Source organism: Neoarius graeffei, chromosome 16 (assembly GCF_027579695.1).
Source record: "Neoarius graeffei isolate fNeoGra1 chromosome 16, fNeoGra1.pri, whole genome shotgun sequence".
Lineage (NCBI taxonomy): Eukaryota > Metazoa > Chordata > Actinopteri > Siluriformes > Ariidae > Neoarius > Neoarius graeffei.
The window spans coordinates 6,023,419-6,095,507 of record NC_083584.1 but is presented as its reverse complement, the minus strand read 5'-3'; the positions used below and the strand labels follow the sequence as shown (position 1 = coordinate 6,095,507).

At 42.4% G+C, this 72,089-nt stretch overlaps 1 protein-coding gene across 1 annotated transcript; it reads left to right on the top strand.

Annotated features, from left to right (window-relative positions):
• The first annotated feature begins 13,842 nt into the window (after positions 1–13,842).
• Positions 13,843–52,029, top strand: ldlrad4a (low density lipoprotein receptor class A domain containing 4a). Its single transcript, XM_060942416.1, has 4 exons — positions 13,843–14,309; positions 46,073–46,209; positions 46,615–46,668; positions 48,701–52,029. The coding sequence occupies exons 1-4, from the start codon at positions 14,183–14,185 to the stop codon at positions 49,196–49,198; spliced, it is 816 nt and encodes a 271-aa protein (XP_060798399.1). The 5' UTR covers positions 13,843–14,182; the 3' UTR covers positions 49,199–52,029.
• The last annotated feature ends 20,060 nt before the right edge of the window (positions 52,030–72,089 follow it).

Sequence of the window (72,089 nt, the reverse complement as noted above, 5' to 3'; positions counted from 1 at the left end):
TGTGTGTGTGTGTGTGTGTGTGTGTGTGTGTGTGTGCGCGCATGTGTGTGTTCACTGCTTTAGATGGGTTAAATGCAGAGAGGAATTTCACTTTGCTTAAGTGTACGTGTGATAAATAAAGTTGTTCTTCTTCTGGAAAAGGGTCATGTGACAGGAGCGTGACGAATCAGGGAAGGATACATCGTGATTGATAAGATCCAATCAGGAAGTGCGTGTGGGTGTCTGTGTCGTCATTTCCAAACGTCTCGGTTTTCGCCCGTCTGCACTAAAACACTACCCTAGAGTTTTCACGCTAAAGCGAGACGAGCAGTCTTTCCAAAGACTCTGATTTTAGGGCTCGAAAACTCCGGAGTCATGTGGACGGACCCCGGGGGGAACGTAGCAAAAAGGATGCATTTTAAAACTAAAATGTATTCGTGTGGATGTAGCCTCTCTTTTTGCCTGCCTGTCTGTCTGTCTGTCTGTCTGTCTGTCAGCACATCTACAGTATCTATCTATCTATCTATCTATCTATCTATCTATCTATCTATCTATCTATCTATCTATCTATCTATCTATCTATCTATCTGTCTGTCTGTCTGTCTGTCTGTCTGTCTATCTATCTATCTATCTATCTATCTATCTATCTCAGGCTGTCTGTGTTTTTTATCAGTCTATCTTCTGTCTTTCTCGTTCTTACTTCTTTCTGCCCTCCAAATATTTGGCAGTCTGGCCCTCATGCTAATGAAAGTGTCTGCGAATCTGTGTGTGTGTGTGTGTGTGTGTGTGTGTGTGTGTGTGTGTGTGTGTGTGTGTGTGTGCGCGCTGTGATTGAATCTTTAAGGGCTGCAGAGGGCTGATTTTTGAGCCAGAGAGAAAAGGATAAACAGATAGTGGAAGAAGGGCAGAGAGAGAGAGAGAGAGAGAGAGAGAGAGAGAGAGAACAAGGGCAGATAATTCAATTCTAATCGAGTTTGCTGTCTACACCAAGTCTCTCAGACAGATGGATGATGAATGCAGTCTAAAGGGAAAGCGTCTGGGTGAGTCAGGGATGTCCCTCGCAACACACACACACACACACACACACACACACACACACACACACACACACACACACACACACACACACACATATAGACAAAACGCTGAATCAGAGGATCTCCAGGCAGTGAGAAATGTTGCAGGTGCTTCAGTTTACTTTCTGACTAAAGGACATGGAGAAAAGAGAAAATGGTGGTGTTTGGGTTTATACGTGGTCAGTGGTGTGTTGGTGTTTAGTTGAGAATTAGCATCGGTGCTGGTGTTTGTTGGTCAAGTCAAGTTTATTTGTATAGCACTTTTAACAATAGAAATTGTTGCAAAGCAGCTTTACAGAATTTTAATGACTTTAAACATGAGCTAATTTTATCCCTAATCTATCCCCAATGATGAAGCCTGTGGTGACGGTGGCAAGGAAAAACTCCCTCAGACGACATGAGGAAGAAACCTCGAGAGGAGCCCGACTCAAAAGGGAACCCATCCTCATTTGGGTGATAACAGACAACATGATTCTAACATTTTTAAGTTTTAACATGAAGTCAGTTTCGTTGATGTTATAAACTCTTCATTGATGGAAACTTGAGTGCAAAACTGTTCATGACAACTGCAGTCCTAAAGTTAGCAAGTCAACTGTAGTCCTCAGCCATAAAAGCATTACTGTAAGTGTCCAGAGCGTCCTCCAGGTGTGACTTTCAACTGTCCACATGGGGCCGTCCTCCACAGGAGCGATGCGATGAGACTCCAATCAGACACAGGGCACCAGGATGGATCAGGCAGGTCCGAGGGGCAGAAGAGGTTCAGCATCTCAATCTCAGGATTGACATATGACTCAGACAACAGACCGGGGGTGGGGAGTAATATTTTCCTTGGAGTGTTGGTGTTGGTGAATTTTGGTGTTTATTGGTATTTGATGGAGCATTGGTGTTTGTGTATGTTGGTGATTGTTGGTGTTTGATGAAGTGTTGGTGTTTATTTGTGTATTTTGGTGTATGTTGGTGAATGTTGGTGTTTACTGATGTTTGATGGAATGTTGGTGTTTATTTGTGTATGTTGGTGATTGTTGGTGTTTGATGGACTGTTTATTTGTGTATGTTGGTGTTTGATGGAGTGTTGGCGTTTGTGCATGTTGGTGTTTGATGGCGTATTGGTGTTTATTTGTACATGTTTGTGTTTGATGGAGTGTTGTTTATTTGTGTATGTTGGTGTTTGATGGAGCGTTGGTGTTTGTGTATGTTGGTGTATGTTGGTGTTTGATGGAGTGTTGGTGTTTATTTGTGTATGTTGGTGTTTGATGGAGTGTTGGTGTTTATTTGTGTATGTTGGTGAATGTTGGTGTTTGATGGAGTGTTGGTGTTTATTTGTGTATGTTGGTGAGTGTTGGTGTTTGATGGAGTGTTGGTGTTTATTTGTGTATGTTGGTGAGTGTTGGTGTTTGATGGAGTGTTGGTGTTTGTGTATGTTGGTGAATGTTGGTGTTTGATGGAGTGTTGGTGTTTATTTGTGTATGTTGGTGAATGTTGGTGTTTGATGGAGTGTTGGTGTTTATTTGTGTATGTTGGTGAGTGTTGGTGTTTGATGGAGTGTTGGTGTTTATTTGTGTATGTTGGTGAGTGTTGGTGTTTGATGGAGTGTTGGTGTTTGATGGAGTGTTGGTGTTTATTTGTGTATGTTGGTGTTTGTTGGTGTTTGATGGAGTGTTGGTGTTCATTCATGCATGTTGGTGTTTGTTGGAGCTTTGGTGTTTATTTGTGTATGTTGGTGAATGTTGGTGTTTGATGGAGTGTTGGTGTTTATTTGTGTATGTTGGTGAATGTTGGTGTTTGATGGAGTGTTGGTGTTTGATGGAGTGTTGGTGTTTATTTGTGTATGTTGGTGTTTGTTGGTGTTTGATGGAGTGTTGGTGTTCATTCATGCATGTTGGTGTTTGTTGGAGCTTTGGTGTTTATTTGTGTATGTTGGTGTTAGATGGAGTGTTGGTGTTTATTTGTGTATGTTGGTGAATGTTGGTGTTTGATGGAGTGTTGGTGTTTATTTGTGTATGTTGGTGAGTGTTGGTGTTTGATGGAGTGTTGGTGTTTATTTGTGTATGTTGGTGAGTGTTGGTGTTTGATGGAGTGTTGGTGTTTATTTGTGTATGTTGGTGAATGTTGGTGTTTGATGGAGTGTTGGTGTTTGATGGAGTGTTGGTGTTTATTTGTGTATGTTGGTGTTTGTTGGTGTTTGATGGAGTGTTGGTGTTCATCCATGCATGTTGGTGTTTGTTGGAGTTTTTGTGTTTATTTGTGTATGTTGGTGTTAGATGAATGTTAGCGTTATACAGGTCAGTTGGTAGTGTGCTTGTGTTGTGCTGATATTTTTTGGTGTGTAATATAGAAATCGTGTTTGTGAATGTTCCAGGGATTGTCATTGTTTGAGCTAGTGGTTGATTATTAGTGTTTGTTGGTATTTAGTTGAGATTATTTGTATTGTATGATAATTTATGGAAAAATAAATAGTATTGTATTAATTTGTTAATGGCAAGTGGTCTTGATTATTTGCCAAAAAAATCAACACATCCAAAGAGAAAACACCAACAAGAAAAAACAGCAAAAACCAAAATCCAGCATGGGTCCAATTTCAAACACCTGAACTTGCTGTGAACCCACAATGTTTTTTCCTGTCTAATAACGCTCAAAGTACACACACACACACACACACACACACACACACACACACACACACACACACACAGAAAGGACATTACAGCTTTGTAAATACAGAAGGTCAGATGTCAGAAATTTAAAGATTTCAGAGGTCAAAGGTCAGGTTCATGAGACCTTGAATTTGAACTCGTGTGGAATCAATATTACTGACGAGTGAAATAGTTCGACAGTTAATGTCCTTCTATACCAGAAACCATGACATTAAAACTATGAAGGTGCTCTCTCTCTCTCTCTCTCTCTCTCTCTCTCTCTCTCTCTCTCTCTCTCTCTCTCTCACACACACACACACACACACACACACACACACACACACACACACACTTCATCACAGAGATGATAGAAGGTGAACAAAGAAAATCACCAGGAGGCAAAAATCATTATTTTATCATAAGATTTTTGTCTTAAATATAAAATATAATGATTGAATTAGTAATATAATAATAAAGCTACATTTATTTGGATTGATAAAGCTTGTCAGAGTGGGAGAAAATAAAAATCACAAAAGGGGGAGAAGGATGAGAAACAAATACATTAGTAAAAGAAGACAGAAAAATTATGAAAAGGAAAGAAAAGAGAAACAATACCTCCCTGAATAATAAAATAATCAGTAAAATATTTAGATATTTTATTATTTTATAAGTTCATACTTGTAGTCATAATATGAGTCACGGCTCTAAGACCGTTTCTTTCAAAACATTGTAATTTAGCCGCTGTTTGGTTTGGAATTTAGGCTTAAAATAATTTCTTGTAAATGAAGAGAAGCTGATTTTAGTACACAGGACTGTAATAAACTGATCATAAGCCTGTGGTGGTCATAGTATAATAAACCTTCAACTGTCCCCTGGTGTTGATGTCCCTGGTGTTGATGTCCCCTGGTGTTGCTGTCCCTGGTGTTGATGTCTCTGGTGTTGCTGTTCCCAGGTGTTGATGTCCCTGGTGTTCCTGTCCCCTGGTGTTACATCAACACGAGTGATGGTGTTGCTGTCCCCAGGTGTTGCTGTCCCCTGGTGTTGCTGTTCCCAGGTGTTGATGTCCCTGGTGTTGCTGTCCCCTGGTGTTACATCAACGCCAGGGATGGTGTTGATGTCCCTGGTGTTGCTGTCCCCTGGTGTTGATGTCCCTGGTGTTGCTGTTCCCAGGTGTTGATGTCCCTGGTGTTCCTGTCCCCTGGTGTTACATCAACACCAGTGATGGTGTTGCTGTCCCCTGGTGTTGCTGTCCCTGGTGTTGCTGTTCCCAGGTGTTGATGTCCCTGGTGTTGCTGTCCCCTGGTGTTACATCAACGCAAGGGATGGTGTTGATGTCCCTGGTGTTGCTGTCCCCTGGTGTTGATGTCCCTGGTGTTGCTGTTCCCAGGTGTTGATGTCCCTGGTGTTGTTGTCCCCTGGTGTTACATCAACGCTAGGGATGGTGTTGATGTCCCTGGTGTTGCTGTCCCCTGGTGTTGATGTCCCTGGTGTTGCTGTCTCCAGGTGTTGCGGTCCCTGGTGTTGATGTCCCTGGTGTTACTGTCCCTGGTGTTGATGTCCCCAGGTGTTACTGTGCCCAGCGTTACTGTGTCCGGTGTTGATGTCCCTGGTGTTGATGTCCCCAGGTGTTGCTATCCCCTGGTGTTGCTGTCCCTGGTGTTGATGTCCCTGGTGTTACTGTCCCTGGTGTTGATGTCCCCAGGTGTTACTGTGCCCGGTGTTGATATCCCTGGTGTTGCTGTCCCCTGGTGTTGCTGTCCCTGGTGTTGCTGTCCCCAGGTGTTGCTGTCCCTGGTGTTGATGTCCCTGGTGTTACTGTCCCTGGTGTTGATGTCCCCAGGTGTTACTGTGCCCGGTGTTGATATCCCTGGTGTTGATGTCCCTGGTGTTGCTGTCCCCAGGTGTTGCTGTCCCTGATGTTGATGTCCCTGGTGTTGATGTCCCTGGTGTTACTGTTCCTGTCTCTAGGTATTGATGTCACTGGTGTTACTATCCCCAGGTGTTGCTGTCCCCAGGTGTTGACATCCCCTGGTGTTGCTGTCACTGGTGTTGATGTCCCCAGGTGTTGCTGTCCCCAGGTGTTGATGTCACTGGTGTTACTGTCCCCAGGTGTTGCTGTCCCCAGATGTTGATGTCCATGGTGTTACTGTCCCTGGTGTTGATGTCCCCAGGTGTTACTGTGCCCGGTGTTGATGTCCCTGATGTTGATGTCCCTGGTGTTGCTGTCCCCAGGTGTTGATGTCCATGGTGTTGCTATCCCCTGGTGTTGATGTCCCTGGTGTTGCTGTCCCCAGGTGTTGCTGTCCCTTCTGTTGATGTCCCTGGTGTTACTGTCCCTGGTGTTGATGTCCCCAGGTGTTGCTGTCCCTGGTGTTGATGTCCCTGGTGTTACTGTCCCTGGTGTTGATGTCCCCAGGTGTTACTGTCCCCAGGTGTTACTGTGCCCGGTGTTGATATCCCTGGTGTTGATGTCCCTGGTGTTGCTGTCCCCAGGTGTTGCTGTCCCTGATGTTGATGTCCCTGGTGTTGATGTCCCTGGTGTTACTGTTCCTGTCTCTAGGTATTGATGTCACTGGTGTTACTATCCCCAGGTGTTGCTGTCCCCAGGTGTTGACGTCCCCTGGTGTTGCTGTCACTGGTGTTGATGTCCCCAGGTGTTGCTGTCACTGGTGTTGATGTCACTGGTGTTACTATCCCCAGGTGTTGCTGTCCCCAGATGTTGATGTCCCTGGTGTTACTGTCCCTGATGTTGATGTCCCTGGTGTTGATGTCCCTGGTGTTACTGTTCCCGCCTCTAGGTATTGATGTCACTGGTGTTACTATCCCCAGGTGTTGCTGTCCCCAGGTGTTGATGTCCCTGGTGTTACTGTCCCTAGGTGTTACTGTCACTACAATTGAAATAAACTGTAGTTTTTGCAATCGGTACACACTCTGTTAAGCTATTTTACCCAGAATAATGTTTTCTTGTCAGTGACGTTTAGTGATTTATTAAGTGACATACGTCCACCATCTTGGATTCATCGTGTTGCAGGTAAATTATTTTATTTAAGCCTTCAACACAAAGGCTGAACCTCTGATTTCATTCTATTTACTGTATGTAAGGTTTATTGTTCACTGAATTGTGTATAACCTTCTAGCTTTTTTTTCTTTTCTTTTTTTTTGATGGCCTACAATTAGAACACAGTATTAAACAATGCACTTTGTTTTTCCTGTGAATCTGTTGATTGATGTTATGGATCCAGTGTGGCATTACAGAGAACAATGTTCTCGTAAAAGAAACTCTTAAAAGCCAGTCCAGACTGTGTGTGTGTGTCTGTGTGTGTGTGAGATCCTACTTTACGGCTCTGTGGTTTCCCCCTGCGTGTTGGCACTCGGCATGTTCAGGAAGTCGAAGTCTGTTTTGTCTGGTTTTGGGTCTCTGTGGGTTTCTGGGGAAAAACTAAACTTTAAAAAAAAAGTGGAAAATGGTGTGCGCGTGTGTGTGTGTGTGTGTGTGTGTGTGTGTGTGTGTGTGTGTGTGTGTGTGTGTGTGTGTGTAACACTGGAAATATAGAAACAGCTCTGTGTCAGATGAGGTGAATCAGTTTTCATGTTATTAGAAATTAATTCCTTCTACTCAAAAGAAAAACACTTTGTTCTCCAAATTTGAGTTTTCAGCAAGAACCTTTCACGACAGATCATTAACCGTCATGAAATAATAACTTTTAACTCTGTAATAATGCAAGAAAACGTTTTACATATTGCTTGATAATTTAGTCATAATTAAAAATGAGTGACAGGAGAAAAAGAATCACCTGCTGTTTTGCAATTTGGCTCAAGATTATAAACCAACACTCCGCAAAGGTTTTGCATTTCTATTTTTATTTTATTGCTGCTCGATTTTCAGGCCCACAGCTTACAACCAAGACCTTTTGACAGAAAGTTATTTGTTTATACCTTATGTAGTAACAAATTGTGCATTATATATTAATATGTTATTAATAGTGTGATAATTCTGTCATACGACAACAACAATTGTTTTTTTAATTTATAAAGCTACTGAAACTAGCAGTCAGCCCTTATATGTGAACCACGGTGGATGTGCACAAAAGTTCCGGATCAAATTTTTAAAAAACATTTAATAAATAAAGTTTAAATACACAGAAATGGGACTGATTAAATTGGTCGATGTGTTTGAGTTGCCATATTAAGATTTGTAAGGAGAACAAATAAAAATGTAATTAACTCAGAAAACAAGAATTAATTTAGAATTATGGTTAATTAAAGTACAAATCTGGTAAACTGTAATAATTATAGTAACAAAGTATGCTGAATAAAGTGTGCACACACACACACAGGATAGGCAAAGAAACATACTGAGTCATTCTCTGACCTCTCCCTCCCTCACACTCGCATCTGTAGACGAGTGAAGAATATTAGTGCACACACACACACAGGGAAATAACATGACCTAACATACTTCAGCTGTTGCACACTTTCTTGTATTACGTATTTCATTTGTTTATTACATTACAAGCGTTTAGCAGACACTCTTATCCAGAGTGACATATAACACACCCAGAGCAGCCTGAGGAGCAGGTGGGGGTTCGATGCCTTGCTCAAGGGCACTTCCACCATTCCTGCTGGTCCAGGGAATTGAACCAGCAATCTTTTGGTCCCAAAGTTGCTTTTCTAACCATTAGGCCATGGCTTCCCCCCTTAACAAGCAGCGAGAGAAACCTCACCTGTAGAAACATGTACTCAGACCCGATTCAGTACTTTTTAGAAACACTTTCAGCAGCAGTTCCAGCTTCAGGAATTCTGATGTACAGCGGTGCTTGAAAGTTTGTGAACCCTTTAGAATTTTCTATATTTCTGCATAAATATGACCTAAAACATCATCAGATTTTCACACAAGTCCTAAAAGTAGATAAAGAGAACCCAGTTAAACAAATGAGACAAAAATATTATACTTGGTCATTTATTTATTGAGGAAAATGATCCAATATTACATATCTGTGAGTGGCAAAAGTATGTGACCCTTTGCTTTCAGTATCTGGTGTGACCCCCTTGTGCAGCAATAACTGCAACTAAACGTTTGCGGTAACTGTTGATCAGTCCTGCACACCGGCTTGGAGGAATTTTAGCCCATTCCTCCATACAGAACAGCTTCAACTCTGGGATGTTGGTGGGTTTCCTCACATGAACTGCTCGCTTCAGGTCCTTCCACAACATTTCCATTGGATTAAGGTCAGGACTTTGACTTGGCCATTCCAAAACATTAACTTTATTCTTCTTTAACCATTCTTTGGTAGAACAACTTGTGTGCTTAGGGTCGTTGTCTTGCTGCATGACCCACCTTCTCTTGAGATTCAGTTCATGGACAGATGTCCTGACATTTTCCTTTAGAATTCGCTGGTATAATTCAGAATCCATTGTTCCATCAATGATAGCAAGCCGTCCTGGCCCAGATGCAGCAAAACAGGCCCAAATCATGATACTACCACCACCATGTTTCACAGATGGGATAAGGTTCTTATGCTGGAATGCAGTGTTTTCCTTTCTCCAAACATAACGCTTCTCATTTAAACCAAAAAGTTCTATTTTGGTCTCATCCATCCACAAAACATTTTTCCAATAGCCTTCTGGCTTGTCCACGTGATCTTTAGCAAACTGCAGACGAGCAGCAATGTTCTTTTTGGAGAGCAGTGGCTTTCTCCTTGCAACCCTGCCATGCACACCATTGTTGTTCAGTGTTCTCCTGATGGTGGACTCATGAGCATTAATATTAGCCAATGTGAGAGAGGCCTTCAGTTGCTTAGAAGTTACCCTGGGGTCCTTTGTGACCTTGCCGACTATTATACGCCTTGCTCTTGGAGTGATCTTTGTTGGTCGACCACTCCTGAGGAGGGCAACAATGGTCTTGAATTTCCTCCATTTGTACACAATCTGTCTGACTGTGGATTGGTGGAGTCCAAACTCTTTAGAGATGATTTTGTAACCTTTTCCAGCCTGATGAGCATCAACAACGCTTTTTCTGAGGTCCTCAGAAATCTCCTTTGTTTGTGCCATGATACACTTCCACAAACATGTGTTGTGAAGATCAGACTTTGATAGATCTCTGTTCTTTAAATAAAACAGGGTGCCCACTCACACCTGATTGTCATCCCATTGATTGAAAACACCTGACTCTAATTTCACCTTCAAATTAATTGCTAATCCTAGAGGTTCACATACTTTTGCCACTCACAGATATGTAATATTGGATCATTTTCCTCAATAAATAAATGACCAAGTACAATATTTTTGTCTCATTTGTTTAACTGGGTTCTCTTTATCTACTTTTAGGACTTGTGTGAAAATCTGATGATGTTTTAGGTCATATTTATGCAGAAATATAGAAAATTCTAAAGGGTTCACAAACTTTCAAGCACCACTGTAAGGCTCTACAAGCTTTCCACACATGGATTTGGGCCCTTTCTCACACTCTCTTTGCCCGATCTTCTCAAGCTCCATCAGACTGGATGGGAAGAGTCTGTGAAATGCCATCTTCAGCTCTCTCCCAGATGTTCTACAGGGTTCACGTCTGGTCTTGTGCTGGGCCATTCAGGGACATTCAGAGACTTGAAGTGACACCAGCGTTGTCTTGGCTATATGCTTTGGGTTGTTGTGCTGAAGATGAATCTTCACCGTTGTCTCAGGTCTTATGCACTGCACTTTGGAGCACAGTTTTCTCAAGGACTTCTTTGTGTTTGGCTGCATTCATCCTTCCCTCGATTTTCACCAGTCTCCTCTTCCACCAACATGAACCTTCTGGACTGGTGCTAGTGCTGGTTCAGATCTGGTTCAACTTGTGAACCTTCTCAGAACCGGTTTGCTTTTCCATGGACTATAGAGCCACCATAAAGCCATGCCATTACATCACTGTATACGTCTATGCTTTTCCCGCCATGCTAGCACCATTTGTGCCAAGCACAACAACAACAGTGGTGGCCTACATCATCTATTTTTCTTCTTCTTTGGATTAGTCAGACTAGATGCTACACTAGGTCTGTTTTTTTTTTAAATGGCGGTTTTATTTGGTTTTGTTGGTCATGATAATCCTGCCCCCAGCCCCTGACTTAAGCAGTTCTTGGTTCTAGACCAGCAAAGTGTTGGTGCCGCTCTGGAACCAGTTTTCTGGGTCAAGAACCAGTTCTTTGGCTGTCAAAACATGAAGTGGTTCGAGATTAGGCTTCAAACCAGCCTTGGTGGAAAATGGTAATGAGAAGCACTCCCATAGCATGATGCTGCCACCACCATGCTTCACTCTCAGGCAGATGAGCAGTACCTGGTTTTCGCCAGACATAGCACTTAGAATTCAGCCTAAAGAGTTATCTTTCCTCATGCTATCAGAATCCCTTCATTGCCTGTCACGTGCTTTTACTCAGGATTAGCTTCCATCTATCCAGTCTCCTATAAAGTCCTGATTGATGGAGGATTTCTGAGATGGTAGTCCTTCTATGAAGTTCTCCCATCTCTGCTGAGGACTTCTGAAGCTCTGTTAGATTGGCCATTCATTTCTTGGTGACCATTCTGACCAAGGCACCTCCAGCCCAGTGGTTCAGGTGGTTCTAGACTTCTCAGGTTTCCCAGTGATGGAGCCCATTGTGCTTCTGGAAACATTCAGAGCTTTAGAATCTGTCCCAGATCTCCCTATCTTGACACAAATCATGGACATCTACAAAGAGTTCCTTGGACTTCCTAGCTTGGTTTTTGGTCTGATATGCACCATCAGTTGTAGGATATTACATGTGCCTTTCTAATTTATGTGCAATTGGTGGAATGGATTGGCGGCACGGTGGTGTAGTGGTTAGCATGGTCGCCTCACAGCAAGAAGGTTCCGGGTTCGAGGCCAGCAAGGGCCTTTCTGTGTGGAGTTTGCATGTTCTCCCTGTGTCTGCGTGAGTTTCCTCTGGGTGCTCCGGTTTCCCCCACAATCCAAAGACATGCAGTTAGGTTAACGTGGGGCGGCCTTGGGCTGAGGTGCCCTTGAGCAAGGTACCGAACCCCTGGGCGCTCTGGTGTGGCTGCCCACTGCTCTGAGTGTGTGTGTGTGTGTTCACTGCTTCAGATGGGTTAAATGCAGAGCATGAATTTCACTGTGCTTGAAGTGTGCATGTGACGAATAAAGGTTTCTTTAATTTTTGTTCAGTTGAAAATATTTAATTTTGAATACTTGAGAACGCTTAAATGTAGAGAAAATCTATGGCCAGAAGCCATGAGAGCAAATTTGGCTGTGCTGTCTGGACGGGAGGGGCACAGTCTCTCTCACATGTCAATCAGGGCAACGCTGGTCAATCGTAGGCATCATGAACTCATGTATGCAGAAGAATGTAGAGTGTGTATGTTGTTTTTAATGCCTCAGTGATCTGATATGATCTTGAACATGATATTGTTGGTGTGAGTTTGCGTTTTTCAGAAACTAATCATCGCCTGCGATTTTCACATACAGAGTGGTACGAAAAACCAAAAACACCCATTAAGCGACAGCTCTGCAAGCCTATCAGTGAGAGGAAACTGGCCAGACTGATTCAAGCTGACAGGAAAGCCATAAGTCAAATAACCACTTTTTACAACCGTGGTGAGCAGAAAAGCATCTCAGCATAGCAAACCTTGAAATAGATGAGCTACAAGAGCAGAAGAACACATCAGGTTCCACATCTGTCAGCTGAGAACAGGAATCAGAGGCTACAGTGGGCACAGGATCACCCAAACTGGACAGATGACGATATAGGCCCAATCCCAATTCTAATTTCTACCCCTACCCCTCCCCCTTCCCCTCCGCCTTCCCCTTGGCCCTTCCCCTTGAAACTGAGCTACAAGGGATAGGGCTTGAAATTCAACCCTTACGTATTGGGATAGCCCTTCAACGATCGCATACGTCATCGCGTACCTCCGTCAGCGTTTACGTTAGCAAAACGCGACCAAATGCGTCATTGGCTGCGACCAGCCGCTACAGTCAGAGCCAGAGATCTCTGCTGGCAGGGTGTGATTTGTTAACTAACACCACTGAATGGGATATCTTTGGCGCTTCGTGCACCACATCCGACAGAATGAGGTGTCAGAACACTCATGTAAACAATAAAAGCGAGAATAACAGAACAAAACGTACGCAGTAAAGCAACCGAAAACAATACTCACTCCCAAAGCTTTTTAGCAGCAGCTTGGATTTCAGAAATCGCTGCTCATTCTCAGCTCGAAAGCGAATCAAGCGGCGTGTTTCCTCTGGATAACAACTTAAAACACGTAAATAATGGAGAAAATACATTTATGACAATCTTTCGCCGCGGGAACCACCATCTTTCTGAAATCCGCATGAAATCTCGCTGAAATCCGCATGGCATTGTGGGAAATCACTCAAACCCCTTCGTTCGGAGTCAGCTCCAGGAAAATCTCCGTTTGGAGGGGTACAGAAGCCCTACCCCTTCCCCTACCCCTCTGCGTTAACTGGGATTGGGATACCCCTACCCCTTCACATGAACGTGCAAAATGGAGGGGAAGGGCCAAGGGGTTGGTCCAAGGGGTGAAATGGGATTCAGCCATAGTGTGCTCTGTAGTCATACAGCTGTAGTCTCTCACACACACACAGGCTATTTAGGGATAGGTGACAGTTTGCTTCAAAGGCGAAGGTTGCAGTAAGGTGAAATTGTGTGTAAATACTTAATTATCCATTATTACTATCTCATCTCATCTCATTATCTCTAGCCGCTTTATCCTGTTCTACAGGGTCGCAGGCAAGCTGGAGCCTATCCCAGCTGACTACGGGCGAAAGGCGGGGTACACCCTGGACAAGTCGCCGGGTCATCACAGGGCTGACACATAGACACAGACCATTATTATTATTATTATTATTATTATTATTATTATTATTATTATTGCTGATGATGTGCATCACTGCTGTAACTCTAAACTCCAGACACTCAGTGGCGAGACTCCAGCCACTCTACTGTGTGTGTGTGTGTGTAATTCTATGCTCCATAGACACACTCCCTGTCTAGACCTGACCCCTCCCTCCTCTCTCTCTCTCTCTATCTCTCTCTCTGTCTATCCGTCTGCGCGCGCTCCCTCCCTCCTCCTGTCTGGCTCCCATTCTGCCCCTCCTTTTGGAGGAGGAGTCACACTCACTCACTCACTCACACGCGCGCGCGCAGACATCGAACCCTTTCCTTTCTGGCTGCGCGCGGATGGTTTCGGTAACCGTACCCCGCCGTCCGTTCCGCGCGCGAGCTGCTGCTGCCGCCGCCGCCGCCGTCTACGTCGTTTTTATTATTCTGTTTATTTTTGTCGTTGTTTTTTCGATCTTTTCTCCAGGATGGTGTGATTAACGCGCGAGACAGACCGGAGACCGGAGACCGGGCTCCCACTCGGACTTTAAAGGACCCCCCCCCCCCCCCTCACCACCCCCTCCTCCCCCGCTCTCCCCTCCCTCTCTCTCTCTCTCTCTCTCTCTCTCTCTCTCTCTCTCTCCTCTTCATGCGCCACCACCGAACGGTCCCGAGCACCGGCAGCGCGAGCTCCACCGACACCACCACAAACTCCACCAATGCCACTCGCTCGTGCGACTGCAGCGCGTCCCAGCAGCCGCGGGGAATGGAGAGATGTAAGTCCGTTCATTTCCGGTGTTATTTATTTATTTATCATCATCATCATCAATATTATTATTATTATTATTATTATTATTATTATTATTATCGTTGAACTCGGTGTGGGTTCTGGAGCTCACACACACACACACACACACACACACACACACACACACACACACACAGCCGCGATCCGGTTTCCCTCCCGGTGCGATCACGGGGCTTATTTTTCCTCGCACCTCCGGTTCCGGTTGGTCTGTGAGCGTAATTCTCTCTCTCTCTCTCTCTCTCTCTCTCTCTCTCTCTTAACCAAAAACACAGGCCAGTCACATCTCTGTTTTTTCTGTTTTTCTCTCCATGCATATTATTATTATTAATATTATTATTATGATTATTATTGCTGCAGCTGCTGAAGGCAGATGCGGGGCTGGTGTTGTGCGTGTGTGCGCGCGCGCCGGTGTGTATGGGTGTTGTGAGCACGGGGGTGTAAAACTTGAACGCGCTTCGGCTTTTCTTCGCCTTTTGGATGTTTCAGTGACAAAAACGAGAAACGTGCAGTGTGTGTGTGTGTGTGTGTGTTAAGGGACATTTCTTTCACACGCACGCACACTTACATTTCGGTCTAATGTTACTTACCGGAAGTTCCTATCTTAATTGGTCCTTAATTAGAACTTCCGGTTCAGGTCTTTAGTGTTCCTAAGGTTTCTACTCAGCACCTTGTTTTTTAAATGTATTGTTTCATTTAAATTTCATTTCATTTAGTCTCTTTATGCCTTATTTTATTGTCTATAAAGCTATTATTATTATTATTATTATTATTATTATTATTATTATTATTACTGAAGTCCTAAAATAGTGCACTATATAGGGATTAAGGTGCTTTCAGACTGCTATTAAATCCAAATCTGGAAACTGCGTTAGGCCAGTCACATAACATTACCTGTGAAATAATAATAATAATAATAATAATAATAATAATAATTGATAGAGCACGTTTCCTGCATTTAAAATGCAGTTCAAAATGCTTAACAGTGTAGAAAAACAGAAATGGAAAACATAATAAAATATGAAATAGTAAAATATTTTAAAAATATGTATTAAAAATGTGTAAAAACTGAATAAACTACGATAATGAGAATAATATAAAAGGGATGTAATGGAGGAAGCACAGTGAAAGTAGGGTGGAGCGTAAAGCAGATTATTAAAACATGTGATTGAAACCCGAAATGGTTCCTCACAGGGAGAACCACCGAGCACGAGACACAGGAAGTTCATCTTACTGGTGGCGAGTAACACAAACAAAGCCAAAGGGTGCCAATACTCTTCGCAATATGGAAAACAGAGAGCTGAGTTCAAGCAAACAAATAAAAACAAAATCATCGCACATTTTCCCTGGATTTGTCTCAAACTGTGCTCCATTCCACAGCTCTATGATGGTGTTATAGACCCTCTGTTGTGTTATCGACCCTCTGTAGTGTTATAAACCCTCTGTGGTATTGCATACCCTCTGCAGTACCCCTGTCGTGTTATAGACCCCCTGTGGTGTTATAGACCCTGTGGTGTTTTAGACCCTCTGTGGTGTTATAGACCCTCTGTAGTGTTATAAACCCTCTTTGGTATTATATACCCTCTGCTGTACTCCTGTGGTGTTATAGACCCCCTGTGGTGTTATAGACCCCCTGTGGTGTTATAGACCCTCTGTAGTGTTATAGACCCTCTGTGGTGTTATAGACCCCCTGTGGTGTTGATGACCCTCTGTAGTGTTATAGATCCTCTGTAGTGTTATAGACCCCTGTAACGTGAGAGACCCTCTGTAGCGTGAGAGACCCTCTGTAGTATTATAGACCCCTTGTAGTGTGAGAGACCCCCTCTAGTGTTATAGATGCTCTGTAATGTTATAGACGCTCTGTAGCATTGTAGACCCCCTGTAGCATTGTGGACCCCTCTGTAGTGTTGTAGACCATCTGTAGCGTTATGGACCCTCTGTAGCATTGTAGAGCCCCCCTCTATTGTTGTCGACCCCCTCTGTAGCATTGTAGGCCCCCTCTGTAGTGTTGTAGACCCTCTAGTGTTATGGACCCTCTGTAGCGTACTAGAACCCATCTAGTGTTCTAGACCCCCTTTGGCGTTATAGATCTCCTGTAGCATTGTAGATCCTCTGTAGCATTGCAGACCCTCTGTAGTGTTGCAGACCCTCTGTAGCGTTGTAGACCCCCTGTGGTGTTATAGACCCTCTGGGGTGTTATAGACCCCCTGTGGTGTTATAGACCCTCTGTGGTGTTATAGACCCTCTGGGGTGTTATATATCCCCTGTGGTGTTATAGAACCCCTGTGGTGTTATAGATCCCCTGTGGTGTTATAGACCCTCTGTGGTGTTATAGACCCCCTGTAGTGTTATAAACCCTCTGTGGTGTTATAGATCCCCTGTGGTGTTAAAGATCTCCTGCGGTGTTATAGACCCTCTGTGGTGTTATAGACCCCCTGTAGTGTTATAGACCCTCTGTAGTGTTATAGACCCTCTGTGGCGTTATAGATCCCCTGTGGTATTATAGATCATCTGGGGTGTTATAGACCCTCTGTGGTGTTATAGACCCCCTGTAGTGTTATAGACCCTCTGTGGTGTTATAGATCCCCTGTGGTGTTGCAGACCCTCTGTAGTGTTATAGATCCCCTGCGGTGTTATAGACCCCCTGTGGTGTTATAGACCCCCTGTAGTGTTATAGACCCTCTGTAGTGTTATAGACCCTCTGTGGCGTTATAGACCCCCTGTGGTATTATAGACCATCTGGGGTGTTATAGACCCCCTGTAGTGTTATAAACCCTCTGTGGTGTTATAGATCCCCTGTGGTGTTAAAGATCCCCTGCGGTGTTATAGACCCTCTGTGGTGTTATAGACCCCCTGTAGTGTTATAGACCCTCTGTAGTGTTATAGACCCTCTGTGGCGTTATAGACCCCCTGTGGTGTTATATAGATCCTCTGGAGTGTTATAGACCCTCCGGGGTGATATAGACCCCCTGTAGTGTTATAGGCCCTCTGTGGTGTTATAGACCCCCTCTGTAGTGTTGTAGACCCTCTGCAGTGTTCTGGACCTTCTGTAGCATACTAGACCCTATCTAGTGTTCTAGACCCCATCTAGTGTTCTAGAACCCCTTTAGCGTTGTAGATCTCCTGTAGCATTGTAGATCCACTGTAGCGTTGCAGACTCTCTGTAGCGTTGCAGACCCTCTGTAGCATTGCAGACCCTCTAGTGCTGCAGACCCTCTGTAGCGTTATAGACCCCCTGTGGTATTATAGACCCTCTGGGGTGTTATAGACCCTCTGGGGTGTTATAGACCCCCTTATAGACCCCCTGTGGTGTTATAGACCCCCTGTGGTGTTATAGACCCCCTGTGGTATTATAGACCCTCTGGGGTGTTATAGACCCTCTGGGGTGTTATAGACCCCCTGTAGTGTTATAGACCCTCTGTAGTGTTATAGACCCTCTGTGGCGTTATAGATCCCCTGTGGTATTATAGATCATCTGGGGTGTTATAGACCCTCTGTGGTGTTATAGACCCCCTGTGGTGTTATAGACCCTCTGGGGTGTTATAGACCCCCTGTCATGTTATAGACCCTCTGTGGTGTTATTGACCCCCTGTGGTGTTATAGATCCCCTGCGGCATTATAGACCCTCTGTGGCGTTATAGACCCCCTGTGGTGTTATAGACCCTCTGGAGTGTTATAGACCCTCCAGGGTGATATAGACCCCCGTAGTGTTATAGACCCTCTGTGGTGTTATAGACCCCCTGCAGTGTTATAGACCCTCTGTAGTGTCATAGACCCTCTGTAGTGTTATATAGCCCCTGTGGTGTTATAGACCCCCTGTGGTGTTTTCGACCCTCTGTGGTGTTATAGACCCCCCTGTAGTGTTATAAACCCTCTGTGGTGTTATAGTCCCTCTGTGGTGTTATAGGTCCCCTGCGGTGTTATAGACCTTGTGTAGTGTTATAGACTCTCTGGGGTGTTATAGACCCCCCTGTAGTGTTATAAACCCTCTGTGGTGTTGTAGACCCTCTGTGGTGTTATAGATCCCCTGCGGTGTTATAGACCCTCTGTGGTGTTATAGACCCCCTGCGGTGTTAGACCCTCTGTGGTGTTATATACCCCGTGGTGTTATAGACCCTCTGTGGTGTTATAGACCCCTTGTGGTGTTATAGACCCTCTGTAGTGTTATAGACCCTTTGGGGTGTTATAGACCCTCTGTAGTGTTATAGACCCTCTGGGGTGTTATAGACCCCCTGTAGTGTTATAAACCTCTGTGGTTTTATAGACCCTCTGTGGTGTTATAGATCCCCTGCAGTGTTATAGACCCCCCTGTAGTGTTATAAACCCTCTGTGGTGTTATAGACCCCCTGTAGTGTTATAAACCCTCTGTGGTGTTGTAGACCCTCTGTGGTGTTATAGATCCCCTGCGGTGTTATAGACCCTGTGTAGTGTTATAGACCCTCTGGGGTGTTATAGACCCCCCTGTAGTGTTATAAACCCTCTGTGGTGTTGTAGACCATCTGTGGTGTTATAGATCCCCTGCGGTGTTATAGACCCTCTGTAGTGTTATAGACCCTCTGTGGTGTTATAGATCCCCTGTGGTGTTAAAGATCCCCTGTGGTGTTATAAACCCTCTGTGGTGTTATATACCCCCTGTGGTGTTAAAGACCCTCTGTAGTGTTATAGATCCCCTTTGGTGTTATAGATCCCCTGCGGTGTTATAGACCCTCCGGGGTGATATAGACCCCCTGTAGTGTTATAGACCCTCTGGAGTGTTATAGACCCCCTGTGGTGTTAAAGACTCCCTGTGGTGTTGCAGACTCTCTGTACACAGCAAATTCCTCAGTGTTGAATTAACACTTTCAGAGTTAATATGGGTCCAACTGGACCTATATAAACACTCTGGGTGTTAATTCAACACTGGGGATTTTTCTGTGTAGTGTTATTGACCCCCTGTGGTGTTGCAGACCCTCTATAGTGTTATAGACCCTCTGTGGCATTATAGACCCCCTGTGGTGTTATAGACCCTCTGGAGTGTTATAGACCCTCTGGGGTGATATAGACCCCCTGTAGTGTTATAGATCCTCTGTAGTGTTATAGACGCTCTGTGGCATTATATTCCCCCTGTAACGTGAGAGACCCTCTGTAGCATGAGAGACCCTCTGTAGTATTGTAGACCCCCTGTAGTGTCAGAGACCCCCTCTAGTGTTATAGATGCTCTGTAATGTTATAGACGCTCTATAGCATTAGACAAGCCCTGTAGTGTTGTAGACCCCCTGTAGCGTTGTAGACCCCCTGTAGCATTGTGGACCCCTCTGTAGTGTTGTAGACCATCTGTAACGTTATGGACCCTCTGTAGCATTGTTGAGCCCCTCTCTATCGTTGTCGACCTCCTCTAGCGTTATAGACCCTCTGTAGCATTGTAGACCCCCTCTGTAGTGTTGTAGACCCTCTGTAGCATTATGGACCCTCTGTAGTGTTCTAGACCCTATCTGGTGTTCTTGACCCCATCTAGCGTTCTAGACCCCCTCTAGCGTTGTAGAGCCCCTCTAGCATTGCAGACCCTTTGTAGCATTGCAGACCCTCTAGTGTTGCAGACCCTCTGTAGCATTGTAGACCCTCTGTAGCGTTATGGACCCTCTGTAGTGTTAGTGCCCCCCTCTAGCATTGCAGACCCCCTCTAGTGTTGCAGACCCCCTGTAGCGTTGTAGACCCCCTCTAGTGTTGCAGACCTTCTGTAGTGTTGTAGACCCCCTCTAGCGTTGTAGACCTCCTCTAGCGTTGCAAACCCCCTGTAGCGTTCTAGACCCCCTGTAGCGTTGTAGACCCCCTGTAGCGTTGTAGACCTTCTGTAGTGTTAGTGCCCCCCTAAGGTGTTGCAGACCCCCTGTAGCGTTGCAGACCCCCTGTAGCATTGCAGACCCCCTGTAGCATTGCATATCCCCTGTAGCGTTGTAGACCCTCTGTAGCGTTATGGACCCTCTGTAGTGTTCATGCTCCCCTGTAGCGTTGCAGACCCTCTGTAGCGTTGTAGACCCCCTGTAGCGTTGCAGACTCCCTATAGCGTTGTAGACCCTCTGTTGTGTTAATACCCCCCTGTAGCGTTGTAGACCCTCCGTAGCGTTATGGACCCTCTATTGTGTTAGTGCCCCCCTGTAGCGTTGTAGACCCCCTGTAGCGTTGTAGACCCTCTGTAGCGTTGTAGACCCCCTGTAGTGTTGTAGACCCTCTGTAGCATTGCAGACCCCCTGTAGCATTGTAGACCCTCTGTAGCTTTATGGACCCTCTGTAGTGTTAGTGCTCCCCTCTAGCGTTGTAGACCCCCTGTAGCGTTGTAAACCCCCTGTAGCATTGTAGACCGTCTGTAGCATTGTGGACCCTTTGTAGTGTTATGGACCCCCTGTAGTGAGCACCTATAGTGAAGAGGAAGTCGTTTGGGACTGGGCCGCTCTTCAGGACACTGGATATTTGTAAGAAACCGAGATTAAAATCAGAAGAAACCAAAACAATAAAACATCACCATGGGCAAATGAATAGAAATGAATCGTTCACATTAGACTGGGTGATGAAATTGAAAAGAGACATAAATTTTGGCACCCCTGGTTTTCTGGCACCCTTTGTCAGCATCTTTATTAACCTGAAAATTAATTGTTTCATATAATCAGTGTCAAAAAGTGTGTGTGTGTGTTGTCTGTTTGAATTTACTGCTAGTGTAATATAGTAAAAAAAAAAAAAAAGCTGTGTATTTCACGAAAATATAATCCAATCCCACAGAATTACAATAATATAATAGAATTGAATAGAATATATAAAAACAACAGTGTGAGGTTAGTGCTCTAATCTCCACATTAGTGCCCTAGATAGGGGACAGAGTGTGCAATACTGAGGCACCCAAAAGTAACTGCCACCCAAAACACTGAATTACGGATTTTCAGGAATATTGCGATTTGTTGCTGGAAAACATTAATTAAGCTTCACTACTCACTACAGGGTGTTAGCTAAAGCTACAGCTAAAGCTAATCCTGCCCACTGAAGGCCTCACTGCTATCAAAAAAAAAAAAAAAACCAGGAGTGTGCTATTAATAGAGATGTATTTCGAGAAGCAGGTTCTACAGAAGGAGAAACGTGCTTAAAGTGCGTCTCGGATAGGTCTCGCTCAATACCACACACACACACACACACACACACAGACAGACAGTGTTGTGAAGGAGGCCTGGTGTAATCCATTTTCAGCATAGCAGTCGTCGTGGGTAGGCTGGGAGTGAAATAGGATGTCGGGTCGAGTTCAGGGCCGAGACACAGAATAAAAACTGTTTCAACATTAAAGTATTCGTTTCCACTGATACGATATGAGTATGTTTAATATAAAATACATCAAACATTATCCTAGTACTCTTGTACCCTTTTCTTATACCCTGTATGTGTTAGTCACAGACATATATATGGCCTGTTTGAGTCTTGGGATTCAGCTGCTCACTGTGTATAAAAATAATGGCACCGCATGCAGCACACACTCATGAATTTAAACATATTTTCTGATTGTCAGTTATACAGTAAATAAAATATGAACTAAAACACAGTGATGAAGTGGAGTTACTGTTACCACCCTCATCCCTGGTGTTGATTATTTTCCTACAGCAGCACATACTGAAAACTTCACAGTACACATCCCTATGAATGAGCTGTTACTATAGAAACGATAACATGCATTCGCTATTAGAAAGAGCGTGCGCATTAATTAATTAATATAATTAACACGATTGATATAATATAAACCTGCTCAACTTAGAAAATTAATCAACACCTTCTGACCAATCAGAACCCAGGAAAACTCGGCAGTGCCGGGTAATAAATAACTCACGATGTTGATTTTAGATGTAGTCTGTCTAGACGTCGGCGAGACATTTAAAAACAAAACAAAACAGATGGCTGATAGAAGAGCAGGAGGATGTAGAGCATCACAGTGAAATTGTGGCATGGAGATAAAATGTTTTTAAAGTTTTAATATTAATACGGCTCCGTATTCCAACAGTCCATCTGGGACGTAGGCTGCCGAGGTAGGCGGTTTTTGAGATATAGAGTCTGTCCCACTCGGGAGGCGGCGTAAAGACGGCTGTGTTATAAGAGTCCTTATTTTTGGATGCAGCGATAGTGCTGGTGTGTGTGTGTGTGTGTGTGTGTGCGCGCATCCTTCTCATGGATGACAATCCAACAGAGCGGACGAGTACGTTATTGAAGAAAGGACCGCGATTAATATCGTAAACTGATTTGTAATCTAATGCACATGGATGCTGGGGGGGAGGAGGGCTGCGTGGGGGGAGGGGCGTTCTCAGGATGTCAGTCTGTGTGTGTGGGAGGAGTGTCTGTGTGTGTTTATGGCTCTGTGTGTTGGGGGTTGTGTGGGTGTGTGAGAGTGTGATGAGGTCACACCCAAGGTCAGCTGTCAGTCCCCCTCCTGAGTTCTGTGTGTGTGTGTGTGTGTGTGTGTGTGTGTGTGTGTGTGTGTGTGTGTGTGTTGGTATTCTGTTCCAACAAGGATACTTTTTGGGACACAACAGTAACTATAACATTGAAAACTAGGGCACTAAGGCAATAGGGAATACGGGGCGACTTTTAGACATTAAGTCGTTGTTATTGTGTCCAAGGCTAGGTGTAATTTTATATATCTATATAGCTAACTGTGTGATGATAAACATGTTGGACATTATGAGTTACGATAACGTTGCGATATAAAACATGAGTTCATGCCTTTCTTCCTGCTACATGTCTGGATCCTCGTAACGAGTGAAAAACAGTGAAGCCAAGAACAATATCATGTCTGTTTAACCATTATTAACATTAAAAATATCATGTAGCTTGATTTTTATTTTATGCTAGCATTTCTGGTAAACATTTAACAGTTATTCCACGAAACCGAGTCGTACGTGAGCTGATAGCCGACGAGGCGCGTAGCACCGAGTTGTCTATAATCCATGTACGACGAGATTGAGTGGAATAACTGTTTTATTCTATCCACATTCACTGAATTTTGAGAAACTGAGCATTTTTATTTTTTATTTTTTGCAAATTCGATGAATAAAAACTTTATACAAAGCATCCGACAAAATTATTTCCACTTAGAATGTAAACAAACCGGCAAAATGACAGGAGCAATTTGTGAAAAATCCTATAATAATAATAATTTTTGAAAAAATATATTTTTAAATATATATTATTACCATCAAATACTTTTATTCCATATTTTGTTGCACTTTCTTTTGTATTTTTTGGGGTTTTGTTTTCGAGTAGAGTTTTTATTTCGTCCTCGGTTGCTTCAGCATCACGCTCCGGCCTTTTGTTTTTCTCTACTCACGGTATATGAGCTGATAGCCTAATGGTGATGATACACGGGGCAACTTTTTGGGCAATGTTGCCGAGCAATGTTGCTGGCAACGGGCAACTAGGTGAGACACAGGGCAACTTTTCAGGGCAACTAACAATGGGCAACGGCAGTTTACAGTTAGCTAAAAAAAAAATCGATGTCTTAATTTTTGCTGTGACCATTTAATCAAGCTGTCTGTTGTTTTTTAGAGCTTTGGTGAGGTAAATTCCTCCATATAGAATATTAAAATAACAACTTACCGGCGTAAAAACAGATGAGGAGTCTCTCCATCTCTTCACTCCACTAAACTGAGCGGCCGCCATATTTGTTTGAAATTTCTGATCCGAACCTCACCGGAGGTCACATGACTCGATACTCGCGTTCTGATTGGCTTATCTCAAAAAGTTGCCAGAGATTATCAAAACCATTCAGAAAAAACAATGTTGCCCAATCTCAATAGAAAAGAGTCAAAACGCAATTGCCCAGCAACATTGCTCAGCAACATTGCCCAAAAAGTTGCCCTGTGTATCATCACCATAATAGTAGAGTAGCCAATCAGAGGGTGAGATTGCTCATATCCAGTAAATGTGGATAGAATAATTACAGTTGACCTGCTACGCAAAGATTTACGGTATTTTCCATCACTGTTATCGTTATTTATTGCCTTTCTTTTAAAAAACACACACATTCCTCTGATTTATATATTTCACAAATACATATAAAGATGATCTGATCTTTCTGATCACCGATATTAATTAAATGAATCATTATACGTTGTAATGGTTGGCATCCATTCGTCTACGAGAGACGAAGGTGTAGCGTCGTCTTATTTGCACCTTTGCATATGGCTAAACAAGCCAGTGTGACACATATGTTGTAATACAACGCATATGTTGTAATATTTGAGTTATAATGTAAGTAATGGAGTTATTCAGGAGGTGGTTCAGTGTTTCACTGTTCCCTTTAAATCCCTTTAAATGCAGCTTGGTCTTGGTGTGTGTTGTGTTGTCTTTGTATGTGTGTTGTGGGAATTTAACAGCCCCCGGAAGGTGGAGTTGGGGGTGTTTTAGGAGTCATAAACCCCCCCATCGTCCGCACCGCCCCTCCATGTTGGGGGATGAGTGAGAGAGTGGATGAGTTCTGGTCTTTTAACAGCTGCAGCTGAGACTCAGCCTTGACATTGGCCCTGGTTCTCACTTTTGTGTGTGTGTGTGTGTGTGTGTGTGTCTTCAGAGTCACCCTCATCCCATACACCCCCTCTACACACCCGAAGTGTCCCCAGATGCCCTGGGATGATGTGAGGTGGGGGTGGGAAAGCAGGGGGTTGAGATTTTTAGAGGTTTTTGAAGGACCTTATGTGCTTTTCTGGCATCAGCTGGTTGGGGTGTGTGTGTGTCTCGTTGTGTTTGTTGTCTCGGACTGCGCATTCATGATCAGTTCTGGTGATGGACGAGTTGTATGTCTGGCTTTTGTGTGTGTCGAGGGTCTGATTCGTGTCTGCAGACATGATTTTCATTCAAATTTGTATCACTTGACGTCTCGTCTGGCTTTCTTTGTCGTGAAAGCGAGCTCGTCTCGGTCCGCTTCTTGTGTGAGTGGGGTGCCAATAGTTTTACTCAACACATTAAACCATATTGTTATGTAAAGAATAAAACATGACAGGTTGTAGTCTGATACTATCCATAGTGAAGCGAGTTATTTTCCTTTAACAGCATGTTCTCGTGTGTTTTATTCCTTTGACACCACAACCATCTGTCCAGGAGTACAGGTTTATATTTATTAAAGAACAGCACATTGTGCATTTGTCCATTAGTTCCTGCTCACATTTATGTTAGAGCGACTGTAAACAGTTGTTAGCTCAGTCTTTTAAGTTAATAAGACCAAAAAAATCGCAGCTTGTCTTGTTATTGAGAAACAGCAAAGTGTAAACAGTGACACTTTAGAACAAGTGCACGAATATAACCCTGTGGTTTAAATTAATTTCCGTAACGACTGTCAGAGTCTCGCTGTTACAGAAAATGAATCAGCACCTTCTGACCCGTTAGATTTGAGAATTCAGCAGCGCTGCGGTATAAAACAGTATCGTTGTAAATATAGTAGATGTGCTCCTCAAGTACTTAGGCTCCGCCCACACTATAGCTCGCGATGCTTTGTGATGGTTATCGATGAAAACGAGGCATTTGGTGGCGATCCTTCCCCAAGCTTCGGTAAAAATTCCCAAACCCATCATCTCGTGTGCCTAAGCTTAAGGTGCCATTAATATCAGGTACTTTTCAAGATGGCGCATCTCAGATATTTAATTCTCTTCCTAAAGACGTGAGAAACTGTACCAGTTTAAATGAACAGTGTGACCTCAGTAAAAAGTTGAAAGTTCTTTTTTACTCAAACACATAACAGATGATCATAGCTTTGTGCCATGTTTATACACTGTTTATTATAATTATTATCTTTTTCTTGCTGTATGCTGTTTATTATTATCATTATTTTGATTTCTTTTAGATTTGTACACGTATAATATTTTCTTTTTTTTCCTCTCCAGAATTTTTGATTATATCCTTGCTTGTTTTTTTTAAAGCTAGACTGCCTTTCAGATTTTTCAAGTGTAGGTCATAAAAAGCATGTTCTTGACACCCAATTATTTTTGTTTATTGGATTGAAAGCTACTGAATTCGAATAGAAATTTATAGAACAATTAATGAATTTATGTCCATGTGGCCCTAAATTCTCCGCTGTTTTTTCCTGCTTCACCATGACCCAATTCAAGATACTACGACACGCATCACGTGGTGGGCTTTCCCCATTCACACAAGGCATTGTGGGATACAAATTTGAAACAGGAGAGAAAAATGGAGGACGTGAGTGTGCGAATGAAACGTGAAAGAGCGACTACAGTAACGGAAAGAAAGCGAGAAGAAAAGACGTTATGTTCTATACGAAGGAAAGGAAACGCAGGACCAAACTAATAAATATGGGCGCTCAGCGAGCACCTCGGTGTGATCAGCTGTTCGTTTAGCGACAGAATGATGGAACTGTCAGTGCATGCTCAAAGGGAAACCTGTAGATGGCAGTAATGCAACACTGTGGATGCCAGCTGCCGTAAAACCCAAAAGAAGAAGAAGAAGGTAAACCTGCGCATGCGCACACGGACTTCCTCTGTCTGCTTGACTGCACCAAGCGGCGATTTCATGCACATTATTTGCTTTAATCCCCTCAAATTAAATAACTTCCCAGCCACAGAATGGCCTGATATTTTGTGAGAAATTACAGAAATAAACAGATATCACAATCACCACATTTCAGACGGAACTAAATTTCACTGATTTAAGAAATCGAAAGGCCGTCTAACTTTGTGTGTTTTTATCTTTGTTTATAGATAGTTTTAGCATTGTAACAGCCAAATTTTGTTTTGGATAATGCTAATAAAATTATTATTATTATTATTATCTCCGAGTTTTCCGACGAAAACATCACCACCAAATTTCAAAACATGCATTGAAATTTTTCATGACGTTTTTGGCCACTCGCAATATGGAGACGCACCAAAAAATAATTCGTGAAGCTCAGAGGACATTTGCACGATTGGTGGCGATACCGATTTTTCATCGTCAACTATTTGTAAATCCATCGTGAGCTGTAGTGTGACCAGGAACAGGACCTTACAGTATTTTCTGCCACTGTTAGCTCGATCAGTTTGCTGCTTCTTCCTCCTCTTATAATAGAAAATTCCACATAAATATAATACAAACTTTACAACACTGTCGATCAACACAAACGAAATGAAATCGGTGGCTTCGGGAACTAACACACAAGTAAGCGAACAGAAAATCAAACCTGGAGCTTAAAGCTGAACTCGATCTGTTCGTGATATCATAAAAGTTCAGACTTGCCTGCTTGTTTTGGTTACACAATAAAAACAGTTTAGTTAACATTAGCTCGCTCTGAAGAGGTGACGTCAGTTAGTTAGCTGGTTAACGTTAATGTTTCCGTAGCTGGGTAGTTATTATACCGTGCCATTAAAAGAGAGGCTGGTGAGGGACGACTGTTTATAGCTGCTGTACAAGTGAGCACAGGAATATGGCTGTTCCACAGTGTTAAATGTAACTGTAAAAGTATAAAAAGTGTGACCTGGTGTACTAGAATAAATAAAAAAATATTTTTGGGAACTTTGTTGTGATATAAGAGCAATAAAACACTTCAGAATGTGCAGTTATAAGAAAATAATCAACTGTTTTTGGTGTGTTGCTTTTACTTATTTGTTTGTTTGTTTACTTCTAGCTGTTGTTGTCATATCTAGCTAGCTAGCTAGCTAGCGAAGAGCTGTTTAGCATTCAGATGGTGACTGAGTTTCCTGCTAATCTGCAGGCTAATCTTTCTCTTGCTAACACTACAGTGTTGTCCCGCTTATATTAGCTTGCTACTAGCTAGCTGTTAGTGACAGATAACTTGCAAAATTCTACACATAATAATATAACATGACTCTAAGTTAGCGATAATGCTAGCAAGAACAAGTGTTGCTCATCTTCACAGTTGCTAGCTTGATATTTATGCTAGCATAATGTTAATCTGTTTAAAAGGGATTTTTTTTTTCCAGTCTTGGTCCTGTGGTAGTTTTGGGGTCAGGAGAGACTTTAAACTTTTCTGGATAAAAGTTATGTTGGAAGGATGAAGAATGCTGGATAAACGCAGTAAAAAAAAAAAGAAAAAGAAGGACGTAGGCCGCAGATTAGCCTGGAGCAGTGCTGTCGTGCCAGTTCCTTCTCAGGAATGCAGACCGTTTTGTCGTTTTTGTTGTTGTAAAATGGTGCAGCCAGACCGCAGACACAACACTGCCACGCCAGGCATGATGTTATCACGCTGAGTGTGTGTGTGTGTCACACTCACATACACACACACACATACTCATTCATCAGGCATGCATGGGCTAGGTCGTGCTCCCAGACAACATCCCCCAGCTTTTCATTTTCCCCTGAGTTCAAAGGTCACAGATACTCCCATTTTTTTTTGGTCTCTGTCATTGTTTAGCATAGAGCTGGCTCTGTGCCAAATGCTAAAACTTGCGTCTGGTTAGTGTTAGCGGTAATCTCACTAGAAAGTCTGACATTTTAAGAAAAACGCCAGAACATGAGGAATCTGGTTGTAACGAGACCTGCTGCTCTCAGCGGTTGATGGGTTACCCAGAATGCAGTGCAAGCATGACATGTCAAGTGTTTTGTGTGTGTGTGTGTGTGTGTGTGTGTGTGTGTGTGTGTGTGTGTGTAGATTTTGTTCTTTGGAGGTGTGGGGGTTGGGGTTAAAGGTCATGTGTCACTCTGACCCTCATTATGAAATTCAGATTCATCAGTGAGCCGATTGTGTTCAGTTCCAGCCGTCTGTCTGTCTGTCTCTCTGTCTGTCTGACTGACTGATTGTCTCACTGACAGCAGCTGCAAGCAATCAGACAGACAGAGAAACGAAAGGAGAGAAACACAAAAGCAAAGAGAAAAGACAAAAGATGGAAAAACACAGATAGGGTGAGAAAAAAACGTAAGGGCCAAGATCTCAAACCAGGCCACAGAAAAGAGAGAGAGAGAGAGAGAGAGAGAGAGAAGAACAACAAGGCGGAGAGAAGGAGAGGTAGAAAGACAAACAGTGAAAAGGAAAAAGAAAAAGCAGATAGAAAGAGATGAGAAGAAAGATTGGAAAATAGACAAATAGTCCACAGAGATGGATAGGAAAAATATAAGGAGAGAAACAGCAGAACGTAATGACTGAAATAAAAACAGGATTAGACAAAGAAAAGGATAGAAAAAAGAAAGATATACAGAAAAAGAGAGAAATGATGGAAAGAAAGAAAGAAAGCACCACTAGAAAGGTTTAAAGATAGATACAAAAAAGATAGATAGTTGACAGATGGACAGACAGAAACAGAAAAAAGAACACAAGAAATAAAGAAAATCAGAAGGATGAATAACAGACAAAAAAGAGATAGATAGATAGATAGATAGATAGATAGATAGATAGATAGATAGCATAAGAACACAGAAAGAAAAAAAAGAAAGTAAGAACAAAAGATGGGCCAGCAGGTGAATTAGAAGGATGACTGAGAAAAGTAAGAGTGAGAAAGAGAAGAAGTAATGAAAGAAAGATGGAGGGGAGTTTGAAAGAAAGAAAGAAAGAAAGAAAGAAAGAAAGAAAGAAAGAAAGAAAGAAAGTGGATGAGAGTTTGGGAAAGAAAGAAAGAAAGAAAGAAAGAAAGAAAGAAAGAAAGAAAGTGGAGGAGAGTTTGGGAGACAAAGAAAGAAAGAAAGAAAGAAAGAAAGAAAGAAAGAAAGAAAGAAAGTGGAGGAGAGTTTGGGAGACAAAGAAAGAAAGAAAGAAAGAAAGAAAGAAAGAAAGAAAGAAAGAAAGAAAGAAAGAAAGAAAGAAATGGAATCATGGAAATGGAGAGAAAGAAACAGGCTGAGAAAGAGAGGAAGAAGAAAAGACAGATGGCCAGACAAACAAATAAAGAAATAAAATCTAGTGGGTGAAAATTGGCAAAATGTCCAAACTGGTTGAAAATCTGATTTTAAAAATCCAAAAAAGGAAAGGAGCAACAGAGGACGGAGAGAAAGGCAGACCAGTCCGAGTATCACACAGCTGCGCTGTTGGGAATGTTTGCATCTGTTTCCGAGTTTGTTCCATATTTTTCCACAAAGAAATTAAAAGGCTGATGTAACAGTAACACTTCGCATTGTTGGAATAACACTGTGTTTACACGCAGCTCGGGAAAATCAAACACATGATACCATCAAGGGAACACTGTTGCTAGGCAACTGTGTCAAAGCAGAGCATATGCTAGCTAATGACTGAGGTGAACAATGTCGCTAGCTGTGTCACTCTGAAGTCGTTTTTTGCAGATAGCGTGAAGACTGAGAGTGGAAAGGAGACAGAATTGTACAGAACATCAACATTTACCTCAGATCTGTTGAAAAATTCCTAATACAACGCTCAGAACAGCTAAAATTACATGTAACATCCAGCGCTAACTTAAAGGTGCTATGTCTAAGAATTCAAAAAAGATGAACCTAAATTATCAACAGAATGTGAAGAAGTAACAGCTTTGACGTTATAACAAAGATGTTTATGTATGGTGTTGCAGAGATATCTCCTGAAGATAGCATGCTAACCAGCTAGCCCCAAGACAGGACGCACTGTCTGTCTCATAATACCACTTTGTACCTCAAGAGGCGATAGTGAGTCACTGTAGCGTCCAGTCGAGCCTCAGCCCAAACTGTGAGGGGAATCAGCATGTCACCGTCTGCAGAAGTCACTGTGCGATTGGAACCACTGAGTCGCAAACAAACTAAAAAACAGAACTAAAATGGGAAAGAGCAGTTCCGCGATTAACTGTACAAACAGATTCAACAGGAGATCAGTGCTGTCGTTATACAGACTACAGATGGCTAACTAAAAGAGAAAAGCTGTTGCTCAGATTCACAGAAACACCTGGAAGCCAGGCAGAAAAACGTTCACATTTTGTATCGGGTGTGTTGGTATTTTGGAGAAGAGAAAAGAGAAAGAAAAGGGACCCTACTGGGAGAAACTGAATCACAATCCCAAGCCACGCTGTTTGTACAAACTAAAGGGATCCGAACAGAAATAAACATCATTATTCTCTCCACATTCCCTGGATATAAGCAATCACGTGCTCTGATTGGCTACTCTACTACTAGGATATCAGCTCATATACTGTGAGTAGAGTAAAACAAAATGTCGGAGCGTGTTGCTGAACCAACCTAAGATGAAAACTCTAGTCGAAAACAAAACGCCAAAAAATACAAAAAAAGGCAAAAATATGGAATAAAAGTATTTGATGGTAAGAAATTTATTTATTTATTTATTTATCAAGAATTATTATTATTGCATTTTTCACAAATTGCTCTTGTCATTTCTCCAGTTTGTTTACATTCTAAGCGGAAATAAGTTTGTCGGACGTTTTGTATAAAGTTTTTATTTATCAAATTTGCAAAAAATAAAAATGCTCTGTTTCTCAAAATCCAGTGAATGTGGAGAGAATAAAACAGTTATTCCACTCAATCTCGTCGTACAGGGATTATAGACTACTCGGTGCTACGCGCCTCGTCACCTATCAGCTCATGTACGACTCGATTTCATGGAATAACTGTTAAATAGTATTCAAATTATTTTTTACACCGTTTTGACTGGCTGATCGAACTGCAAATAACTGCCTACAGATAACGATCTGCGCATGTGCAGTTACTTCACACTTTAGTATTTTGAATTCAATGAGACTTAAATCAAACAGTGATTGCATCTGATTTCTTTATTGTTTTACTCGTCGCGCGAACTTTATAATCATTATTTTTTTAAAAATTGAATGATAATTATTGCACTCAGTTTTCACAAAATATCATGATTTGTTAGTGTCTGCCTTCAGCATCGGGAAATTCAACCTGGACGGCCTTTCGATTTTATAAAATCGGTGAAATTTAGTTCCGTCTGAAATGTGGTGATTGTGATATCTGTTTATTTCTGTAATATCTCACAAAATATCAGGCCATTCTGTGGCTGGGAAGTTATTTAATTTGAGGGGATTAAAGCAAATAATGTGCATGAAATCGCTCACTTGGCGCAGTCAAGCAGACAGAGGAAGTCCGTGTGCGCATGCGCAGGTTTACCTTCTTCTTTTGGGTTTTACGGCAGCTGGCATCCACAGTGTTGCATTACTGCCATCTACAGGTTTCCCTTTGAGCGTGCACTGACAGTTCCATCATTCTGTCGCTAAACGAACAGCTGATCACACCGAGGTGCTCGCTGAGCGCCAATATTTATTAGTTTGGTCCTGCGTTTCCTTTCCTTCGTATATAACATAACGTCTTTTCTTCTCGCTTTCTTTCCGTTACTGTAGTCGCTCTTTCACGTTTCATTCGCACACTCACGTCCTCCATTTTTCTCTCCTGTTTCAAATTTGTATCCCACAATGCCTTGCGTGAACGGGGAAAGTCCACCACGCGATGTGATGCGTGACGTAGTATCTTGAATTGGGTCATGGTGAAGCAGGAAAAAATAGCGGAGAATTTAGAGCCACGTGGAGATAAATTCATTATTTGTTCTATTTAAAAAAAAACTAATAAAATTGGAAGTTTGTGATTCGAATTCAGTAGCTTTCAGTCACTCAACAAAAATAATTGGGTGTGGGGAAAATTCTTTTTGTGGCCTACACTTGAAAAATCTGAAAGGCAGTATATCTTTAATTGCTTGCTCGGCTGTGAATTCAAAACCGGATTACTCGACAACGCTTTGTCCCATAGAGGAACTCCTAGTATGTTTAGAAACACCTAGCTGTTTATTTTTATTTTGATATGTGGTACATGTATTCAACCGAGTACAGGAGTGTGAAAATGGGTACAGAAATGAGTAAATATATTACTTTGCAGAGGGCGGCACGGTGGTGTAGTGGTTAGCGCTGTCACCTCACAGCAAGAAGGTCCGGGTTCGAGCCCCGTGGCCGGCGAGGGCCTTTCTGTGCGGAGTTTGCATGTTCTCCCCGTGTCCGCGTGGGTTTCCTCCGGGTGCTCCGGTTTCCCCCACAGTCCAAAGACATGCAGGTTAGGTTAACTGGTGACTCTAAATTGAGCGTAGGTGTGAATGTGAGTGTGAATGGTTGTGTGTCGCTCTGTGATGATCTGGCGACTTGTCCAGAGTGAACCCTGCCTCTCACCCATAGTCAACTGGGATAGGCTCCAGCTCGCCCGCGACCCTGTACAGGATAATCAGCCACAGATAATGGATGGATGGATTACTTTGCAGAAGTTTGGTCTGTTTTCATAATGGGATTACTTCAGTGTGTACAAACAAGACCGTCAATGACGGTGTAGCTCACTCCGGCCCCGTCTAGTCCAGAAGGAACGATCTAAAGTGGGCCACCTTGCGCAATAAATGTTGTAAGCTATATACACTATATACAAGTTATATATAGAAGCGATATCCACCCTACGAATACCGACCTATTTACCAGAAAGAATCCAAAACGGTGAGGAATTGACCGAGAAGAAGTGATTTTTGTTGAACTGCTCATTAAGGCTTAATTAGTCCATAACTTCATTAATAATTGTAATAAAGCAAATCTGGGTAGAAGTTATATGCACCCTAGGTGCCCCTACCTTCATGCCAGAAAGAATCAAAATCGGTGAAGAATTGAGGGAGAAGAAGCGATTTGTGTGAAAACTGCTTGTTAGGGATTGATTAATTACTCCATATCTATATTATTAATTGCAATTATGCAAATTTGGGTAGAAGCTATATGCACCCCAGGCAGACCGACCTTCCTGCCAATAAGAATAAAAATCAGTGAAGAACTGAGAGAGAAGAAGCGATTTTTGTGAAATGTGGACGACGACGGACAACACATGATGGCATAAACTCATCACTTGTCGGCCGGATGAGATAATAATGCACAAAAGTACAAATAGCATCGTTACCAAGCTCTGGTTCTGCTCCTTCTTGTGATACGTGTTTCATATCTATGGAGTGACGAGTTCACGAGTAATTTAAACAAAAGGACTGGGTGTGGCGATGTATGCAGAGCTGTATGCAGATGGTAGCTATGCTTTAAATTTGATGGAAATTCAAAATGATTTTTCTTGCTAACACTCTATCACATCGTTGGAAAGGGAAAGTGATGCCGTTTCAGGTGATATGTGATACACATCACTGCAATGAAGATTGTGTGAGCAATTCAACCAAGAATAAGGGATGTGAATTTGGACTCGATTTGCGTCCATCGGGTTCGGGCGGAGTCTGGTGTGCTACAGATGCATGAGCTGCTGTGGATGTTTTCTCACTAAAAACTGACCTAAGCAAGCTAGAATGTAAATGGTAAGTTGACGCCACATGTGAAGATTAAGATCACAGTGTTATCTTGACTGGCTCTCAGGGTTTTAGAAGTTTGGTCGAATCTTATGTATTCTTGCCGTGCTGTTAGTTAGTTAGTAATTTGATTTTTTTAATACCTGATGAGTCGAAAGTTAGAAAGCACAAAAAAACCCAAACAGCTTTACACTACATTCAGTGAGAGTGGTGGTGATGCTTTTGGGGGGGGACTGTGCATTTCCTTGTTTCTTATGTTAGAAGAGGACACGCCAAATTTCTGGTGAGACACTGCCCCCTGTTTATTCGGAGTGTGAATTTTCCAGGTGGCCAGTTGTTACACATCGCACCTTTAAAATCCATGGATTCATCCGTGCTGAGAAACACGAGAAACGTAGCGATGGTCTGGATTTCTGGATAAAAGCACATTTGATTGCATATATGTGTGTGTGTGTGTGTGTGTGTGTGTGTGTGTGTGTCACACACGCACACACTTCCACTAGAGAGAACACGGTGTAACGGAGTTCCTTTTTACCAGGAAATAAACTCCCATTTCAGGAGTAAGATGAGTCAGCGGAAGAGAGATAAAGGAAAGAACAGATGGATGGAGTGATTCATCAGGAGGAGAGATGAGAGGAAAGCAAGAGGAAGACGAGGCATAGCCAGAGAGAGGAGAATGGATTCGGCTATGTCAAAACCAAACATGAACTTAGAAAGGAAGGAAGAAGGAAACAAAAGAAAGTGGCACCAGTCAAAAAAACAAACTGACAAAAAGAAAGAAAGAAAGAAAATTACAGTCAGAACTGATAGAAAGAGAAAAAAAAGGAAATATTTGACAGACAGATCCAAAAAAGGCAGACAAAATAAACATAAAGAGATTAAAAATAGAGATAGACAACAGAATTGTAGAGAGAAAAGAGACAAAACTAAAACAGAGGAAAAAGAAAGAATGACAGACATACTGCCAAAGAAAGAAAGAAAGTTACAGTCAGAAGGGCTAGAATGAAAAAAAGAAAAGATTTGGCAGACAGCTCAAAAAAAGGCAGACAAAATAAAGATAAAGAGATTAAAAATAGAGAGATAACAGAATTGTAAAGAGAAAAGAGACAAAACTAAAACAGAGGAAACAAAGAAAGAAAGAAAGAAAGAAAGAAAGAAAGAAAGAAAGAAAGAAAGAATAGGATGACAACAAGAAAGAAATAGCACAGAAAAAAGTTTTTTTTAAATAAAAAGGTATAGATAAAGATAGAAAGAAAATAAAAATGAAAGGATCAACCGCAAGAATGTAGAAAGAAAGAAGCGATAGAAAATAAAAGACAGAAGTAAAGAAAAAATAGTTCTAATCACAGTGCATTCTGGGTCAAACTGTGCTGCTAATGAAGTGACGTAACCCTTAAGATGGCTGCTGATGGAGGGGAAGTGGATGAGAGCACAATAAAACCTGTCTCACTGTGCCGGTGATTGCAGGAAGACAAGGAGGCGGAGAAGAGACAGACAGGCGTGTAAAACAATACGGTGAGCGTTAGTGGAGGGAAGACAGGGGGAGTTTGGGAGCAGGTGGTGTCTGAGCCATGGCTTATCCTCCTCAGAATTACACCGAGGTTAAATAATTCAGGGAAAAAGCAGGCCGTCTAGACATGTCTGACTGAGACGGGGGTGAAACACAGACACTACGGTGAGGAGAGTCAGAATAAATTATAGTCTACTAAAGAAAAGACAACCTGAGTGAAAACGGGGCGAGAACATTGCTAAGTAATGAACACGACAGCGGGGCTTAATGTACCCTACTTCCCTACAGCGCGCCGTCCTGATTCTCTCTCTCTCTCTCTCTCTCTCTCTCTCTGTTCCTACTGCACCCTGAGTGTGATTGGAAACTGCCTGTCACGCCAGAAAAAGGATTCACCACAAGCTGTTTTCTTTTCCATTTTCGTTTTTATAAAAAAAAAAAAAAAGAGAAGGGCGGAAATCCCCGGAAGAGAGAACTAAAACATCCAGAAATGTTATAAGCTGTTACATACAGTCAGATGAGACTGAGACATAAAACACATCCAGAGTTATACAACCCCATTTCCAAAAAAGTTGGGACACTTATTACGTCTCATCTCATCTCATTATCTGTAGCCGCTTTATCCTGTTCTACAGGGTTGCAGGCGAGCTGGAGCCTATCCCAGCTGACTACGGGCGAAAGGCGGGGTTCACCCTGGACAAGTCGCCAGGTCATCACAGGGCTGACACATAGACACAGACAACCATTCACACTCACATTCACACCTACGCTCAATTTAGAGTCACCAGTTAACCTAACCTGCATGTCTTTGGACTGTGGGGGAAACCGGAGCACCCGGAGGAAACCCACGCGGACACGGGGAGAACATGCAAACTCCGCACAGAAAGGCCCTCGCCGGCCACGGGGCTCGAACCCGGACCTTCTTGCTGTGAGGCGACAGCGCTAACCACTACACCACTGTGCCGCCCCACTTACAGTGCCATGAGAAAGTTTGGGCACCCCGTCTGAGGTTGTACAATAATTGACTCTGTCTCCACAGAAAAACACCCTAGTGGCATGTCCTTCCTTTGCCCATCAGAGCCAAGTGCTGGGTTGTTTTGCAGACACTGATTTTAATTATTGGTGTATTCCTTTGTATGAAATTAAATCAAATGTGAAAAATAGGCTGTGCAAAAGTATGGGAACCCTTGACATTTTGTTGCTTTGAAAACCTGTAACTAATCATCACAGAGTAATTGAAAACATCAAGTTGGTTAAGTGAGCTCATTAAGCCTTGAACTTAATAGGCAGGTGCATCCAATCATGACAAAGGCTATTTAAGGTGGCCAAATGCCAGTTCTCTTTCTCTTTGACTGTCCTCTGAAGAGCTGCAAGATGGGGGCCTCAAAACAACTTTCTCATGACCTCAAAACGAAGATTATAGAGCAGTATGGACTAGGGGAAGGCTACAAAAAACTTTCCAAAAGATTTCAGCTGTCAGTGTCTACCGTGAGGAACATTGTAAGAAAATGGAAAGCCACAGGCACAGTCCTTGTCAAGGCCAGAAGTGGTAGGCCAAGAAAAATTTCAGGGAGGCAAAGACGAAGGATGCTGAGAATTGTTAAAAACAACCCACAGACCACCACCAGAGACTTGCAAAGGGATCTAGCTGCAGATGGGGTCACTGTGCATAGGGCAACAATACAGCGCAATTTGCATGAGGAAAGACTGTACGGGAGAGTGATGAGGAAGAAGCCCTTTCTTCGCAGTCGCCACAAATTGAGTCGCTTGAACTATGCAAAAGCACATTTGGACAAGCCAGTATCCTTTTGGAATAAGATCTTGTGGACTGACGAAACAAAAATCGAGTTATTTGGTCACAACAAGAGGCAATACACATGGCGTAAAAAGAACACAGAATTCCAAGAGAAACATCTGCTACCCACAGTGAAATTTGGTGGAGGTTCCATCATGCTGTGGGGCTGTGTGGCGAGTACTGGTACTGGGAACCTTGTTAAAGTTGACGGTCGCATGGATTCCACTCAATACCAGCAGATTCTTGAGGATAATGTGCTAGAGTCTGTAACAAAGTTGAAGTTGCGCCGGGGATGGATGTTTCAACAAGACAATGACCCGAAACATTGCTCAAAATCCACTCGGGCATACATGCAGAGGAACAAGTACAATGTCTTGGAATGGCCATCCCAGTCCCCAGATTTGAATATCATTGAAAATCTGTGGGATGAATTGAAGCAAGCTGTCCATGCTCGTAGACCTTCAAACCTCAAGGAATTAGAGATGTTTTGCAAGGAGGAGTGGGCCAAGATGCCTTCGTCCAAGATCCATACACTCATTGGTGGCTATAGAAAGCGTCTAGAGGCTGTAATTTTTGCAAAAGGAGGCTCCACTAAATATTGATGGAATGTTTCTGTTAGGGTGCCCAAATTTATGCACGGGCCTATTTTTGTTTTGCTGCATATTGCACTTTTTCTGTTAGCCCAATAAACTTCTCTTCAATGCTGAAATATGTCTGTGTCTTTTATTTATTTCATATGTCAAGACTAAGTTGTAGAATCAAACACCCAATTATATATGAATGAAAAATACTGGGATTTGTCAAGGGTGCCCAAACTTTCTCATGGCACTGTATTACGTAAAACATAAAATAGAATGCGATAATTAATCAATCATGGAAAATATATTTCATTAAAAATAGTACAAAGACAACATATCAAATGTTGAAACTGATAAATTTTATTGTTTTTTGAAAAATATCTGCTCATTTTGAATTTGATGTCAGCAACACGTTTCAGAAAAGTTAGGACAGGGGTGTGTTTACCACGGTGTTGCATCACCTCTACTTTTACCAACACTCTGTAAACGTTTGGGAACTGAGGAGACCGACTGCTGTAGTTTTGAAAGAGAAATGTTGTCCCATTCTTGTCTGATATACAATTTCAGTTGCTCAACAGTTCGGGGTCTCACATTTTGTCGTATTTTGCGCTTCATAATGCGCCAAATGTTTTAAATGGGAGACAGGTCTGGACGGCAGCAGACCAATTTAGCACCTGAACTCTTTTACTACAGTGCCATGCAGTTTTAATATGTGCAGAAAGTGGTTTTGTCTTGCTGAAAGAAGGAAGGCCTTCCCTGAAAAAGATTTTGTCTGGATGGCAGCATGTTGCTCTGAAATGTGTTTATATCATTCAGCATTAATGATGCCTTCCTAGATGTACAAGCTACCCATGTCATGTGCACTAATGCACTCTCATACCATCACATATGCTGGATTTTGAGCTGTGCACTGATAACAAGCTGGATGGTCCCTCTCCTCTTTAGCCTGGAGGACGTGGTGTCCATGATTTCTAAAAATAATTTCTACTTTTGATTCGTCAGACCTCGGGACAGTTTTCTACTTCACCTCAGGCCGTTGTAAAAGAGCTCGGGCCCAGAGAAGGGGGCGGTATTTCTGGATATTGTTTATATCTGGTTTTAACATGCATTTGTGGATGCAGTAATGAAGTGTTTTCACAGACGATGGTTTTCTGAAGTGTTCCTGAGCCCATACAGTGATTTCCACTACAGACATGTGTCTGCTTTTAATGCAATGTCTCCTGAGGGCCTGAAGATCACGGGGCAATCGATATTGGTTTTCAGCCTTGTCCCTTGCTCAGCTTTGTTCTCCATCCATCCATCTTCTACCGCTTATTTGGATCCAGGTCGCAGGGGTAGCAGCCTAAGCAGAGCAGCCCAGACTTCCTTCTCCCCGGCCACCTCCACCAACTCTTCTGGGGGAATACCGAGGCGTTCCCAGGCCAGCCGAGAGATGTAATCTCTCTAGCATCTCCTGGGTCTGCCCCAGGGTCTCCTCCCAGTGGGGCATGCCCAGAAAACCTCCCTTGGGAGGTGTCCAGGGGGCATCTTAACAAGGTGCCCAAACCACCTCAGCTGACTTCTTTGGATGTGGAGGAGCAGCGGTTCTACTCCGAGTCTCTCCCGAATGACCGAGCTTCTCACCCTGTCTCTAAGGAAGAGCCCAGCCACCCTGCGGAGAAAACTCATTTCTACTGCTTGTATCCGTGATCTCATTCTTTCGGTCACTACCCATAGCTCATGACTATAAGTGAGAGTGGGAACGTAGATGGACCAGTAAATTGAGAGCTTTGCCTTTTGGTTCAGCTCTCTCTTTACCACAACAGACCAGTTTAGCGTCCACATCACTGCTGATGCTGCCCCGATCCTTCTGTCCAACTCCCGCTCCCCCTTACCCTCACTCGTGAACAAAACCCTGAGATACTTAAACTCCTCCAGTTTAGGTAGCAACTCCCCCCTGACCTGGAGTAGGCACTCCACCCGTTTCCGGCTGAGCGCCATGGCCACGGACTTGGAGGTGCTGATCCTCATCCCAGCCGCTTCGCACTCGGCTGCAAACCGTCCCAACGCATGCTGTAAGTCACAGATTGATGCAGCCAACAGGACCACGTCATCCACAAAAAGCAGAGACGTGATCCTGCTGCCACCAAACCAGACACCCTCCGCCCCTTGGCTGCGCCTAGAAATTCTGTCCATAAAAGTTATGAACAGAACTGGTGACAAAGGACAGCCCTGGCGGAGTCCAACATGCACCGGGAACGAGTCCAACTTACTGCCGGCAATGCAAACCAAACTCCTGCTCCAGTCATACAGGAACCGAGTGGCCTGCAGTAGTGGGCCCTGAACCCCATACTCCCAAAGCACCCCCACAGGGAACCACGAGGGACACGGTCGTAAGCCTTCTCCAGGTCCACAAAACACATGTAGACCGACTGGGCAAACTCCCATGCACCCTCCAGTACCCTTACAAGGGTAAAGAGCTGGTCCAGTGTTCCACGACCAGGACGAAAACCGCATTGTTCCTCCTGAATCTGAGGTTCGACTCTTGACCAGACTCTCCTCTCCAGTACCCCAGCATAGGCTTTCCCAGGGAGGCTGAGAAGTGTTATCCCCCTATAGTTGGAACACACTCTCTGGTCCCCCTTTTTAAAAAGGGGAACCACCACCCCAGTCTGCCAATCCTGAGGCACTGTCCCTGACCTCCATGCAATGTTGAAGAGACAAGACAGCCCAACAACATCCAGTGCCTTCAGGAACTCAGGACGAATCTCATCCAGCCCCGGAGCCCGGCCACCGAGGAGCTTTTAAACCACCTCGGCAACCTCAGCCCCTTACTGTGGCTAGCTTACTGTGACACATCAGTGCATGATCTCAAGCTGCATTTGGGTAAAGGAGAGGCTAAACAAGAATGAACGTTAACCTCAGCAGCTAACTCATGCTAAGTCCCTCGGAAAGAAAAACAAACACAAAGTAATGAAATACAAAGCTAATAAACGCTGCTTGCTAATAACAACAATGTAGTTAAAGTGATTTCCCAGTAGGTAGCTAGCTACAATGCTAGTTTAGTGTTGTCCAGCTGGTTTGTTGAGTAGCAACAGTGCTAACTGGCTAGCATATAAAAGTAAAGGACAGGGGTGCAAGCAGGCACTTAAGATAGCTAATTCTGTCTAGTTATCAAACATCAGCCTCATGCTGACTAGCTGCTTTGCTAATTAGCTAGCATAATAAAATCTCTTTTTCATAAATTTCTTGAATTATGACACGTTTTATAGTTCAGGGTTACATTTATAAGTAACCACCATTTTGTGAAGGAAATTTGTGCCTTTCTTGGAAGTTCATCTGAGCTGATAGAGCAGCACGTTGCTCCAGTGAAGGAAGGCGGAGGAGAAATGGGGAACACAAAATACAACAGGAAATGATGCAGCGGATTTGTCCCCATGATGCCTCTGTGATATGTGGATCAGAATAAAACGTTCTTCTTTTCCTTCTTTCTACTGAGTATCAGAACGGCCTACATACCCGAGAAGCTGGAGTGGGCGGTGTGTGTGTGTGTGTGTGTGTGTGGGCATGATGATGGTGTGTGTGTATGTGTGGGCATGATGATTGTGTGTGTGTGTGTGTGTGTGTGTGTGTGTGTGTGTGTGTGTGGTTAGCATGTTTGTGCGTGGGGTTTGTCGTGACGGACGATTCTCTGTGCTTAATGGCCATATTAAAAGATTTACTTCAGCTCTGAGAGAGAGAGAGAGAGAGAGAGAGAGAGAGAGAGAGAAAGAAATTGAAGAGGTAAACAGGAGGAAGATTAGATAGAGGGATAGGATGAGGGTGAAGAAAGAAATGTGCAAAATGAAAAGAAATGGAGGGAGCAAAGATAAACGACAGAATGGAAAAGAATGAAATTGAAAATGAGAGAAAGCACCTGAAAGAGACAAATACAGAGAAATAAAAAAACAGGAATGGAAAGAAAGAGGAAAGAAAAAAGAGATGGGGAAGAGGGTGGGGAAATAGTAAAAAGGAAAGACAGAAAGAAAAAAGAGGTTAGAGATCAAATGGAAATGGTAGAAGACAAGAAGATAGGAGGAATGGAAAGAACCAGAGATTGAAAAAAGAAGTAAAGAGGAAAAAAACCAAAGAGGTAGAAAAAAGAGAAAAAGAGGGATTTATGGAGGAGGAAAGAGACAGGAATCAGAAAAGAAGGACAGCAGAGAAAAAAGAAAAACAAAAAAGGAAGAAGACAGTAAGAGGGAAGAAAAGAAGTTGGACAAGTTTGAAAAAGAGAGAAAAAAATAAGTGAAAGAAAAGAGGAAAAGAAAAGGGGTGAAGTTATATCAGAAAGGAGAACAGAAGAAAAAAGAAAGAAAAATGACAAGAAGAGAGAGAGAGATGGGAAAACAGATGGATGAAGGGATAGACAGAGAAAAGGTGGGGTGCCAATATTTTCGAGTGGGATTGTCTGACACAGATGTTTGAAAACCACTGGGGTTTAGAGTTTAAGCATTTTAACGATCACTTCTGTCCTGAAATTAGTAAATAATTAAATTAATAAAATGAAATAATAATTGAATCCAACTTGTTTTCTGAGTTTCTAACAAGTAATTTTTTACAGATGTCTCATCTCATCTCATCTCATCTCATTATCTGTAGCCGCTTTATCCTGTTCTACAGGGTCGCAGGCGAGCTGGATCCTATCCCAGCTGACTACGGGCGAAAGGCGGGGTTCACCCTGGACAAGTCGCCAGGTCATCACAGGGCTGACACATAGACACAGACAACCATTCACACTCACATTCACACCTACGCTCAATTTAGAGTCACCAGTTAACCTAACCTGCATGTCTTTGGACTGTGGGGGAAACCGGAGCACCCGGAGGAAACCCACGCGGACACGGGGAGAACATGCAAACTCCACACAGAAAGGCCCTCGCCGGCCCCGGGGCTCGAACCCGGACCTTCTTGCTGTGAGGTGACAGCGCTATCCACTACACCACCGTGCCGCCCTTTTAACAGATGTTATGTAACTTATTGTTCTTCTGTTGCGGAACGGTGTGCCAATATTTTTGTGTAACAACAGAATTCTTAGTACAGTGACGGATATGCGTAAACAGTGACGTTTGTGTTGGCCAGGTGTGTGTGTGTGTGTGTGTGTGTGTGTGTGTTTCGGGTGAAGCCCAGCTGTTTTCCTCCTGTTATGAACTTCAGGAAACAGGAAATGGGTTGTGTGAAATTCAGATCTAGTAAATAAGAAAAGAGAGTGCAGGAGGGAGGGAGGGAGGGAGGGAGTGAAAACCTGAATGAAGAAGTGAGTGAAAGCATGGGAGAGTGAGTGAAGGAGTGAAAACCTGAATGAAGGAGTGAGTGAGAGTGAAGGAGTGAGCGAGTGTTGGAGTGAGTGAAAGAGTGGGAGAGTGAGTGAAGGAGTCAGAGAGGTGGGTGAAGGAGTGCAAGAGTGAGTGAAGGAGTGATTAAAGGAGTGGGGGAATGAGTGAAGGAGTGAATGAGGGAGTGAAAACATGAATGAAGGAGTGAGAAAGTGTTAGAATGAGGGAGAGAGTGAGTAAAGGAGTGGGGAGGTAGGGAAAACCTGAATGAAGGAATGAATGAAAGTGAAGGAGTGAGACTGTTAGACTGAATGAGAGAGTGAGTGAAAGAGAGTGAGGGAGTAAAAAACTGAGTGAAGGAGTGAATGGGAAAGTGAAGGAGAGCGTGAGGGAGTAAAAATCTGAATGAAGGAGTGAAGGAGTGTGCACTTCTTTATATAGACTTACGTAACACCTCTGAGTGTGTCTCGCGCTGTGCTCAGGGTGATGACGGCTCATCACTTCTGTTATTCTCACACTCGGTACTCTGTGTGTGTGTGTGTGTGTGTGTGTGTGTGTGTGTGTGTGTGAGACAGAGAGACCTAAAGCTACGCAGATTGAACTGTCTGATCTGAAGCAGCGTGTGTAAGGCCGACCTGAATTAGCCGAGCTGCTGTTCCCTGCGTTAGTTAGCAAGAGCTTCTGACACAAACATGTGAAATCAGCAGAGTCATGTTGTTTTTTCCATTTCTTTTGATGTTTTTTTTCATCTTTTTATCTGGTGTGCTGTTCTGTGACTCTTAACCAAGAAGAAAATATACTGTATACCCAAAATGTACAGAATTATCCCATCCTTTTTCGTATTTTGTTCTTTCTTTTTAGCATGTTATTCTGACGCTGTCTGTCTTTTAGCACATTAGCAGAAAGCTCGGCCTTGTGCAGGCACGGTTATCCTAGCCCTGTCCTCTTTCTCTGCCTTGTTCTTCTTTTTCTCTTCCCTTATTCTTTCTTTCAATCTTTATTTGTTCTGTGTGTGATCTGGAGTGTCCTGCTGTCACTAAATCAGAGAGAGAGAGGGGTTCTGTCTGTGGAGTTAGCCGAGCCACTGCTAACGCTGCAGCTGTTAGCATATTAGCAAAAGGCTCAGGCATCGTACAGGCAGAGTTAGCACTCGCTTTCTTTCTTTCTTTCTTTCTTTCTTTCTTTCTTTCTTTCTTTCTTTCTTTCTTTCTTTCTTTCTTCTTTTCTTGTTAGACTAGCCCCCTTCCTTTTCTCTACCTCCCTCTTCCTTTCTTTTCTCCTTTCATTCTTTTATTCTTTTCTGTAAATCTGATCTGGTACACTGTTCTGCCGTTGGTAAAATATTAGCAAAAGGCTCAGGTCTATCTATCTGTCTGTCTGTCTGTCTGCTATAGTTGATTATTTTCCTATAGCAGCATGTCCCCCAGTGTTTTGTTCCTCTTATATAGTAGAAATGGGCCAATGATCAGAGTTATGATGTATTAATGAATTATATGTTTTATCCGTATACAGTTGCGTTTGAAACATTGGCCAACAGGCTCCTGTTCTCACTGATGTTATAGCAGCGATAAACAGTCGTTCCCTCACCAGCCTCTCGTTATTCTCTCTCTTAAAGTTAATAAGAATAAAAACGCAGCTTGTCATCTGTTGTTCCTGAGAAACCATAAAGAAGTGTAAACTCCTCTGTCCTGAACATGTCAGGAAACGTAAAGTTCCAGCTTCTCCCCAACTGTTACACAGCGCTGACACTGGAGATTCCTTCCAGAAACATTACACACACACACACACACACACACACACACACACACACACACACACACACACCACACACTTCTCCTGACAGGAAACTTCACATCAACGGTTTTTAACCTGTTTATCATTAGTGCAGCTCAGTGAGCTGTTACTGTAGAAATGATCTCGTATCAGAATGAGCGCATTCATATAAACCTGTGATTTACAGCTGCACTTCTATCAGAGCTGCTGTTATAGAGAATTAATCAACACCTTCTGACCAATCAGAGTCCAGGATTCCAAAATATACTTTATACTGCCTGTATATTTGCACGGTGGTAATGTTTCGAATCCAAAATAGTGCACTATTCCTAAGTGTATTAACAAGTATATACAAGTACTGGATATTAAAATGTTATGATTACAATTTCCAAAGTAGTGCACTTTGTAGTGAACGGGGTGTGAGTTTAGAACATTCCTCTTCACTGCCCCCTAGTGGGAGGAACGGGGGAAGCAGTACAGGATGGTCTCTGGTCAGTGTGATTTATGAGTATGAGGATTCAGTGTATGCATTTTACATAGTGTTTAAATGTGAAAGGATGATCAAATAGAAAATAATCTCTCTCTTTCTCTCTCAGCTGAACTGGAGTTTGTTCAGATAATAATCATAATCGTGGTGATGACCGTCATGGTGGTCGTGATCATCTGTCTGCTCAACCATTACAGACTATCGGCCTTCTTTAGCCGCCACCGCCGGGGCGGAGCCATGCAGCCAGTAAGTGTGTGTGTGTGTGTGTGCTGAGTGGGTGGGTGGGTGGGTGAGTTCACGTTCTGGTCTTTGTCCTTTGCAGTTATGAATGTGGGCGTGTGTTTCCTGCATATTTGTACTGTGTGTGTGTGTGCGTGCGTGCAGGAAGTTGGTGTGGGCTGCACATTCTGTTTGATGTGCATGACATATCTGACACGGCTCCAACATGTGCATGCCTGCTTTCAAGTGTGTGTGTGTGGGGGGGGCGAGGCACTGCTAGACTGCTCATAGTGACAGTGAAACAGAGTGTGTGTCAGAGAGGGAGAGAGAGACAGAGAAAGCGAGAGTACAGAAGAAGGGGAAGAAAGAGAGATACAGAAGTGTTTAATGCAGTAGAGTCTCATTTTGTGTGTGTGTGTGTTTTTCTCTCAGAGCGGATGTTCGTGGCCCACAGACAGTCTGGTGACACAACAAGGAGCTACAGAGGCACGTAAAGAAAGTTTTTATCAAAATCTAAATCAGATAATTGTGTTAGTGTGATGATTATTGGCGTGTGATGTGTAACGTTAGTGTTTGCTATGCTTGGTTTTGCACTTTGGCTAGAAACTGTGTACGTTTGACAGAGTGTGTGTGTTTGATGGTGTGTGTGCGTGTTGGTAAAAGTTTTTTTGGTGTTTGGAAATGAACATCAACATACATTTGATGGTAAAGATGTTTGAGGCTGAATGATGGGTTTAGTCTGGGGTTTGTTTTTGATGAAATGTGGGGTTGGTGTGTGATGGTGAATGTTGGTGTGTGTACAACCCCAATTCCAAAAAAGTTGGGACACTGTGTAAAACATAAATAAAACAGACTGTGATAATTTGCAAATCATGGAAACCCTATATTTCATTGAAAATAGTACAAAGACAACATTTCAAATGTTGAAACTCAGAAATTTTATTGTTTTTTGAAAAATATTTGCTCATTTTGAATTTGATGTCAGCAACACATTTCAGAAAAGTTAGTACAGGGCCAACAAAAGACTGAAAAAGTTGCGTAATGCTAAAAAAAACAAAAACTAATTAGGTTAATTGTCCCCAGGTCAGTAAGATGATTGGGTATAAAAAGAGCATCCCAGAAAGGCGGAGTCTCTTAGAAGTAAAGATGGGGCGGGGTTCAGCGCTCTGTGAAAGACTGCATGAGCAAACAGTGCAACAATTTAAGAATAACGAAACGTTCTCAATGTAAAACTGCAAAGAATTTAGGGATCACGTCATCTATGGTCCATAATATCATTAAAAGATACAGAGAATCTGGAGAAATCTCTGTATGCGAGAGACAAGGCTGAAAACTGACATTGGATGCCTGTGATCTTCAGGCCCTCAGGAGACACTGCATTAAAAGCAGACACGTGTCTGTAGTGGAAATCACTGTATGGGCTCAGGAACACTTCAGAAAACCATCGTCTGTGAAAACACTTCATTACTGCGTCCACAAACGCAAATTAAAACCAGATATAAACAATATCCAGAAACCCCGCCCCCTTCTCTGGGCCGAGCTCTTTTATGATGGACTGAGGCGAAGTGGAAAACTGTCCCGAGTTCTGACGAATCAAAAGTAGAAATTCTTTTTAGAAATCATGGATACCACATCCTCCAGGCTAAAGAGGAGAGGGACCATCCGGCTTGTTATCAGTTCACAGCTCAAAAGCAGCATCTGTGATGGTATGAGAGTGCATTAGTGCACATGACATGGGTAGCTTCCTTCTTTCAGCAAGACAAAACCGCTTTCTGCACATATTAAAACTGCATGGTTCTGTAGTAAGAGAGTCCGGGTGCTAAACTGGCCTGCTGCAGTCCAGACCTGTCTCCCATTTAAAACATTTGGCGCGTTATGAAGCACAAAATACGACAAAGGAGACCCCGAACTGTTGAGCAACTGAAATTGTATAATCAGACAAGAATGGGACAACATTTCTCTTTCAAAACTACAGCAGTTGGTCTCCTCAGTTCCCAAACGTTTAGAGTGTTGGTAAAAGTAGAGGTGATGCAACACAGTGGTAAACACACCCCTGTCCTAACTTTTCTGAAATGTGTTGCTGACATCAAATTCAAAATGAGCAGATATTTTTCAAAAAACAATAAAATTTCTCAGTTTCAACATTTGATATGTTGTCTTTGTACTATTTTTAATGAAATATAGTTTCCATGATTTACAAATTATTGCATTTTTTATTTACAGTTTACACAGTGTCCCAACTTTTTTGGAATTGGTGTGTGTGTGATGGAGAATGTTGGTGTTTGACGGAGGATGCTGGCGTTTCATGAAGAACAGTAATGTTGGTGTTTAATGCTGTGTTTGTTAATATTAACAGACGAATGTTGGTGTCTGTGTTGTTTAAAGATAAATCTTGGTGGGTAAATATTAATACCTGATACAGAATGTTGGTGTTTATTCTAGTAAACCTTGGAATTATATTCAGTGGTGTTGGATGAAGAATGGTGTTGAATATGTTTTTCCTCTTTCCGTCGCTCAGGTGATGTTTGGGCCACGGAGTTTCGATCGCTTCGTACCTCCTTCGTTTATCCAGAGGGAGCAGTCGAGTCGTTTCCAGCCCACGTACCCACAAATGCAGACACAAATTGAGCTCCCACCCACCATCTGCCTGTCAGACGGCGAGGAGCCGCCGCCCTATAAAGGCCCCTGCACTCTTGCCCTGAGAAGCCCCGAGCAGCAACTCGAGCTGAGCCGCGCCTCTGTGCGAGCTCCGCCCAATCGCACTGTTTTTGATAGCGACATCATGGACATTTACGGGCCCAAGCCGCCCAGCACACACTCGGGCAAGAGTGCCTCGTACTCACGCCTTCAGGGGCAAGGACCACCACCCACTTACAGCAATGTGATTGGTCGATCTTACCCAAACTTCACCTCCTCCTCCTCCTCCTCCTCCTGTTTCTTGCACCAGCACAGCAATAACACACCACCGTCCAATCAGAGGAAGGCGAAGGATGGAAGACGCGACAAACCGACTTGACTGACAAGCACAGAGTGGGAGGGGCTGTGCTCTTTGGACCCTGTTCATAAATATGCGAAAGGGGGTGTGGCTTCCCTCCAAGCACTCACTCCCTTGCACAATTTAGTAATCCAGAAAATCGAGGAACCAAGCTTAAGTGAATATCACGTTTTTTTTTGTATACTTTTTCAAATTTTAATTATTTTGATCAAACTTGTGGGCCTCGTGTGGATGTTCAGGCTTGTCAGCGACTTCTCTGTTCCTGCTTTTTGTATGCTTTCTTTTATTTAAGATAATCAGCTCTTTTTTTTGCAGATTGCTCAAGAAACTGCGCAGGATGGTTGTTTTTTGTTTTGTTTTTTAACATTCATGAAGAAAAATATTCTTAAGTTCTTAACCAATCAAAATCCAGATTTGAGTGCCATGATTAGTGAAATCATTACTTAAATCTCAGTGATATCATCACAATAGAGAGAAAAAATCTACATTGCACTAAGTTAGTATTTATTTTGGGTCCATATTCTAATGTTTAAGCATATTTTAGCATCCATTTCACTTTTCTTTCTTAAAACTAGGAACTTCTGATCCAGCCTAAAAAAAAATCCATTACTAACCTTCAAGATGGCACTTAAAAAGGGGTGCTGTTTAAATTCTATTCATTTCTCTTATTAAATGTCATTTTTCATCCTTTCAGAATAGCACTTTAAAACTCGCTCGCTTCAGCATGGTCCAGATGCAAGGGAATCATGGGAAACGTAGTCTTATGCACATCCACGACATTGAGCACGTCTCATTGGCTAGCTGATCTTCTATGCTTTTCTCAGAACCGCCTTGAGAACTGAGAACCGCTGCTGTGTAGTTTTATAAACAGTTAGTTATGAAGTATTCCATTGATGACTTTGAAACTTTGGCATTTTCTGTTACTCTTAAACGTCGGCCATCTTGTCCTAGATTGAGTGTCAGCATAATGTTCAGTAACATACTCAAAACCTTTTAAGCTGTTACAAAAGTAATGTTCCTGTGATGTCCAGACATGCAAAAACAACCCTCGAGCATGGGAACGTTAGCGTCCATTTATACAAGTAAAAATGTTCCAGAAATATTGTGTAAGAACTTCCCTCGAAAACATTAGACTGAACCTTCTTGGAACCAGAAATAACATTCTGAAAATGTTCTGCTCAACTTAAATTGTTCCAATAAAGTTTTGAAAGCACACGAGTTCACACTAGTTCAGCATGCTAGCTACCAAGCTACCATCCTAACATGCTAATCGGAAGACCTGGTAGATGAAAAAGAAACAGTTGTGAACCTGATCATGTGACAGCACCATTAGGCTTTATCTTTTGATTCATTTATTCAACTTGAAAGCACGCTTAGCCTAAAATGCTGTGTGTAATCAAACAGTATAGTAGTTACGCAACAATAGCTATGCTAATTACAGCACTGCTTTAAGGCTAACTCAGTTACTAGCCAGTGTAGATGTTGCCTCTCTTGTTAGTAGTTCGCTAAGTTTGCTAATAAGATAGCTAATGCTTGGCTAATTCCTATATGTTGTAATTACAACCAGTAGCCAGGATTGTTACCAAGCTGGCGATGAATAATCTGGGAAGAATAGCTAATAAATGTAAACTTTTTGAAATATTAAGTGATAAATTTGTAACGGTTTACACTTAAATAGCGTCATCCTAACACACGTGTTTTTTTTGTTTTTTTAATGGTATCAAGTCAGTTGGAGTTGGGAGTTAGTTGAAGTGAGCTGATACAGCATTTAACAAGGTGTTTCGACCAAGTGGAAGTGAAAAAGGGCGTGCTAAAAAAAATTGCAAGACAGCCAACGTACTACGCTCAGTGCGATTCCATCAGCTCTTACTTGCTCTTACTCATCACGTGTGTGTGTGTGTGAGGTCCTGCTGCTGCTATGCTAACACTCACATTATTGCAAATGCTAATGCTGCTCTCCATCGTCTCATGTTCATGTGTATTTCATTTTTACGTTTTTTTTAAACGGTTAATCTTCATTTCTTTTTACTGTTACATCCACAGTTTAAAACCTCTGAGTGTTGATTATACTTTGACGTTCGTTGCATGTTTCTCTGAGCAGATTTGGTGCCTAAAAGTTGTGGTAAAGCAGAAATAGGAACCTTTTCACTTTGCACTCCAAACCCCAAACACCCCTCACCCTCACCCCACCCACCCTCTAAAAAAAAAAAAAATCACTCCCCACCTTCGTTGTGCCTCACTTCCTACGGTGCTTTTTTCACAAGTCCGACTTTGTTTATTCGTACTGTGCTGTATAAATATATAACTTGAAAATATTATGCACATATCCTACCCAATGGGTAGACGAAAAAAAAACCACAAGAGAACAAATGTTAATACTGTAATATAATGTACAGAAGATATTACGATGAGAAATTTAACACGGCGGCATCGGGTTTTTTGTGAATGCCCTGCAATTGTGCTTTTTGTCTTTTGTAAAAAAAAAATATACAAACAAACAAAAAACAAAAAAAGAGGTAATAAAATAATACTACAGTATAGTCAAAACATAAGTTACAAAAAGTTCTTCTTATATTTTTTTCCTATATCTGCTATGTGATGATTATGAGGCGGTCGCATACAGGACAAAACTCGCTGCTGCTTTTATAACTTCCAGAGAAATTATCATTATTAATGCCAGCGCTTGCCATTTATTTATTTGACTTTTTATTATTATTATTATTATTATTATTATTATTATTTAGTGAGTGATAGATGTTTGGACATTAAAATAACACAGAACAGAAGAGCTGTATCTTACTTCACCAAACAGACACAAATGGAAAGTTAACAAATAAAGGTTTTGGATCACATCCCGATTGATGTCTGGGTTTTTTTTGTTTGTTTGTTTGTTTGTTTTTGTTTTCCCAGAGGAAATCACATTGTGTTTCTCTGAAAGAGGTGTGAAATGGTATGAAAAATTTAGAGGATGATAAATGTAAAGTATGATAAATGTACATAATGATCTGTTAAAGTGAGATAAATTCATAGTATGATCATTTTGCAGTGTAATTTACAGTATAATAAATTTAAAGTGTGCTAAATTTACAGTATGAGGAATTTACAGTATAAATGTAATGTATGGTAAATTTATAGCATGAAAAAATGTAAATATAAATGTAAATATTGTTTTTAAAATTAAAAATTATTTAATTACAATATACATTTACAGTATGAGAAATTTATTATATGAAAAAATGTAAAAGATGATTAATAGTGTAGCATGAAATTTACAATATGAGAAGTTTACAGTACATTAAATTTACAGCAGGAAAATGTAAAAAATGAGACATATATGATAAATATACAATACACATTTAAAGAAGGTTACATTTAGAGTTTGAGAAATTTACAGAATTAATTTTAGTCTTAAATTTACAATGTGATACATTTCCAGTATGAATATAAAGAATGATAAATCTACAGCATGAAAAATGTAAAGTATATTTACAGATTAAATTTTACAATATGGTAAATTTACTACATAAAGTATGTTAAATTTACAGTAGAAATTTAAAGAATGGTAAACTTACAGCTTGAAAAATGTGAAGTATGTTACATTTACAGACTGAATTTTACACTATGTTAAATTTACAGTAGAAATTTACAGCATTATCTTGACTTACATTTATCTCATTTTTTATACCACTGAGCTAAGGGCCTCGCTCAAGGGCCCAGAAGTAACAGCTTTACAGTATGAAGTACAGTAGATTGAAGTAAATTTACAGGATGAATGTAAAGATATGATACATTTACAGCATACGCTTATATAATAATGTATGTCATATTTAAAGTGTGACATTTACAGTATACACTTAAAATATTATACATTTAAAATTATATATTTACAGTATGATAATATTACAGTTTAAACATAAAGGTATGAAAAACAGTATGATCTTTTACAGTATGATGAATTATAACCGTGATGAATTCACAGTAATTTTAATGTGATATAAAATGAACATTAATTCTCTGAAAATCTCTGTATGTTTTCTCCACGCTGTGGTTATTTTCCTGCAGAGAGAAAGATAGAGAACTGCAGCATGCAGAGGAAAACGAGCAGTGTGTAAATATAGACACAGACACACCAGCGTGTGAGAGAGAGAGAGAGAGAGAGAGAGAGATGCATCTCCTCCCCCTTCAGTCGATTGGCACCTGCGAGGCCACGGGAAGGTCACAGACACCTCGGGTTCACACCAGCAATTCACATCATGTTGATTCTCTGTCACTTCACTGCTACACTGATCTCACACACACACATATTACTGTCTCATCAGGCACCATAGGTGTCAGACCGGAATGAACAAATGTGAGCAGAGATGGAGACGGAGACGGAGACAGAGTCCACACTGGCACACGTAATGCTGATCTATAAAATGTTTTGATTGTCCAAACAAATGAAAGTTAACAAACAAGAACCAAAAATGCACTAGTACAACTTTTACATCACAATGTGGCTTATATCCTAAAGAAATCAGTCAAATTAACAAAATTCAAATGAACAAGAGAAAAAAAAAAAAACACCTGACAGAGAAAACAGCATTGTTGTGATTTCCACCATCTTTGAATTGTGGTGATCACATGACCATCATACTTCAGCATTTCTGAACAAAATGGCGTCTTGAGATTTATCTGCGTTTTCACATTTACCCGTGTGTGTGTGTGTGTGAGAAAGAGAAAAAAGAATAATTTTTAAAGAAAGGACTAGAGAGACTGATAATGCAAAGAGAGCAAGAGAGAATAAAAGAGAAAGACTAAGAAAAGAGAGAAGGAGGACAGTAGGTAGAACGGAAGATAAACAGGAGACAGGAAAACAGGGAAAGAGGAATAAAGAAAGCGAAGGAAACAGATGTAAACCCAAAGAGTTTAAAAAAGGAGAGCAAAAAGTGTAAGAGAGAAAGAAGTAAAGAGAGAGAGAGACAGATAGGGGGAGGACAAATTGAAGTCCACATTCATTGCATTCAGGAAGTGTGAGATCAGGACGTGCCGTATTCCACATTCCACATTACTGCTGTGTGTGTGTGTGTGTGTGTGTGTGTGAGTGTGCGCGCGCACGCGTGTCTCAGTGAGGAACATCTGGTGTAGGAGACACACCGCAGACTGGAAAAGCGCACACTGCTCCCTACAGCAGGACGAGTGTGTGATAAAGCAGCAGGAAACTCCTGCAGGGTGTGTGTGGGTGTGTGTGTGTGTATGTGTGTGTGCAGACAGGCCTCAGGGCATAACAGTAACACTCACAAACTCAAACACACAATCACACACGTGCACACACACACACAGAGGGAGATGCAAGTCTATGTAAGTATATGTTGTTTAATGGCAGTGTGTGTGTGTGTGTGTGTGTGTGTGTGTGTGTAGTGGTGTAGCTACAGAGAGCCAACATCATGTTAATGAATTTCGTGCACAAACAAAGAACAAACAGGAGCCTAATACAGAACCATGTGGGATGCCACTCTGCAGCATCCCAGCTTCTGAGGAACAGTTTCCATCTGCTCAGTTTCTGAGGATCAGTTTACATCTGATCAGCTTCCAAGGAACAGTTTCCATCTAATCAGCTTCCAAGGAACAGTTTCCATCTGATCAGCTTCTGAGGATCAGTTTCCATCTGTTCAGCTTCTGAGGAACAGCTTCCATCTCATCAGCTTCTGAGGAACAGTTTCCATCTGATCAGTTTCTGAGGATCAGTTTACATCTGATCAGCTTCCAAGGAACAGTTTCCTTCTGATCAGCTTCTGAGGAACAGCTTCCATCTGATCAGCTTCTGAGGATCAGTTTACATCTGATTACCATAGCTTCTGAGGAACAGCTTCCATCTCATCACCATAGCTTCTGAGGAACAGCTTCCATCTCATCAGCTTCTGAGGAACAGCTTCCATCTGATCAGCTTCCAAGGAACAGTTTCCATCTGATCAGCTTCTGAGGATCAGTTTACATCTGATCAGCTTCTGAGGATCAGTATACATCTGATCAGCTTCTGAGGATCAGTTTACATCTGATCAGCTTCTGAGGATCAGTTTACATCTGATCAGCTTCTGAGGATCAGTTTACATCTGATCAGCTTCTGAGGATCAGTTTACATCTGATCAGCTTCTGAGGAACAGCTTCCATCTCATCAGCTTCTGAGGATCAGTTTACATCTGATTAGCTTCTGAGGAACAGCTTCCATCTCATCAGCTTCCGAGGAACAGTTTCCATCTGATCAGCTTCTGAGGATCAGTTTACATCTGATCAGCTTCTGAGGATCAGTTTACATCTGATCAGCTTCTGAGGAACAGCTTCCATCTGATCAGCTTCTGAGGATCAGTTTACATCTGATCAACTTCAGAGGAACAGTTTCCATCTGATCAGCTTCTGAGGAACAATTTCCATCTGATCAGCTTCTGAGGATCAGTTTACATCTGATCAGCTTCTGAGGATCAGTTTACATCTGATCAGCTTCCAAGGAACAGTTTCCTTCTGATCAGCATCTGAGGAACAGCTTCCATCTGATCAGCTTCTGAGGATCAGTTTACATCTGATTACCATAGCTTCTGAGGAACAGCTTCCATCTCATCACCATAGCTTCTGAGGAACAGCTTCCATCTCATCAGCTTCTGAGGAACAGCTTCCATCTGATCAGCTTCCAAGGAACAGTTTCCATCTGATCAGCTTCTGAGGATCAGTTTACATCTGATCAGCTTCTGAGGATCAGTTTACATCTGATCAGCTTCTGAGGATCAGTTTACATCTGATCAGCTTCTGAGGATCAGTTTACATCTGATCAGCTTCTGAGGATCAGTTTACATCTGATGAGCTTCTGAGGAACAGCTTCCATCTGATCAGCTTCTGAGGATCAGTTTACATCTGATTAGCTTCTGAGGAACAGCTTCCATCTCATCAGCTTCCGAGGAACAGTTTCCATCTAATCAGCTTCTGAGGATCAGTTTACATCTGATCAGCTTCTGAGGATCAGTTTACATCTGATCAGCTTCTGAGGATCGGTTTACATCTGATCAGCTTCTGAGGATCGGTTTACATCTGATCAGCTTCTGAGGATCAGTTTACATCTGATCAACTTCAGAGGAACAGTTTCCATCTGATCAGCTTCTGAGGAACAATTTCCATCTGATCAGCTTCTGAGGATCAGTTTACATCTGATCAGCTTCTGAGGATCAGTTTACATCTGATCAGCTTCTGAGGATCAGTTTACATCTGATTAGCTTCTGAGGAACAGAGCTGATGAAATAATTAAAAATATAATTACTTTGGCATCTCATCTCATTATCTCTAGCCGCTTTATCCTTCTACAGGGTCGCAGGCAAGCTGGAGCCTATCCCAGCTGACTATGGGCGAAAGGCGGGGTACACCCTGGAAAAGTCGCCAGGTCATCACAGGGCTGACACAGACACAGACAACCATTCACACTCACATTCACACCTATGCTCAATTTAGAGTCACCAGTTAACCTAACCTGTATGTCTTTGGACTGTGGGGGAAACCGGTGCACCCGGAGGAAACCCACGCGGACACGGGGAGAACATGCAAACTCCGCACAGAAAGGCCCTCGCCGGCCACGGGGTTTGAACCCGGACCTTCTTGCTGTGAGGCGACAGCGCTAACCACTACACCACCATGCTGCCCTTACTTTGACATAATATCCTCAATTACATGTTACACTGTATGATCATATCTATCTTCTCTGATGTTTATTTCACCTGAACTGTTGTGACCTTGGGGAAAGGCCACTGGCAGTGGGGGAAGACCCATGAATATCCATGAAAGAATGGACGACAGCTCAGAAAGACGGCATGCAATAGTGTTAGGGCTACCACCCTGAAGCACTGCATAGACAAGCTACAAGTATCAAACACCCAGAAGTTTCAAGTATCAAACACCCAGAATACCCCCAGGCAGACCAAGGAGGGGGGAGAGTAATCTGTATTAGGGACGGATCACATGGTCAATGACCTGGACAATGTTATAAGGACTACAAGATTGGATGCAGCAAGACAGAAGGGTGAAGAAAGAAGATGCAACATCTGCAGTGGAATATTCAAAAATGAACGTGATGTGCAAATCCCTCAAGGCATGTCCAAGCACAAAGAGCTACTTAAGCAACACAAAGCACCTGATACTACCCAGAGACTTATCTCCAAGTTTATCAGCTCTGCTTGTCAGTCAGTTGCGAACCAGAGCCAGGAGACAAACCACAGTACTCCAGACCTATCTGCTCAACTTGCTTGGAACACAGGAAGAGGGGGTGAGTCTGAAAGACTAGTGGACTTTGAGAGGAAGCCACAGCTGAATTTGCCACCAGTAGCAGACCGTAGATGGGCATAACTAGACGAAGATTGAAGTAACATCCTTGGCAATGTTTTAAAAGGAGATGCAAGAAAAAAGAGATTATGGTACAGGTGGTGTATCAGACATGCCAGGATGCCACTGGTATGAAGGAATGCAAAACTGTTAAACCATCAGTAGGTCCCAGCAGGAGACCGTGTCAGATCACAGAACTGAGGAAAGAGTTAAGGCTGCTCAAGGAAAGGTGGCAGAAATCAGTTGATGAGGAAAAAACAGCCCTGAATCAACTACACTCAGTGCTGTGGAAAAACATCCTCCAGCTTCACAGGGTAGAGACAATCCACAAAAAGTAGAAAGAGAGGTAATGACAAAGGAAAGCCTTTTTTAACAAAAAAGAGACTGATGTGTTCTAAAGCAGAAGTGGAAGATAGGGTGGCAACAGCACATATTGTCCCCAGATTCAGATTCAGAATATTTATTGTCATTGTCACAGGTAACAACGAAATTTCGTTTGGAGCATCCATACAGCAAAGTTGATAAAGTGCAAACCCATAAATAAATACATACCCCCCTAAGTAACCCAGTGTAAGCATTTGACCCAGTATTACATCAGTACAACAAAGCAGCATAGCAAATAACAGCATAAGTTCAAGTCATCAATGTTGATAAAGTGCAGAGCAGGGACATTCAGACAGATACCTGAGTATTATGACATTGTATAAACAGTGCAAAAACCAGATCAGTGCCATTATTATGTTATAACGTTATTGTCTGGGGGGGTGGGGGGGGGGGGGGTGTCAGTAGTGACAACTGCAACAATGCAAACCAGTTCAGTGATATTAATTGGTGGATGTGGTTGTGGATGTGGCAGAGTTCAGTAGCCTCACAGCTTGTGGATACAGGTTATTGGCCAGTCTGGATGTTCTGGCCTGTATGGACCTGTATCTTCTCCCTGAGGGCAGCAGGTGGAAGAGGTGATGAGCAGGGTGGTGCTGATCCCGCAGGATGTTGCGCACTCTTCTCAGACAGTGAGTGGAGTAGATGGTGCTGATCTCTGGGAGAGTCGTTCCAATGATTCTCCCGGCAGCTTTCACCACCCGCTGAAGTACCTGCTGGTCGGCCTTAGTGCAGCTGGAGAACCACACTAGAAATCCATGTGTGAGCACACTACTGATGGCACAGTTGTAAAAGTTCACCATCAGAGGTCTGGGGATATTAGCGCTCCTCAGCTTCCTCAGGTAATAGAGCCGCTGTTGTGCTTTTCCCACGGCTGTGGAAATGTGAGTGCCCCAGGACAGGTCCTCAGTCACTGTTACCCCCAGGAACTTGAAACTCCTCACCCTCTCTACCACATCGTTGCCTATGGAGAGAGGTAGGTGGTCAATGTGTCCTTTCCTGCGAAAGTTCACGACTAACTTCTTGGTCTTCTTGGTGTTTAAGGCCAAGTTATTGTTGTGGCACCACGACTCCAGGTGTTGTACCTCTCTCCTGTAGTTTGTCTCATCGTCGTTAGTAATAAGTCTGAGAACCGTGGTGTCATCAGCGAACTTGACGATGAGATTGGACGAGGAGGAGGCAGAGCAGTCATGTGTAAACAGAGTATAGAGCAAAGGGCTCAGCACACACCCTTGAGGGGCCCCGGTGTTAATGACAAGGGTGGAGGAGATGTTCTTGCCCACTCTGACACTCTGTGTACGATTTGTTAGAAAGTCCACAATCCAATTGCACAGGGTGGTGTTGAGTCCCAGCTGGTGGAGTTTGGACTGGAGTTTGAACAGCCGGATGGTATTAAAAGCCGAACTATAGTCCACAAAGAGGAGCCGTGCATAGCCGTGCAGCAGAAGCATTCCATTGGGGACTGTCCTTTCCAACTGCCAACACTCAAGCAACAGACCCCTTTCAACATGGCAGATGTCACTCTTGACGAAGTAAGGTCAGTAGTGGATAAAGCATGGGCAGAATCTGCTCCAGGACCATCAGGCACCACCTACAAAATTTACAAAAATTGCCCAAAGCTACTCAAGAGGTTAATCAAAGCTTTTACCTACACTCTGGAAGAAGAACCAGGAACCTTGGCTTTGGGCTCTTGCTGAGGACTGCTTTGTGTCTAAAGAGCTGAACTCATCAAGAATTGACCAGTTTCAAGAGACCTCCTTGCTACATGTCAAAGGGAAAATATTCTGGTCCATTATTGCTAAAAGACTAATATCTTACCTATTAGCTAATGAGTACATTGACATGAATGTCCAAAAAAGGAAGAGTCCCGGGGTACTCTGGTTGTCTGGAGAATACATCGGTAATCAGTCACATCATCAAGGAGGCAAAGAGCAACAAAAACACACTTTCAGACATATGGTTAGATCTTGTCAAAGCCTACCCAAGTGCACCCCACCAGCTGAGCCAACATGCATTACAGCACTACCAAGTACCATCAGAAGTAATCAAGCTTGTGATGTCACATATGGATTCACTGAAGATGAGGTTCACCGTGGGAAACTTTACTACCAAATGACAGCAGCTCAAGAAAGGCATCATGGCAGAATGTACAATATCTGTTATCCTGTTTGTGACAGCCATGAGCCTACTACTAAAGGCAGGAGGAATGCAATATAGAGGGCCAAAAGCAGATGACAATACAAGGCATCTGGCTTGCAGAGCCTTCATGGATGATGTAACTCTGATGACTCCATCCAGGGAACACAGTGGATCTTATGCTCATTGGAGAAGATGGCTACATGGACATGGGTGCAATTTAATTCAGGAAAATCTAGGAGCTTGAGTATTCTGAAAGATAAGCCATAAAAAAACATATTTAACATCCATGGGGTGGAGATTCCAACCATTCAAGAACAAGGTATCTGATGTCTAGACAAGAATTATGACAGCACCCTGAAGGATAGTGGCAACCTCAATGACAGCATGACTCACCTAAACAGCTGGTTCAAGGCAATTGGCAATAGCCAGTTTCTTGGAAGATTTAAGGTGTGGTGCTTTCAGTTTGGCATCATTCCCAGATTTTAATGGCCATTCCTGCTGGACAACTTCCCAATGACTCAAGCTGAAGCAATGGAGAGGCTGTGCAGTAAATTTGTATGAAGATGGCTGGATGTTCCCTCAACTTTTAGCTTGTCAGCCTGTACAGCAAGACCTCCAAGCTTTGCTTACCAGTCTCATTAGTGGTGGAAAAATTCAACGCCACCAAGGCAAGAGCAGTCAGCAAACTGCTTCTGTCTGAGGACAAGAAAGTCAGGCATTCTATCAAGACCATCAAGTGTGGCAAGAAGTAGAAGCCTCAGGAAGCTGTGAAGGATGCAGAAGCTTAATGGAAACATTAGGAGGTCATTGGGGGTGATCTGTGAAGAACAGTTAGGGCTTGGAAATTACAATGCCAAGAGATGAAGCAAGGCCAATGCCAAAGGCAAGAGATAGCTTGTTACATAAAGGGTCCAAGAGGCTGCAGAAGAAGACAACTGCTTAAAAGTAAGTGGGATCACCTGCCAGGGGCAGTGGATGTAATGGGACCAGGTACTCAAGCAACCACTGTCCTGGAAGGAAATCTGAGGTGCTGACCAGGCTACATTGATCTTCCTCCTATGAGCTGTGGGTGACCTCCTGCCAACCCCAAACAACCTTAAGATCTGGGGCAGAGAAGAAAATTTACAAGTGCTTTATCTGTGAACCATTCTGAGACTATAAATCCCTTGAAGCCCATGAACATTTCACCAGTGGCTGGGTGCAGGATTTGTTTACATTTTAACCTAACAGCAAAGGTACGCTGGCTGTAATCAAGGAAACTTGTGCTTAGCTGCATAACATAGGACCATTACATAATAGTTTACAGTCACAGTCTTATCAAGACCAGATTAATCTGATTCTGCTGCCCTGCTGGGGTCTCTATTGTTTACTTGTGTTGCTAATCCACAACACATGGATTTAAGGTTGATGTTAGCTACTTTTGAAGATATAATATTAACATTGGCTACTTTAGAAGATAACATTAACAGTAGCTACTTTCGAAGATATAACGTTAACATTAGCTACTTTAGAAGATATATTAACATTCACTACTTTAGAAGATATAACATTAACATTAGCTACTTTAAAAGGTATGATGTTAATGATAGCTACTTTAGAAGATATTAACAATAGCTAGTTCAGAAGTTATAACATTAATGTTAGCTACTTTTGAAGATATAACATTAAGGCCCTGTCCACACGGCAACGGATTCAGGTGACTCCGATACAACTGCTTATTGTTTAGGCCTGGCGTCCACACGGCACCGGCGTTTTGGGTGCCCAAAACGCAATCTTTTTGAGAACGGGTTCCAGAGTGGAAAGATCTGGCAACGTTGCCATTGTGAAGTCGTCTGGATGAGTAGAACGGATTTGTTTACGATGACGTCACAACCACATGACTGTGAGTGCTTCACGCCAGGTAGAAGTGTAATGAACTCGATGCGAGTTGTCAACAAATCCTATAACTTGGTTCATGAAACGCGCTTACAAAATATTTTCACTGTGAATATTTATTGTGTAATGGTGCAGAGAGAGAGAGAGAGAGAGAGAGAGAGAGAGAGAGAGAGACTCTGCCCTTAGGGCAGAGTCAATCCCGCCAGCAAAAATAGGGAAAAAAAGGAGCGATCTCACCTCTTCAGATGTTGGTTTAAGTCCTACAATACATTCCTCAAAAAGGGCATAGAAGAGCAAATTAATCCATCAATGTGTAGCATTCAATTTATTCCAGACCATTAAAGACTCCGCCTTCCGCGTAGAATCATACGTCATGCTCGCCGCCATATTGGATAGGTCAAAGCGGAGAATAAAGATTCATGTGCTGCGTTTAACTGTACCAACAGGTTTACCGTCCAAACGAGATTGCATGGGATTATCTTTCACAGGTGAGAAACAACAAATTAATCCATCAACGTATAGCATTCAATTTATTCCGGACCATTAAAGACACCACCTTCCGCGTAGAATCATACGTCATCCTCACTGCCATATTGGATAGGTCAAAGCGGAGAATAAAGATTAGCTGCGTTTAACTGTACCAACAGGTTTGCCGTCCAAACGAGATCACATGGGATTACCTTTCACAGGTGAGACTGGAAAAATACTTTTCATTGTATTTGGTCATTATAATGTAATTTTACGAACAGATTTTCCTGACTTTGTGGCTACTATGAAGTCTCGCGCATAATAGTTTATGCGCATGCGTCCTTACTTCTTCTATTGTTCTGGTGTCTCCGAAGGGACCGTCTTACAGCGCCCCTAGAGGTGTGGCATGTGTATTGCATCGTTTTCAGCAAGCGTTGCGTTGCCATATGGACCTGATATTTTACTGATCGTTGCCCATTTGGACACGATATATTTTTAAATAACACCTCGTTGCCGTTGTCGTGTGGATGTAGCCTAAGAATAGCTACTTTAGAAGATATAACATTAACATTAGCTACTTTAGAAGGAATGATGTTAACGTTAGCTACTTTAGAAAGTATAAAGTTAACATTAGCTACTTTAGAAGGTATGATGTTAATGATAGCTACTTTAGAAGATATTAACAATAGCTACTTCAGAAGATATAATATTAATGATAGCTACTTTAGAATATATAATATTAATGTTAGCTCCTTTTGAAGATATAATATTAAGAATTGCTACTTTAGAAGATATAACTTTAACATTAATTACTTTAGAAGATATAACATGAACAATAGTTACTTTAGAAGAAATAATGTTAACGATAGCTACTTTAGAAGGTATGATATGAATGATAGCTACTTTAGAAGGTATAAGGTTAACATTAGCTACTTTAGAAGGTATGATGCTAATGATAGCTACTTTAGAAGATATAATGTTAACAATAGCTACTTTAGAAAATATAATGTTAAATGTTACCTACATTAGAAGATATAATGTTAACAATAGCTACTTTAGAAGATATAAGGTTAACAATAGCTACTTTAGAATGTATGATGTTAACATTAGCTACTTTAGAAGGTATGACATTAACGATAGCTACATTAGAAGACATAATGTTAACAATAGCTACTTTAGAAGAAATAACATTAAAATTAGCTACCTAGAAGACAGAAAATCAGCGCAATGACATTACTTAAAAAACAAAAGTCTCTTATTTGCCTTTATGAAAATGCTGAGAGCAAACATACATGACTGGTTTTGTGTCTCACCGCCATCTTGCCCTGTGGTTAACTTTTCTACCTTTTCCATCGTGGGACGTATTACTGCAACCTTTCACACAACACAACCGTAACATTTCACTTTCCTACAGTTGATGATTTCGCCAATAATGGGAAGTGAATGAAAATAAAATGCTCCGAGTTGACTACAGGTAGAAAACCTAAAAAATGTTTTATTTTAATTTGGTCTTGACCACAGAACACCTCCAAAATAGCAATGAACCCAAAACGTACTTCAGTTTTATGTCATCTGTGAAAGAGCGACTGTACTGTCAGCGCACTTGGTCATTTTATGGCTGAATTGCATCCATCAGCAGAGCTGACCTGCTTTTGTAAGTCTGGCAATAAATTTTCTTTTAGGCCATGAAACAGTTACATGAGTTTGCGATTAAAAAAAAAAAAGAAAAAAGATTGATAAATGAGGCCTGAAAATCTGTGAAATAGAAATCAATTGTGTGTAAAATAATCATGTGTCTAAAACAGAACCTTGTGGAACACTATCCCGGAAAATCTCTACTTCCATTAAAGCTAACAAACTTGTATTGTTCTTTCAGGTCATGAACAGAGAGAAGACAGGAAAGTACCCTCCTCCCTCGGCTCTGTGTGTGTGTGTGTGTGTGTGTGGGTTGGTGGGTCATGGTGGTGTTGACAGAAGCGGACCATGGCATTAACACCTGTGCTGCTCCACTCTTTCCCTCTTTCTCTCTCCCCAATGTTGGAAGTGTCAAGTTGCACCCGACAAATGCTTCAAACGCACGTGTACTGTCTAGACGTGTGTGTGTGTGTGTGTAGGTCAAATACAGGGCATACATTCTTTCACTGACAGTCACAGCCATTTCACGTGGGGAGGTGGGGAGTGCTCTCTCTCTCTCTCTCTCTCTCTCTCACACACACACACTCAAGAAGCAGACTAAACATCTTACTTCAATTGCCAGGGCTGAGATAAACCATGTCTTGCCTAACACTAGCACTGCACACACACACAGATGAAAGTCAATCATAAACATTTACACACTAAAAGGTACAAGTTTACATTGAGAGATCAGATGATGAAAGGAATGTTTCATCTAAAAATGAAACGTAGACAGTTTCCTCTCTTTACTCCAAACGCCGTCGATCAGCCGAGACGTGTTCAGTGTCTGAAGTTCGCTTCCTGGCGTTAGGAGGTTAATGTTTGTAACAGGTAATGGAAGTGTATAGGCTCAGTTTAGCATGGTGCTAAACTAACTGTGCGTGTGTGTGTGTGCGCGCGTGTGTGTGTTAAGTCAAGTCAATTTTATTTGTATAGCATTGTTAACAATAGACATTGTCGCAAAGTAGCTTTACAGAAAGATATAAATTTATAATTTTATCCCAAATAAGCAAGCCTGAGGTGACTGTGGCAAGGAAAATTCTCTGAGACTGAGTGTGTGTGTGTGTGTGTGTGTGTGCGCTTGCACATGTGTAAATCCTCCCACAGTGGGTTCGTATATTAAACTTTCTAATAGGAAAATATAAAAATAAAGCCCGATTTGGACTGGATTAGTTTTACATGGGGATGCAGGCGAATATAATGATCTCATTATCTGTAGCCGCTTTATCCTGTTCTACAGGGTCGCAGGCAAGCTGGAGCCTATCCCAGCTGACTACGGGCGAAAGGCGGGGTACACCCTGGACAAGTCGCCAGGTCATCACAGGGCTGACACATAGACACAGACAACCATTCACACTCACATTCACACCTACGCTCAATTTAGAGTCACCAGTTAACCTAACCTGCATGTCTTTGGACTGTGGGGGAAACCGGAGCACCCGGAGGAAACCCATGCGGACACGGGGAGAACATGCAAACTCCGCACAGAAAGGCCCTCGCCGGCCACGGGGCTCGAACCCGGACCTTCTTGCTGTGAGGCGACAGCGCTAACCACTACACCACCGTGCCACCCGCGAATATAATTATTACACCAAATTTTCCCTTCTATAAAATGAGCAGTGAAAATATCAGTAACACACAGTACTGTACAAAAGTCTTCGCCCCCCTTTTTTTATACAATCTTTGTTATAGATTTCTATTTTATGACTTCTACATTATCGAGTCAAAACATTCCAAAAACATTTTTGAGTCCAAATGTAAATTTTTTTTTCCAGCACAAAATTAAATGTTGCAGAAAAAAAAAAGTTTGTATCTCATCTCATCTCATTATCTCTAGCCGCTTTATCCTTCTACAGGGTCGCAGGCAAGCTGGATCCTATCCCAGCTGACTACGGGCGAAAGGCGGGGTTCACCCTGGACAAGTCGCCAGGTCATCACAGGGCTGACACATAGACACAGACAACCATTCACACTCACATTCACACCTACGCTCAATTTAGAGTCACCAGTTAACCTAACCTGCATGTCTTTGGACTGTGGGGGAAACCGGAGCACCCGGAGGAAACCCACGCGGACACGGGGAGAACATGCAAACTCCACACAGAAAGGCCCTCGCCGGCCCCGGGGCTCAAACCCAGGACCTTCTTGCTGTGAGGCGACAGCGCTAACCACTACACCACCGTGCCGCCCAAGTTTGTATCTGAGCAGCATATTCTATAAGAGAGCACTTTTCAGATTAAAAAAGAAAAGGCTGCTGGGTTTTGGTGTAAAATGAAGAAGTGAGTGTGACAGTCAAAGTGTCCAGAAGAACTGCGGCTGGTTCTGTAAGATGCTCAGGAAAACCTACAGATCATTTCCGCATAAAACTGACCTCACTGGACCTCAGACGGAGATTTTTTTTTTTAAAGCAAAGGTTCGTCTCACACCAAATATTGACTTTGTTTCATTTATTACGGCTCACTGATTACTGTTTATAGCATTTATTTTATTTTGAAACATTTCATTACATTATTTTTAAGCCATTTTTGGTCGACAGCATTTCTTTACAAGTGAACACGAGTTTTGTACAGAACTGTATGTCCAGTCTGAACGGAGGTCACATTATATCAAACTTCACATGATATCCTATGGCTTTTTCTTCATGAAGCACTTGGTCTTTTCTACTATTTCCCACCAAAATGAAAACCTTTAATACGCAGAACAATAAAATGTAGACGATGTACAAAAGGGCGTGTCAGAGAACTGACATTCCGGGGGTTTTAGGGAAGTTACTGAGTTCCTAGCACAGGTATTTGGGTGTTATCAGCAGCAGAAAGATCTCATCTTATCGTATCTCATTTTACAGACTACTGGCATATCATGAACATGTGACCTACTAATATTGAACAGTTTATAATAGAGGACAAAACAGTGTGTGTTAAAATGAGGTGTGTGTAGCAGACATGGAGTTTCTAGTGTGACATCATGAAGACACACTGATTTTATCCAGACATCACGGATCCTGTGTGAATAGATTAGAACGTGCATCTAGGAAACTAATCTCATCCGAATAGTACTTCATTCTGATATTTTATTAAACTGTTTGTGTATATTTTAGCCTTGTAGTTCCAAAAGTCAGCTTTGTCTGTCATTTTTGGTTAAATGTCTACTTCAGTATGACCTTAACCCTAACACGTACTGCTGTGTATTCACAATGCAGTTCTGATGAATAATGTTTCTAAAGTTACTTCCATTTTCTTAAATTGACTTTGTTACTCTCTGAACTTCGACACATCCTGGTGTTCAGACTAACACAGCCAGACAAACGGAGACAAACAGGATGTGAGTGAACTTGAAGTTTAATAAAAGATCTTTGTCACATTCGTCACCTGCGTCGACATTTTTTGCCTCGCCAACAGATTTAGTACACAAAGTGTTCGTCAGTTAATGTGTGTGTTTGTGTCCGACATGCTTCCCCCCCAATGGGAGTCTAATTGAATAGATCCTGACACCTGTGGGGTGTGTGTGTGTGTGTGTGTGTCAGAGGAAATAAAGACAGCATACTGGAAGCCAAAAAGGTGACTAGTGACCTCCTAGAGAAGGGTTTAAATTATTTACCTTCCTGAGTTCTTACTTTACAGATAACAGTCATAAGAATCATGATAAAAAGGGGGTTAGGGTACAGAATGCAGGGGTTAGGGTACAGAATGCAGGGGTTAGGGTACAGAATGCAGGGGTTAGGGTACAGAATGCAGATATTAGAGTACAGGATGTAGAGGTTGGGGTACAGAATGCAAGGGTTAGGGTACAGAATGCAGATATTAGAGTACAGGATGTAGAGGTTGGGGTACAGAATGCAGGGGTTGGGGTACAGAATGCAGATATTAGAGTACAGGATGTAGAGGTTGGGGTACAGAATGCAGATATTAGAGTACAGGATGTAGAGGTTGGGGTACAGAATGCAGATATTAGAGTACAGAATGCAGGGGTTGGGGTACAGAATGCAGGGGTTAGGGTACAGAATGCAGATATTAGAGTACAGGATGTAGAGGTTGGAGTACAGAATGCAAGGGTTAGGGTACAGGATGTAGAGGTTAGGGTACAGAATGCAGGGGTTGGGGTACAGAATGCAGATATTAGAGTACAGGATGTAGAGGTTAGGGTACAGAATGCAGGTATTAGAGTACAGGATGTAGAGGTTGGGGTACAGAATGCAGGGGTTGGGGTACAGAATGCAGATATTAGAGTACAGGATGTAGAGGTTGGGGTACAGAATGCAGGGGTTGGGGTACAGAATGCAGATATTAGAGTACAGGATGTAGAGGTTGGGGTACAGAATGCAGGGGTTAGGGTACAGAATACAGATATTAGAGTACAGGATGTAGAGGTTAGGGTACAGAATGCAGGGGTTGGGGTACAGAATGCAGATATTAGAGTACAGGATGTAGAGGTTAGGGTACAGAATGCAGGGGTTGGGGTACAGAATGCAGATATTAGAGTACAGGATGTAGAGGTTGGGGTACAGAATGCAGGGGTTAGGGTACAGAATGCAGATATTAGAGTACAGGATGCAGGGGTTAGGGTACAGAATGCAGCTATTAGAGTACAGGATGTAGAGGTTGGGGTACAGAATGCAGCTATTAGAGTACAGGATGTAGAGGTTGGGGTACAGAATGCAGGGGTTAGGGTACAGAATGCAGCTATTAGAGTACAGGATGTAGAGGTTGGGGTACAGAATGCAGATATTAGAGTACAGGATGTAGAGGTTGGGGTACAGAATGCAGCTATTAGAGTACAGGATGTAGAGGTTGGGGTACAGAATGCAGCTATTAGAGTACAGGATGTAGAGGTTGGGGTACAGAATGCAGATATTAGAGTACAGAATGCAGGGGTTAGGGTACAGAATGCAGGGGTTAGGGTACAGAATGCAGGGGTTAGGGTACAGAATGCAGGGGTTAGGGTACAGAATGCAGGGGTTAGGGTACAGAATGCAGGGGTTGGGGTACAGAATGCAGATATTAGAGTACAGGATGTAGAGGTTGGGGTACAGAATGCAGATATTAGAGTACAGGATGTAGAGGTTGGGGTACAGAATGTAGGGGTGAAGGTACAGGATGAAGTAATTAAGGTACAGGATACAGGGGTTAAGGTACAGGATGTAGGGGTTAGGGTACAGGATGCAGGGGCTAGTGTACAAAATGCAGGGGTTAGGGTATCCTAAGATACAGAATACAGGGGTTAAGGTACCAGATGCAGATGTCAGGGTATATGATGAAGGAATGAAGGTATGGGATGCAGGGGTTAGGGTACAGGGTGAAGGGGTTACAGCACATGAAGAAGGGATTAGGTACATGATGTAGGGGTTAAGGTACAGGGTGCAAGGGTTAGGGTACAGGATGCAGATGTTAAGGTACAGGATGTAGGGGTTAAAGTATAGGATGCAGATGTCAGGGTACAGGATGAAGGGATTAGGGTATGGGATGTAGGGGTTAAGGTACAGGATGAAGGGATTAGGGTATGGGATGTAGGGGTTAAGGTACAGGATGAAGGGATTAGGGTACAGGATGAGGATGTCAGGGTACAGAATATAGGGGTTAAGGTACAGGATGCAGATGTTACTGTACAGTATGAAGGGATTATGGTATGGGATGTAGGGGTTAGAGTATGGGATGAAGGGCTTAGGGTAAAAGATGTAATGATTAGGGTACATGAATTACAGGCTATAAGATTTTTGTTTTGTTTATTTGGGTCAGGGACCAGAGTTTCAGATTAGGGATACAATAGATTAGGGATTAGAAATTGGAGATTAGGGTGTAGATATTAGAGATTATGTAATTTATGGATGAAGGAATAAAGAGTTAGGGAAAAGGGAATAGGTTACCGAGGTGTATGGGTAACAGTTCAGGGATTTAAAGATTAGAATTACAGATTAGGGTACAAGTGTGAGGAATAAAAGTATTTAGAATTATACAGGTTAGGCATTAAAAATTATGGATTAGGTTATAGGTGCTGTGGATTATAAATTAGGCATGACTGATTAAAGAGTTACGGATTAGGGTATATGGGGTGTGGTTTAGAAATTACAGATCTGGGTGTAGACTTCAGGATATTAGATTAGAAATGAACAATTTTTATATGATTGGGATTAGGGTGTGGGTAGGGATTAGGGTGTGGGTAGGGATTAGATATACGGGATTGGGGTGAGGGTACAGGTGCTGGGGATTATAAATTGGAAATTGGGAGTTAGGGTACAGGCATTAGGAGTTAGATATTGGGGATTAGGTTTTAGGGTATAGGCATCAAGGAGAGGAAATTTGGGATTAGGGTACAGATTTAGGGATTAGGGTATGGGGTTAAGAATGAAAACTTTGCTGTAAGCATGAACAAGAAAAATATAATCATTTCTAGAGAAAAAAGTAAACTCTATTTGATCAGCACAGAGTATTGACTAAAAACATTTTTGATGGTGCATGGGGGAGGAAGTGACATCATTCATGCTCTGCATCCTGATTGGACACGACGGCTGCATATCGGCGGTGAAGCTGCGGCTGCTGCGAGTGTGTGTGTTCTCCTTCACATGTCTGCTCGAGGAGAGAGGGAGGGGGGAGGAGGTGCGCCAGTCTGGGTGGGGCCAGGTGGGGGAAAAAATATCTAACACACACACACACACACACACACACACACCAGATTGCAATATCATGTTACTGAGAAACTCCTCTGCCCTGAATCTTTGTAGCAGCTTTACCTCTGACTGTTACAAAATGCCGAAACTGGAGACTCCTTCCATCAACGTTAAATAAACGTTTCCTTACAGAAGACTTATCAACCATATCAACGAGTTTTTACATTTGTTTACGTGGCACGCCCACTGTCCAGGTCCCTGTGAATGAGCTGTTACTATAGAGCTAACTGTAGCACAAATCGTCTCTCCTGAGCCTGAGGTTAAAGTGTCTACAGTTTGTCTCTGACGAAATAAACTTAATAATGAGACTAAAATGTCTCATTTTTTAATCTTAAACATATCGCTCTTTGCATTTTGTTGTGGATTCTGTATTAACTACTTAATCAAGATATAAAACATTCACAGAATTTATAGCACATTTTTATAATCCAATGTTATTGTCAGAAATAAAGCTGAATTTTTTTTTAAACAAATGAATATCAAACATGATAACAGGAACATCTTAAATTTGCATATATTATACACTGCATATATTTGGAATTTAACGCGTATTTTTCTCCCAAAATTGTGCACTAGTGAAAAGGGTGCACCGAAATAAAAATCTTTTTTTTTTTAAATCAAGCGAATATCAAATTTACACATTTAACAGAAATGTATTATAGATTTTATTCTAATGTATTTAAATCCTCTTTGAAAGACGTTACTTTTTAAGGAGGAAATTACCACCGTTTTCACAGGGACAGAACAATCCAGCAAGTTTGATAATTATCCACTCAATGGGCTTTAACCTATTAATATAAACTACATAATATTTTTATTCTATCCACATTCCATGGATATGAGCAATCGTGCGCTCTGATTGGCTACTCTACTACTAGGATATCAGCTCATTTACCGTGAGTAGAGAAAAACAAAGTGGTGGAGCGTGTTGCTGAACCAACCGAGGACAAAATAAAAACTTGACTTGAAAACGAAACCCAAAAAAATACAAAAAAAAAGCAACAAAATATGGAATGAAAGTATTTGATGGTAAGAATATATCTTTTTTATTTTTCAAGAATTATTATTATTATTGCGGGCGGCACGGTGGTGTAGTGGTTAGCGCTGTCGCCTCACAGCAAGAAGGTCCTGGGTTCGAGCCCCGGGGCTGGCGAGGGCCTTTCTGTGCGGAGTTTGCATGTTCTCCCCGTGTCCGCGTGGGTTTCCTCCGGGTGCTCCGGTTTCCCCCACAGTCCAAAGACATGCAGGTTAGGTTAACTGGTGACTCTAAATTGAGCGTAGGTGTGAATGGTTGTCTGTGTCTATGTGTCAGCCCTGTGATGACCTGGCGACTTGTCCAGGGTGTACCCCGCCTTTCGCCCGTAGTCAGCTGGGATA

Bases quoted from the DNA above. Each gene is read 5' to 3' on its own strand.
- ldlrad4a (XM_060942416.1), top strand. From the start codon at position 14,183: ATGCGCCACCACCGAACGGTCCCGAGCACCGGCAGCGCGAGCTCCACC. The intron at 46,210-46,614 runs GTAAGTGTGTGT...TTTTTCTCTCAG, and splicing joins GGGGCGGAGCCATGCAGCCA to AGCGGATGTTCGTGGCCCAC. The intron at 46,669-48,700 runs GCACGTAAAGAA...TCCGTCGCTCAG, and splicing joins CACAACAAGGAGCTACAGAG to GTGATGTTTGGGCCACGGAG.